The sequence below is a fragment of the Eleutherodactylus coqui genome, chromosome 5, assembly GCF_035609145.1.
Source record: "Eleutherodactylus coqui strain aEleCoq1 chromosome 5, aEleCoq1.hap1, whole genome shotgun sequence".
Lineage (NCBI taxonomy): Eukaryota > Metazoa > Chordata > Amphibia > Anura > Eleutherodactylidae > Eleutherodactylus > Eleutherodactylus coqui.
The window spans coordinates 186,057,364-186,129,452 of NC_089841.1; the positions used below are offsets into that span (position 1 = coordinate 186,057,364).

At 44.3% G+C, this 72,089-nt stretch overlaps 3 protein-coding genes and 1 gene segment (V, D, J or C); all 4 read left to right on the top strand.

Moving 5' to 3' along the window:
• Nucleotides 1–20,238: 20,238 nt before the first annotated feature.
• Nucleotides 20,239–21,213, top strand: LOC136628895 (olfactory receptor 4E2-like). The gene has a single exon (XM_066604987.1). The coding sequence runs from the start codon at nucleotides 20,239–20,241 to the stop codon at nucleotides 21,211–21,213; it is 975 nt and encodes a 324-aa protein (XP_066461084.1).
• A 16,920-nt stretch (nucleotides 21,214–38,133) lies between these two features.
• Nucleotides 38,134–39,105, top strand: LOC136628896 (olfactory receptor 4E2-like). The gene has a single exon (XM_066604988.1). It carries the CDS (start codon nucleotides 38,134–38,136, stop codon nucleotides 39,103–39,105), a length of 972 nt encoding a protein of 323 aa, XP_066461085.1.
• Nucleotides 39,106–44,925: 5,820 nt separating this feature from the next.
• On the top strand, nucleotides 44,926–45,846 carry LOC136628898 (olfactory receptor 10G7-like). The gene has a single exon (XM_066604989.1). It carries the CDS (start codon nucleotides 44,926–44,928, stop codon nucleotides 45,844–45,846), a length of 921 nt encoding a protein of 306 aa, XP_066461086.1.
• Nucleotides 45,847–67,319: 21,473 nt separating this feature from the next.
• Nucleotides 67,320–72,089, top strand: part of LOC136628899 (T cell receptor delta constant-like) — an 18,654-nt gene continuing 13,884 nt past the window's right edge. The window contains 1 exon segment of the C gene segment in view: nucleotides 67,320–67,482. Within this exon segment, the coding sequence occupies nucleotides 67,320–67,482 (163 nt within the window).

Below are 72,089 nucleotides of genomic sequence, written 5' to 3' on the forward strand. Positions count from 1 at the left end.
GAGCAGCCAGAGGATTCAGAGTTGTAGCTGTGGACGGCGTAGAAGACTGGGTGGTTGATAGATTGCTGGATGCACTTTCTGCAATCCACGACAGGACCTGCTCACACTGCTCAGTTTCTAATAAAGGTCTACCACGTGGACCCATTAATTGTGAGATGAATCTGAGGACCCCAGAAACGTGCCTCTCTCCTAATCCCGCAGCAGTCGGCTGCAATACACATGAACCAGGAGCTCGGCCTGTGCCCACAACCTGACTTGGGCCTCCGCATCCTCGCCCGCGTCCACGTCCACGTCCTCTAGGCCTACCCCTACCCCTCAGCATGGTGTATTACGAGTAGAGCAGAAACAGAACGCTGTAATTAAATGTGCCGCTTATTGGCCTGTGGTTAGAGGCTGACTTCGCTTACGGAATGCACAGCAGAGCCAGGAAACAATTATGCGCAAGCCTGTAGTGAGACCTAGGTGCGTATGACTGAGCTACTGGAATTCACAGCGCAGAACCAGTCAAGTGGCCAAAGGCCAGTGGTAGGCCTTAAAGGGGTTGTCTCGCTTCTGTATGGCCATATTAATGCACTTTGTAATATACATTTTATATCCCTATTTTACAATACATGACATGTAATAATTCACAAATAGTCTATTTAATAGAATGTCCCTGCAAACTTAAATATGTAGGAAGAAGCATCAATAAATTAAAAACACGTATCAACAACCATCGGTTTAATATTAAAAACAATTTGCGAACGCATAGTTTGTCAAAACATTTTAATGACGTTCATAAAGGTGACTTTTCTGATATGTTGGTTACACCACTGGAATGTATTGATATAAAATCCATTAGTACACTAAGAAAGAAAGAGATGTACTGGATACATCGGCTGAATACCCTAACATCATTTGGACTAAATGAAGTATTAGAGAAGATTTAGCATTTATCCTTTAAAGATAAAATATTAAAAATATTAAAATTATTAATCAATTATTTATATATTTTATATATCTGATATATTTTGGAAAGATTTATTAGATAGCATTTATATAATTATATTCCAGTATGGATCTCATTTTATTGTGTTTATGAGTATAAGTGAGGAAACTAACCTATAATGACACAGTTTTAATGTGTATTTATATTTTACAAGAATTTGTGAATATTGGTCGCTGTTAGTATAAGTAAGATTTCGGTACTATGATAATGATGATCTAATATAACACTATGTCGCTAGTGTGTACGAGAGATTATGTATAGAGCCGGGTTTTTGTTCATTTTGTCGGCTTTAAATAAAGCTTAATTTTAATGCATGGAACGCATAGCGCTCCATGTTACGTCTCTACGCACTGACGTCATTCGTGACGTATGCGTCCTATCGGGAGGAGCGTCCCCGCCCCCCGCATCAAGCACGACTGATTGTTTCCGGCGTTCATGCAGCCAGACCGTAATATGTAAGTGTGGATTGAGTGTCTTATAAATGTATGTTTGTAATGTAATGTGGTTGAGCTTGAAAAAGGCGATAGCAGTTTGTCGAAAAGCGTTGCTCTGTAATTTTAAATAAATTCTTTTTTCCCGACTAGTGCAAAATAGCTTTTTTCTTACTATATTGTTACTTTTATAGCCAAGAATGTATGTACTCAAATACCTTGAATTATGTAACCATGTCTAGAGCGGCCCACTTGTGTACATTGATAAACACCCCTTTTATGACTTAATAAAACACAGCAATGAGCAGGGGAGGGCAGCAGAACCTGCCACCATTGACTCTTATTCGGGTACTTTGTCTCTGAGTTTTCTTCGATGGGTGCTGTCGCTAGAGACTGATTATTTTAATTCTACCTGGTATTAGTGAGTTCTTACGCACTTACAGAAGTTCTTTAACACTAGTGTTTAGGACTAGTGTTGTGGGAACCGAACCACTGAATTCAGTTAGAAGTTACATTTTGCTAAAAGCTCAGTTTCGGTTCCTGCTGAACCAAACATTTAGCACAGTTCAGCACAAAACAGTGTTCAACTGTTTGGGATTGCCAAACCATAAGAGATGGGAAAGAACCCAATGGAAATCAAAAGAGATGGGAAAGAACCCAATGGTAATTGTCAAGACCTACAGAAGACTCTACAAATTACAAAAACATCTGTTTATGTGTCCACTATTTGAAAGAAACACTGAACAATTATGGAAGGACACCATGAAGAAAGCTGCTGCTGTATAAAAATATATTTGTAATCAGTGAAATAACAAATATAAAAAGTTAATAATAAGTGATTTTAAATATATAAAGCAATATCAAGGTGATACTATCCTACACTAACATGGTTATAATATTCTACACATAAATAGATGTTAGAGCAGTAAATATGAATCCATTTTGTATCTTCTATCCGCCCTGTATGCTTCAGCCTGTCATATCATATTGTTGATATTTTCCATTACGAGAACTTTTCAAATGTACATTTAGTACACAACCTTTCTCTGTGAGTACAGCTCCACCTGTTCAGTACTTTGAGAGAAAAGGACCAGACTGCACAACCTTGTTCTGCATCTGTTCTCCATGAGAAGGCCATTTTACAGAAGTCTCATGACAAATAGCTCCAATCAGCCTGAGAGACGTCCTGCCTGACAATTAAGACATCACTATTCTTGTTTAGTTTTAATAACCAATGATAATAAATGAATTATAATAAATAATTATTAGAAGTGAGGCGTGTTCTAGCTTCATTTATACTTCTGCTTGTTAACCCTTTCTAATCCAATTTGTATTCTGGTTTTGCTAGGGGGCTTCCTCTTTATCTACTGTTATACAATGGTGCTATATGCTGGCCAAAGCCAGTACTGCATGAGGTGACACATTGGATGGGCTCCGACAGCAGATAGGCTAGCAATATACAGTAAGAGACGTCTTCCAACATCGGAGCTGTACAGCCTTAAATCATAATGTCTTTAGATGTCAGACAGTGGATTGGAATGGACGTCTTCCAACATCGGAGCTGTACAGCCTTAAATCATGATGTCTTTAGATGTCAGACAGTGGATTGGAGAGGGTTAATGGAATAAAGGGATGACTTTTAATTACATCTAATGTGTCTGTGATTTAAAAGCTTTTTCGGGCTCAAATATAAACAATTAATTTAGATGCATAAAAACATGCCAATTGGCAAATTAGAAAATTCCACTCCATATCTCGGCAAAGAATGCAGTGATTTTCTCTTTTCTGAGAAGGACAGACAGAGAGCTCTATAAACTAAAAGTAAGAAGCAGAATTATCCTTCCTTCCCATGTGCTGAGATTGTACACGTCACTGGAGAGAGTGGGCATTGTTGCTTTGAAATCCATGTCAAAGAATCCAACAGATAGTATGTTTTGGGGTAAGAAATCTGCATCTGAACTGCTGTCCAAAGTGCGTGTATAGTGTGTACCTGTCACAAAAGTGTTATTGGAAAAGACAAAGTGTAAGAAAAAAGCCTTCTGTGCTCAAAAAAAAGGATACTTTGCAATGGTGTGGTTCCACTTATCTGCACATGAGTCAACAACGTGATGCAGCAGCCAAAAAAAGCAAACACAATTCTGGGATGTATTAAGAAAAGCATAGAGTCTAGATCATGTGAGGTAATTATCCTACTCTACTCTTCCTTAGTCAGACGTCATCTGGAATACTATATCCAGTTCTGGGCACCGAACTTTAAAAAAGACATTAACAAACTGGAGGAAGTTCAGAGAAGAGTTACCAAGATAATGAGTGGTTTGCAAATCATGTCATATGAGGAATGATTAAAAGATCTGGGAATGTTTAGCTTACAAAAAAGAAGGCTCAGAGAAGACATAAATAGCTGTCCATAATTATCTGAAGGGCTGTCACAGTGCAGAGGGATCAGACCTATTCTTATTTGCACAAGGAAAGACTAGAAGCAATGGGATGAAACTGAAAGAGAGGAGACAGATTAGATATTAGAAAAAAGTTCTTCTTTAATGGAAGTGTTCAAACAAAGGCTGGACAAATAGCTGTCTGGGGTGACTTTGTGAATTTTTGCACTAAGCAGGTGGTTTATCCAGATGACCCTGAAGGTCCCTTCCAACTCTACCATTCTATGATACTATGAAGGAGGGAGGTATATAACTAACATATACCCTTTCCTGAGTCCATTCTTTTCTTGTCCATTTGTTTGCAATTAATTTTCTTGGGGCACTGTCCTGTTCATTAATTTCTTACAAAATTGTTATTCTTGACACTGTGAATGAGCATGATTTTATTGTCCTGGGATAAGATTGAGGAAATTAATCTAAGAGGAAAAAGTAGAAAAAAGGATACTGTGTGATTAAAATCACCCATCATGATTTAATAAGTTTTAAATCTATGCTATATGCTGGTCTTACAAATAGTTAAGAAGCTTGTTTCTTTTGGAATGCTTGGTTCTTGTCTCTCTGATCCCCCCCCCCCCCCCTCCTCCTCCTCACCCTCTGATATTCCAGAGGCTACGAGAATTAAATTTGGCAAATATAAATGAGAGTAGAACATGAAATCATTTTGTTTCTTATCCTGGGATTGTTTGTCATTGTTTTATGTGGAAAGTTGTATCTGACCAAAGGAAATAATTTCCCATAAGGACTGTGTATCCAAATGTGCCAGACCTTCTTCTTACTGCATTGGACAGCAAATATATTAATTTGACTTCAAAGAGGAATATGCTCTTTCTTTTTGACTATTGAAGTTGAGATTGATCAGGGCAATAGATGTGTATAGCTGCTTATTACTTAGGTGTATTTCCTTCAAGTAGGCAGTAAAAAAACAAACACAGACAAAAACTAAAAGGATCAGTAGATCATAGCTCTCATTTTATTCTTTAGGTTCAAATGATTTTTATTAAACATTTTCCAATATACATGGTATCAAGCAACAAGGGGAAAAGGGTATGTTGGGGAAAGGCCGCAGTTTGGCGTAGTATTCCACCTGTAATCAACATGCAGGTGGTGGTGACGGCAGAGAAGAGGGGGGGGGGGGAGGGGGCACAGCTCAAGCAAATCAGTCTATCAGGAAATATGTTACACTGCCTGAAAATCAGCAGTCGGACAATATCTCCTGCCTAACTTTCTGAGATATCTGTATTGTAGGAGTGTTCTCTGATATTTTCTCTATTATCTCAAACTTTGAGATTTATATTGACTGAGAAGCAACCTAAAAAACAGGGACAGAAGGAAAGGTTCAGCAAAAAGGGGGGTAAAGGGGGTGAGGGATGTGAAGGAAGGATATACTCCTTGACAGGGTCTACTCCCCCAAATGGGGTCCCATCACCTCATACGGTTCCTGACTCTATCCATCTCCCAAGTCCAAATGAGGACCTGCAATCCAACCAGACCCTTTTATGTGTGGTAGTTCCCCTCCCAGGCGTCTAATTCCTCTGCTCCCGGCACATCAAAATGCATGAGCGTATGTAGTTCCTCTACCCACATCACCTGGGTCCGGGCAGTTGCAGTACGCCATAGTCTTGGGATAATTCTCCTGGTTGCTATACCAAAAAAATCTAAGGAGGCTCACCTTGGCTTCTCTCACCGATCCGGGGAACATGGACAGCAGTGCCAATTCCGGGGAGAGCACCTAATTTTATTCTTTGATAACAAGTGGACTTCCAAAATAGTCTTCCAAATACTTGGGCCAAGGTCTAACACCGTAAAAACCCTATGACAAAATTGTACAGTACATTATGGGTGCTAGTTTGTGCCTGCTCCATACACTTTTGCAAGGTTATTGCACAAAAAATGTCACTGTGTTTTGGTGTTTAAGTAAGGCGAATTGGCTTTAACCAGACCATACACTCAATAGATTAAATTGAAGATTTAAGTCAGTGAGCTCATGTGGGCTATTTACAAGGAATATTAAGCTCTAAGGCCTCATACAATGGTCATATTACAGCTGCATATTGAAGGGTACCCTTTACAAACATGTAAATATATTGTGTTATATTGAATATATATACAGGGTGATTCTAATGTCAGGGATGCCCAGAATTTCTTCTGAACAAAAAGACATGCAAGCAAGAAACTTTATACAACACTTAGATTGGTAGAGAAAAACTTTTTGGCATTATGGTGGTGCCTGTCGGCCATCTTGGTGGCAACCGTCCTGTATTCATACAATGAAACTTCAAAGGAAAGGGGCCATGGAATACAGTGTAGCTCATTGTGATATGCTGTTTGCTTAACTCCCATTGACTTCTATGGGAATTATGGAAGCAGCTCAGCCATGCCTGATCAGCTGTTTCTCTAAGTAGCAACCCCTCTAGTTACTGCATTAAGCTAAGTTAGGGAAATTGGGGCAGAACTAGAGATGCAGTAGATATGGGTCCCTGAGCTGGAATTTGCATTTATCAAACTTTCATGGCATATTCTGTGTATATGCTATGAAAGTCTAGAATAAAAACTAGAGATGAGTGAGCACCAAAATGCTCGGGTGCTCGTTACTCGAGACGAACTTTTCGCGATGCTCGAGGGTTCGTTTCGAGTAACGAACCCCATTGAAGTCAATGGGCGACTCGAGCATTTTTGTATATCGCCGATGCTCGCTAAGGTTTTCATTTGTGAAAATCGAGGCAATTCAAGAAAGTGATGGGAACGACACAGAAACGGATAGGGCAGGCGAGGGGCTACATGTTGGGCTGCATCTCAAGTTCACAGGTCCCACTATTAAGCCACAATAGCAGCAAGAGTGGGCCCCCCCCCCAACAACTTTTACATCTGAAAAGCCCTCATTGGCAATGCATACCTTAGCTAAGCACCACACTACCTCCAACAAAGCACAATCACTGCCTGCATGACACTCCACTGCCACTTCTCCTGGGTTACATGCTGCCAAATCCCCTCCCCCCCACGACCCAGTGTCCATAGCGCACACCAAACTGTCCCTGCCCAGCCTTCAGATGCCCTCATGACACGCCACCCTCATGTCTATTTATAAGTGCGTCTGCCACAGGAAAAGCAGGCACACACTGCAGAGGGTTGCCACGGCAAGGCAGCGACCCTCTTTAAAAGGGGCGGGGCGATAGCCCACAATGCTGTACAGAAGCAATGAGAAATCCAATCCTGTGCCACCTCCATCTGGAGCTGCACACGTCGGCATAGCAATGGGGAACCTATGTGCCACACACTATTCATTCTGTCAAGGTGTCTGCATGCCCCAGTCAGACCACGTTTTCTTATAAATAGTCACAGGCAGGTACAACTCCGCAATGGGAATTCCGTGTGCACCCACAGCATGGGTGGCTCCCTGGAACCCACCGGCGGTACACAAAAATATCCCATTGCATTGCCCATCACAGCTGAGGTAATAATGTCATGTTTAATGCAGGTGGGCTTCGGTCCACACTGCATGCCCCAGTCAGACTGTGGACACAGATGCATTTACAACTCCCTGTGGACCCACAGCATGGGTTGCTCCCTGGAACCCACCGGCGGTACATAAAAATATCCCATTGCATTGCCCAACACAGCTGATGTAACGTCAGCTGTAATGCAGGTGGGCTAAAAATTAATTTGATTACACTGTAGGCGAGGGCCCCCAAAAATTGGTGTACCAACAGTACTAATGTACCTCAGAAAAATTGCCCATGCTCAACCAAGAGGGCAGGTGAAACCCATTAATCGCTTTGGTTAATGTGGCTTAATTGGTAACTAGGCCAGGAGGCAGCCCAGTTAAAATAAAAATTGGTTGAGGTGAAAGTTTCAACGCTTTAATGAGCATTGAAACGTATAAAAATTGTTTAGAAAAATTATATGACTGAGCCTTGTGGGCCTAAGAAAAATTGCCCATTCGGCGTGATTATGTGAGGTTTCAGGAGGAGGAGCAGGAGGAGGATGAGAAATATTATACACAGATTGATGAAGCGAAAAGGTCCCCGTTTTTGATGGGGATACAGAACGATGCTTCCATCCGCAGGTGCAGCCTACGTATTGCTTTATGTATCGGTGCTGTCCGCTGGTGGAGAAGAGAAGTCTGGGGAAATCCAGGCTTTGTTCATCTTGATGAGTGTAAGCCTGTCGGCACTGTCGGTTGACAGGCGGGTACGCTTATCTGTGATGATTCACCCAGCCGCACTAAACACCCTCTCTGACAAGACGCTAGCCGCAGGACAAGCAAGCACCTCCAGGGCATACAGCGCGAGTTCAGGCCACGTGTCCAGCTTCGACACCCAGTAGTTGTAGGGGGCAGAGGCGTCACGGAGGACGGTCGTGCGTTCGGCTACGTACTCCCTCACCATCCTTTTACAGTGCTCCCGCCGACCCAGCCGTGACTGGGGAGCGGTGACACAGTCTTGCTGGGGAGCCATAAAGCAGTCAAGGGCCTTAAATAGTGTTGCCCTGCCTGTGCTGTACATGCTGCCTGATCTCCGCGCCTCCCCTGCTACCTGGCCCTCGGAACTGCGCCATCGTCCACTAGCGCTGTCGGATGGGAATTTTACCATCAGTTTGTCCGCCAGGGTCCTGTGGTATAGCAACACTCTCGAACCCCTTTCCTCTTCGGGAATGAGAGTGGAAAGGTTCTCCTTATACCGTGGGTCGAGCAGTGTGTACACCCAGTAATCCGTAGTGGCCAGAATGCGTGTAACGCGAGGGTCACGAGAAAGGCATCCTAACATGAAGTCAGCCATGTGTGCCAGGGTACCTGTACGCAACACATGACTGTCCTCACTAGGAAGATCACTTTCAGGATCCTCCTCCTCCTCCTCCTCAGGCCATACACGCTGAAAGGATGACAGGCCAGCAGCATGTGTACCCTCAGCAGTGGGCCAAGCTGTCTCTTCCCCCTCCTCCTCATCATCCTCCTCCTCCTCCTCACTGCGCTGAGATATAGACAGGAGGGTGCTCTGACTATCCAGCGACATACTGTCTTCCCCCGGCTCTTTTTCCGGCCGCAAAGCGTCTGCCTTTATGCTTTGCAGGGAACTTCTCAAGAGGCATAGCAGAGGAATGGTGATGCTAATGATTGCAGCATTGCCGCTCTCCACCTGGGTAGACTCCTCAAACTTTTCAAGGACCTGGCAGATGTCTGCCAACCAGGCCCACTCTTCTGAAAATAATTGAGGAGGCTGACTCCCACTGCGCCGCCCATGTTGGAGTTGGTATTCCACTATAGCTCTACGCTGCTCATAGAGCCTGGCCAACATGTGGAGCGTAGAGTTCCACTGTGTGGGCACGTCGCACAGCAGTCGGTGCACTGGCAGATTAAACCGATGTTGCAGGGTGCGCAGGGTGGCAGCGTCCGTGTGGGACTTGCGGAAATGTGCGCAGAGCCGGCGCACCTTTCCCAGCAGGTCTGACAAGCGTGGGTAGCTTTTCAGAAAGCGCTGAACCATCAAATTAAAGACGTGGGCCAGGCATGGCACGTGCGTGAGGCTGCCGAGCTGCAGAGCCGCCACCAGGTTACGGCCGTTGTCACACACGACCATGCCCGGTTGGAGGCTCAGCGGCGCAAGCCAGCGGTCGGTCTGCTCTGTCAGACCCTGCAGCAGTTCGTGGGCCGTGTGCCTCTTATCTCCTAAGCTGAGTAGTTTCAGCACGGCCTGCTGACGCTTGCCCACCGCTGTGCTGCCACGCCGCGCAACACCGACTGCTGGCGTCGTGCTGCTGCTGCTGACACATCTTGATTGCGAGACAGAGGTTGCGTTGGAGGAGGAGGAGGAGGAGGGTGCTTTAGTGGAGGAAGCATACACCGCCGCAGATACCACCACCGAGCTGGGGCCCGCAATTCTGGGGGTGGGAAGGACCTGAGCGGTCCCAGGCTCTGACTCTGTCCCAGCCTCCACTAAATTCACCCAATGTGCCGTCAGGGAGATATAGTGGCCCTGCCCGCCTGTGCTTGTCCACGTGTCCTTTGTTAAGTGGACCTTGGCAGTAACCGCGTTGGTGAGGGCACGTACAATGTTGCGGGAGACGTGGTCGTGCAGGGCTGGGACGGCACATCGGGAAAAATAGTGGCAACTGGGAACTGAGTAGCGTGGGGCCGCCCCCGCCATCATACTTTTGAAGGACTCCGTTTCCACAACCCTATACGGCAGCATCTCCAGGCTGATAAATTTGGCTACGTGCACGTTTAACGCTTGAGCGTGCGGGTGCGTGGCGGCGTACTTGCGCTTGCGCTCAAACACTTGCGCTAGCGACGGCTGGACGTTGCGCTGAGAGACATTGGTGGATGGGGCCGAGGACAGCGGAGGTGAGGGTGTGGGTGCAGGCCCGGAGATGGTAGTGCCTGTGCCCTGAGAGGGGGGTTGGATCTCAGTGGCAGGTTGGGGCACAGGGGGAGAGGCAGCAGTGCAAACCGGAGGCGGTGAACAGCCTTCGTCCCACCTTGTGGGGTGCTTGGCCATCATATGCCTGCGCATGCTGGTGGTGGTGAGGCTGCTGGTGGTGGCTCTCCGGCTGATCGTGGCGCGACAAAGGTTGCACACCACTGTTCGTCGGTAGTCTGCACTCTCAGTGAAAAACTGCCAGACCTTTGAGCACCTCGGCCTCTGCAGGGTGGCATGGCGCGAGGGGGCGCTTTGGGAAACAGTTGGTGGATTATTCGGTCTGGCCCTGCCTCTACCCCTGGCCACCGCACTGCCTCTTGCAACCTGCCCTGCTGCTGCCCTTGCCTCCCCCTCTGAAGACCTGTCCTCAGTAGGCGTAGCAAACCAGGTGGGGTCAGTCACCTCATCGTCCTGTTGCTCTTCCTCAGAATCCTCGGTGCGCTCCTCCCTCGGACTTAATGCCCTTACTACTACCTCACTGATAGACAACTGTGTCTCATCGTCATCGGCCTCCTCACCCACTGAAAGGTCTTGAGACAGTTGCCGGAAGTCCCCAGCCTCATCCCCCGGACCCCGGGAACTTTCCAATGGTTGGGCATTAGTCACGATAAACTCCTCTGGTGGGAGAGGAACCACTGCTGCCCAATCTGAGCAGGGGCCCGAGAACAGTTCCTGGGAGTCTGCCCGCTCCTCAGAATGTCTCATTTTCATGGAGTGAGGAGGCTGGGAGGAAGGAGGAGCAGCAGCCAGAGGATTCTGAGTTGCAGCAGTGGACGGCGCAGAACTGTGGGTGGACGATAGGTTGCTGGAAGCACTTTCTGCCATCCACGACAGGACCTGCTCACACTGCTCATTTTCTAATAAAGGTCTACCGCGTGGACCCATTAAATGTGCTATGAATGTGGGGACGCCAGAAACGTGACTCTCTCCTAATACCACAGCAGTCGGCTGCGATACACCTGGATCAGGAGCTCGGCCTGTGCCCACACCTGGACTAGGGCCTCCGCGTCCTCGGCCGCGCCCACGTCCTCTAGGCCTACCCCTACCCCTCAGCATGCTGTATTACCAGGAATGCAGAAACACAATGGTGTAATTAAATGTGCCGCTTATTGGCCTGTGGTTGGAGGCTGAGTTCGCTTACGGAACGCCAGGAAATAATTTGGCGCAAGCCTGCTGTAACACTTAGCTGGCTGCGTATTTATTTGGAGAACTACTACCCCCAGCAGACACGGACCCAGAACACTGAGCACAGTGACAGGCAGGCCAAATAGATGTTTTTCCAATATTTTTTGGGAAAGGACCACTGCGTATATTCAATCTATAATATATGTCTTCTGGCCCTGCCTACACAATTCTGTCCCTGCAGTGTGTCACGGAACTGCAGTGTTGCACTCTTATTAACTGCAACAGAGCGGTGATTTCAGAGCCAGGAAATAATTTGGCGCAAGCCTGCTGTAACACTTAGCTGGCTGCGTATTTTTTTTGTAGAACTACTACCCCCAGCAGACATGGACCCAGAACACTGAGCACAGTGACAGGCAGGCCAAATAGATTTTTTTCCAATATTTTTTGGAAAAGGACCACTGCTTATATTCAATCTATAATATATGTCTTCTGGCCCTGCCTACACAATTCTGTCCCTGCAGTGTGTCACAGAACTGCATTGTTGCACTGTTATTAACTGCAACAGAGCGGTGATTTCAGAGCCAGGAAATAATTTGGCGCAAGCCTGCTGTAACACTTAGCTGGCTGCGTATTTATTTGGAGAACTACTACCCCCAGCAGACACGGACCCAGAACACTGAGCACAGTGACAGGCAGGCCAAATAGATTTTTTTCCAATATTTTTTGGAAAAGGACCACTGCGTATATTCAATCTATAATATATGTCTTCTGGCCCTGCCTACACAATTCTGTCCCTGCAGTGTGTCACGGAACTGCAGTGTTGCACTGTTATTAACTGCAACAGAGCGGTGATTTCAGAGCCAGGAAATAATTTGGCGCAAGCCTGCTGTAACACTTAGCTGGCTGCGTATTTATTTGGAGAACTACTACCCCCAGCAGACACGGACCCAGAACACTGAGCACAGTGACAGGCAGGCCAAATAGATGTTTTTCCAATATTTTTTGGGAAAGGACCACTGCGTATATTCAATCTATAATATATGTCTTCTGGCCCTGCCTACACAATTCTGTCCCTGCAGTGTGTCACGGAACTGCAGTGTTGCACTCTTATTAACTGCAACAGAGCGGTGATTTCAGAGCCAGGAAATAATTTGGCGCAAGCCTGCTGTAACACTTAGCTGGCTGCGTATTTTTTTTGTAGAACTACTACCCCCAGCAGACATGGACCCAGAACACTGAGCACAGTGACAGGCAGGCCAAATAGATTTTTTTCCAATATTTTTTGGAAAAGGACCACTGCTTATATTCAATCTATAATATATGTCTTCTGGCCCTGCCTACACAATTCTGTCCCTGCAGTGTGTCACAGAACTGCATTGTTGCACTGTTATTAACTGCAACAGAGCGGTGATTTCAGAGCCAGGAAATAATTTGGCGCAAGCCTGCTGTAACACTTAGCTGGCTGCGTATTTATTTGGACAACTACTACCCCCAGCAGACACGGACCCAGAACACTGAGCACAGTGACAGGCAGGTCAAATAGATTTTTTTCCAATATTTTTTGGAAAAGGACCACTGCTTATATTCAATCTATAATATATGTCTTCTGGCCCTGCCTACACAATTCTGTCCCTGCAGTGTGTAAAAGAACTGCATTGTTGCACTGTTATTAACTGCAACAGAGCGGTGATTTCAGAGCCAGGAAATAATTTGGCGCAAGCCTGCTGTAACACTTAGCTGGCTGCGTATTTATTTGGAGAACTACTACCCCCAGCAGACACGGACCCAGAACACTGAGCACAGTGACAGGCAGGCCAAATAGATTTTTTTCCAATATTTTTTGGAAAAGGACCACTGCGTATATTCAATCTATAATATATGTCTTCTGGCCCTGCCTACACAATTCTGTCCCTGCAGTGTGTCACGGAACTGCAGTGTTGCACTGTTATTAACTGCAACAGAGCGGTGATTTCAGAGCCAGGAAATAATTTGGCGCAAGCCTGCTGTAACACTTAGCTGGCTGCGTATTTATTTGGAGAACTACTACCCCCAGCAGACACGGACCCAGAACACTGAGCACAGTGACAGGCAGGCCAAATAGATGTTTTTCCAATATTTTTTGGGAAAGGACCACTGCGTATATTCAATCTATAATATATGTCTTCTGGCCCTGCCTACACAATTCTGTCCCTGCAGTGTGTCACGGAACTGCAGTGTTGCACTCTTATTAACTGCAACAGAGCGGTGATTTCAGAGCCAGGAAATAATTTGGCGCAAGCCTGCTGTAACACTTAGCTGGCTGCGTATTTTTTTTGTAGAACTACTACCCCCAGCAGACATGGACCCAGAACACTGAGCACAGTGACAGGCAGGCCAAATAGATTTTTTTCCAATATTTTTTGGAAAAGGACCACTGCTTATATTCAATCTATAATATATGTCTTCTGGCCCTGCCTACACAATTCTGTCCCTGCAGTGTGTCACAGAACTGCATTGTTGCACTGTTATTAACTGCAACAGAGCGGTGATTTCAGAGCCAGGAAATAATTTGGCGCAAGCCTGCTGTAACACTTAGCTGGCTGCGTATTTATTTGGAGAACTACTACCCCCAGCAGACACGGACCCAGAACACTGAGCACAGTGACAGGCAGGCCAAATAGATTTTTTTCCAATATTTTTTGGAAAAGGACCACTGCGTATATTCAATCTATAATATATGTCTTCTGGCCCTGCCTACACAATTCTGTCCCTGCAGTGTGTCACGGAACTGCAGTGTTGCACTGTTATTAACTGCAACAGAGCGGTGATTTCAGAGCCAGGAAATAATTTGGCGCAAGCCTGCTGTAACACTTAGCTGGCTGCGTATTTATTTGGAGAACTACTACCCCCAGCAGACACGGACCCAGAACACTGAGCACAGTGACAGGCAGGCCAAATAGATGTTTTTCCAATATTTTTTGGGAAAGGACCACTGCGTATATTCAATCTATAATATATGTCTTCTGGCCCTGCCTACACAATTCTGTCCCTGCAGTGTGTCACGGAACTGCAGTGTTGCACTCTTATTAACTGCAACAGAGCGGTGATTTCAGAGCCAGGAAATAATTTGGCGCAAGCCTGCTGTAACACTTAGCTGGCTGCGTATTTTTTTTGTAGAACTACTACCCCCAGCAGACATGGACCCAGAACACTGAGCACAGTGACAGGCAGGCCAAATAGATTTTTTTCCAATATTTTTTGGAAAAGGACCACTGCTTATATTCAATCTATAATATATGTCTTCTGGCCCTGCCTACACAATTCTGTCCCTGCAGTGTGTCACGGAACTGCAGTGTTGCACTGTTATTAACTGCAACAGAGCGGTGATTTCAGAGCCAGGAAATAATTTGGCGCAAGCCTGCTGTAACACTTAGCTGGCTGCGTATTTATTTGGACAACTACTACCCCCAGCAGACACGGACCCAGAACACTGAGCACAGTGACAGGCAGGCCAAATAGATTTTTTTCCAATATTTTTTGGAAAAGGACCACTGCGTATATTCAATCTATAATATATGTCTTCTGGCCCTGCCTACACAATTCTGTCCCTGGACTATTACTGCAGGGCGCAATGCTCTGCACGGCCGATATACCAAAAAAAAAAATGTGCAACACTGCTAAAAGCAGCCTTTACAGTACTGCACACGGTTAGATGTGGCCCTAAGAAGGACCGTTGGGGTTCTTGAAGCCTACAATAACTCCTAACGCTCTCCCTGCCTCTACACTTCTGTCCCTGGACTATTACTGCAGGGCGCAATGCTCTGCACGGCCGATATACCAAAAAAAAAAAATGTGCAACACTGCTAAAAGCAGCCTCCACACTACTGCACACAGTTAGATGTGGCCCTAAGAAGGACCGTTGGGGTTCTTGAAGCCTACACTAACTCCTAACACTCTCCCTACAGCAGCTCCAACACGATACCACTGTCCCTGATCTCTGTCACAACGCATCTGAGGCGAGCCGCGGGAGGGGCCGATTTTTATACTCGGGTGACACCTGATCTCCCCAGCCACTCACTGCAGGGGGGTGGTATAGGGCTTGAACGTCGCAGGGGGAAGTTGTAATGCCTTCCCTGTATTTCAATTGGCCAGAAAAGTGCGCTAACGTCTCAGAGATGAAAGTGAAAGTAACCCGAACATCGCGTGGTACTCGTTACGAGTAACGAGCATCTCGAACACGCTAATACTCGAACGAGTATCAAGCTCGGACGAGTACGTTCGCTCATCTCTAATAAAAACACTTTCATTTTCAGTTAGACAGAGTGTGTTTGGATGAAATTGACAGCCCCCTTATCTATATCAAGATAATTACATGACAATAACAAATATTTTTCCATCATTATGAACTGAACAGAGATTTCCTGTAAATGTGCAAGAGATTGATCCTGAGAGTTTGCATCTTTTGGTATTCCTCTTCTGAAGTAGTGCTTTATTCATTGCACTCTACAAGAAACTCTATGGAGATGTTAATGGCCTTGAAGTAATTGACATTTTGAAAAATACCTAATGATAAATATACACTGGGGCACGTTTAGTAAAAATTAGACAAGTCATCACAACGACTTATACTAGATAGTAAATCTCTAGAATTTTAAGACTATTTGGCCTAAGCTCATACTACTTATTAGTTGGCCTAATTTATGCAAAAACATTTCACCAAAATTTTGGCACAATTTTTAAATACACTTTAGACTACAACCCTCTTCCCACAGCTATGCTGCTTTTCAGAGAAGTCAGAAAACTTGTCCAGAATTGTCTAAAAACACAGAGCAAATCTAGTGCAAAGCATGTAAGACATAATAGTAAATCTGCTCCAAAATATGAAGAATGTATGATGTGGAGTCAAGAGCAGGTTGGTATATTTGGAGGACATTGATGTCACTTCAAACGTGTATTTTGTAGGTTAATCTTTTCTCAATTTTCACTAGCAGAACAAGTTTGAGGTTAAATTTTTTGCATGCAACATATTAAAGGGGTTCTCTGCTTTCTGGACAATCCCTTTTGAATAAGACCCCCTGTGTGAAAAAAATAAATAGACATATTTTACCTCTCTGTGGCCGCTGAGATCCAGTGCTGCAGCTCACAATGGGGAAGTCACGGGAAATCAGGTAAACGCAGCAGCCAATGAGAGGCTGCATCCTCACCACCTGTTCTACTGGCATCAGTGCTATAATATCAAGAGTTTAAGAATATAAATAATCAGCCCCTTTATAAATGGTGTTAATGTCTCAATGGATAAATGAGATGGACTCACCTGGTGTGTATGGCACAACCTGAAATGGTTGACCACTATGCCTTGGCTCTAGTTGTGCAACATAATGCAAATGTTATGGGAGACATCCAAAGGAGGATAGCAGATTCAAGGAGTATTCTGAGATACCAGGGTCTCGGACAAACATAAAAAACAAGTAAATGAAAAAAATCTCTTGGACTCAAGAGGTCTATCCCCAAAAATACGAACCAATAATTGGCAGGATCCCCAAAGAAACACACTTTCTTTGGAGGAAAGGGACGAGGGGTAGAGGGAGTTAAGGAAAAGTCCAAAAGACACCCCCTTTAGGTCCAAGCTAATATGAAGTAATGGTGTCAACGATTGACTTTGAATAAATCCGTTCCACAAAGATCACAGGAAAAGTCAATTTTTAATGGTTGGTTGATATTAAAAAATATATAAATATATTTCAAACAGCAAGTAAAGAACATAGAAACAAAGAAAAGCAAAACCTTAAATAAAAATGGGGGGGGGGGGGGATACTGTGCACATATATTTCATAACTAGCTGATATACCCGCATTAAACAGAGTTAACTTGGTATAGGTTTTTACGTGTTGTTTGCACTGAAAATTTTGTGAAGTCGTGATTACTTCAGAGGAACCGAGGAATAAAATATGTATACACATAGAGGAGCATTAGATTCTCCTCAGGCTGCATGTACCGATGTCCCTCTGCAGAATGTGCCACCCCTCCCACTCTCCTCACTTTTTACCCTTAAAGGTAACGCCACTTTTTATGCAAATTTAGCCCCAGACTGGGGGTCACATCCCCTTCTTAGCCTTGAAGGAATGCTCCATCCCTACAGTCCATGGCTGCTTTTTATGTGATTTACAGTCTTTCAGTATATGCACATAGAGGATCATTAGATTCTGCTTAGTACATACACATAGAGGGAAGGTAGAGTTTCCTAATTATATACACATAGTGGTGAGGTAGGGTCTCCTCAAATCCTTTCCCTAGGATTTATAGTTTCTGAGTAAAGAACTATCTCATGTATCGCAGATTTTTACAGTTTTTCAGGCTTAGAATTGAATTTTGAAATTGCGACCCCTTTACCTTTTCTAATAACCATCTTAAGAATGCTCATGTCAAATCTTACGATTGTGCGGTACAGTTGTGTGTTATTAAATGCATTATATAGGAGGCCACTTACTTTTGCACTTAGAATTGAATAATCAAGTTTCAACCCCTTTACTTTTTCTATTTAGGATTTAAAGAACGTTCATACCAAATTTCATGTTTGTATAATATATAACACCGGAAAGTTAGAGCTTTAGATTAGGTACATAACATAGGGGGTCACCTACTTTTGCAATTAGAATTGAATAGTCAAGTTGCAAACCCTTTACTTTTCCCATTTAGGACCTAAAGAATGCTTGTGCCAAATTTCACGTTAGTACGAAACTGGGAAGTTACATAACATAGGGGGTCACTTACTTTTGCATTTAGAATTGAATAATCAAATTGTGACCCCTTTAATTTTTCTATGTAGAACCAAAAGAATGGTCGTGCTAAATTTCAAGTTTTCATGACACCGGGAAGTTAGAGCATTAGATTATGTACATTACATAGGGGGTCACTTGCTTTTGCATTTAGCATTGATTAATCAAGTTGTGAACCCTTTACTTTTCCTATTTAGGACCTTAAGAATGATTGTGCCAGATTTTTAATTTGTATGACACCAAGAAGTTAGAGAATTAGATTAGGTGCATTACATAGGGGGTCACTTACTTTTGCATTTAGCATTGTATAATCATGTTGCAACCCCTTAACTTTTCCTATTTAGGACCTAAAGAATTGTTGTGCCAAATTCAAGTTTGTACAACACCGGGAAGTTGGAGAATTAAATTAGATACATTACATATGGGGTCACTTACTTTTGTACTTGGCATTACGACTCCATTACTTTTCTTATTCAGGAGCTAAAGAATAGTTGTGCCAAATTTCATGTTTGTACGACAGCGGGAAGTTACATTACATAAGGGGTCACTTACTTTTGTACTTAGCATAAAATAATTAAGTTGCTGGTTAATCATGTCAAGTACTGTGTCAATCATGGTTGTTTCAAAGGCTGAGAAGAAAAGTTTTTGCTCCCTTCATTTCTACATATGGGTAATCCCCAACGTATTACTTTAGTGAAAGACTCTAACATATCATATGACCACTGCTTAGCCACACAGTGGTATATGTTCTTCATTTGCCACAATGTTAAGAAATACTGTGTCATCTAAGTTTTTTCTTTGCGTGTGTTGATCCAGTTTATAGGAGCAGGAAAACGCAAATTGGTTAGCATGAAAATCTATTCCTGTTCACAGTTTCGGTATAAGTGTAGTATATCTCCACCGGAAGTATGGTTTGGCCAGGCTCACCTACAGGTAATGCCCATGTCACGCCCCAAGCTGGTAAAAGCTCTTGATTGGCTGGAGACATACTACACTAGTACCACTCAGTACTAGTAGGTGGCTCCCAGCCATCCTCCTTACCCTGACGGGTGCCGGAGTGTCAGCCCTCCAAATCCCAACTGGTGCTGGAGTGTCAGCCCTCTGGGCAGGAGGAGTGTCCAAAGGGAGCTTCCTGGCTGCAGTAATGCTGGAGCTAAGTGTCAGCCCTCTGAATCTCGACTTGTTCCGGAGTGTCAGCCCCCCGAACCAACACCGGTCAGAAGGAGTGTCTGGAGGGAGCTTCCTGGATACAGTAATGCTGGAGCTAAGTGTTCCCCCTCTGCATCCCAACCAGTGCCGGAGTGTCAGCCTTCCAGTCAAGCACCGGTCGGTTGGGAGGTGTGTTTGGAGGGAGCTTCCTGGCTGTAGTAATGCTGGAGCTGAGTGTCAGCCCAGTAGCTAGCACCACTCGGGAGGAGTATCCGGGAGATTCCTGACTGTAGTCATGCCGAAGCTGGGAACCGCCTACTAGTACTGAGTGGTACTAGTGTAGTATGTCTCTGGCCAATCGGGAGCTTTTGCCAGCTTGGGGCGTGACTTGTAGGTGAGCCCGGTGGAGACATACTAGACTAATACCCACAGTTTCTGCACTGCAGCAGGAGAGAATGAAGGAGAAGGATTCATGGGGTACAATTCCACATACAGTATTAATTTCTATTAAATTCTACTCACTGTTCCAATGGTGTCATAGTCAATTACATACTTCATCTACCCAATAAGAGACAAATTTTATTTACATTTCGTAAGTCAAGTCAAAGGTTTGTATTAGTAATTATAATAATTAGAATTGAAGAAGTTATTTCTACATCTCTTAATGGGTTCCAGGGGGCTTTCTTTTTGCAAATGCACCAGAAAAAATAATATAAATATTAGATGAGGAATATTGTTCAAAGACACCGTGCAGTCTAACTATGACATTCATCAAATAGGATTCAGACGGATTCTAGGTAATATTTTGTGGCTGTGTATAGAGATTGTAAGAAACAATAATAAGGCTATGTGCCTCTGAGTCCTAAATCTTATTTACCTGCAGTTGTGTTTATTTTATAAAGCATTGTCGTATTCTGTTAAAAACAGGCATCAGAGGAACACATGATGGTCTTTAGGAATCAAAGTTCAGTGAAGGAGTTTACACTTAGTGGTCTCTCCAGCTCGCATGAATTACACGTAATTTTCTCAGTTTTTTTCCTGGTTTTGTATTTAATGACTTTATCAGGGAACCTGGCCATTATAGCTGCAGTCCATGTAGACTCACATCTACGTTCCCCAATGTACTTCTTCCTTAGTAACTTGTCCTTTTTGGACATGTGCTACTCTTCGGTCACCATACCCAGGCTACTTACTAATATACTTTCACGCAAAAAGACAATCTCATTTAACCAATGCATATCTCAGCTCTTCTTCCTTCATTTATTTGGTGGCACTGAGTGCTTCCTACTTACCGTCATGGCATACGATCGTTATGTGGCCATTTGCAATCCACTACGCTATCACGCAGTCATGAATCACAGGTTTTGCTTCTGGCTGGTGACATTTAGCTGGTTTGCAGGTTTTATACACTCATTCACTCAAGCTTTTCTCACATATCAACTCCCATTTTGTGGTCCTAACAAAATCAATCACTTCTTCTGTGATGTTCATCCACTCGCAGTGCTCGCCTGTGCTGACACGTACTTTATAGATATGTTTATCATTGCCAACAGTGGAATGATTTCCCTTACTTGCTTTGTCATTTTATTGTTTTCCTATCTTGGCATCATTACAACAATCTTAAAGATCCATTCATCAGAAGGGAGGCGCAAGGCCTTTTCCACCTGTGGTTCTCATATCTTGGTTGTTACATTCTTTTTTGGACCAAGTGTATTTATTTATTTAAGACCACCTGTCAATTATCCATCAGATAAGTTGATATCTATCCTCTACACGGTGTTGACTCCTTTATTAAACCCAATTATCTACACATTACGAAACCAGGAGGTCAAAAATGCTGTCATAAATTTTTCCAGAAGCAAAATCTTTCCACATTGTACAACAAAGATACACATCAGCGATAAAGATCATCAATAATATGTACATTCGTGGTAATTCTAAGAAAAAGGTATAATATTTTTTTAAAGTTTGACTTCATGAATATCTTAAAAGTGTTGTACCAGAATTTCTCCCTATCCCCTATCCACGGGGAGGTCTTACTCCTAAGTTCCCTCCTAAGAACAGGAGTTTTGGTTTCCCCATGCTCCTTACTGTGGGCTTACTGCACCCTCCACAGTGAGAAGAAGACTGAATGGAACGCTGATCACACAAGCAGACTAGCACTCCACTCACTTTCAATGGGACTACAGAGATAACTGAGCTGCATTCGCTCAGCTCCATTGAAATGAATGAAGACCTAATCATGCATGCTTGGTCTGCGTTACATTCACAGTGACATCAGAACGAAGGAAGAAACAAACCTCGCAGTGACAGGCAAAGCGGGACACGGGAGTTCCTATTCTGGAGATTGGCAGAGGTCTCAGCAGTGTGATCCTCACAAATTAGCAAGTTATCCTCTATTCTGTGGATAGGGAATAACTTGCAATTGGGGTTCAACCCCTTTAATTAGTTGTGTAATGATGTTACAATTGTATAAAATATTTTTGGTAATATTCTCATATCATAGTACAAAATACAGTCATTATTTTAAATACATGTTTATTTACTATTGAAAATTCAACAGTTTTCTGCAAGCTAGACCAGAAAACCTGCAAAGATGCTTTGTGCTTATGTGTTTTAGACACATAAAATATGAAAACCGGTATAGAAATAAAGATCAATGTATGGTGGGAAAAAAGTCAGAAAATATTTGAATAACCCAACAATCAAAAGCTATGGCTGTTAAATATGCATATGCCCACCATAGAACTGTTATATAAATCCTTTTATTATTTTATAAACACATAGGAGTGTAAAGCTGATTAAAAAGAATGAGTCACATAAGGCTCCCTGTCCATGGGTGTTGTGGTATCCCATGGCGGATCTCTGCTGCAGGAGCCGCCGCCGGGGAGCAGGAGCCAGAGGACGGATCTCCGCTGTGAGCCCATCTGACAGATAGGCTCACTGCGGAGAATCGCAGCAATTTGCAGCAGGCTGCGATTTGCCGTCCACTAGCGGAGAATCATTATGATTCCCCGCTCGTGGACAGGGCGGCCGCGCTTTCCATAGCAATACTACGGAAAGTGTGCACTGCGTTCCCCACGGATTATTGCCGCGGGGAGCGCAATGCAGAAACGCCCATGGAAAGGCAGCCTAAGTTGTCACAGCTATATCTACTACACAGAGTATATCACATTCCTGATTTTTAATATGGTGTAAGGATTGGAGATATTCCTTTCTGTATATGTTGTAACACCCAAACCTCAGGGGTAATACACATGACATGGCATTGTCCAAAGTTGAACAGATATTAGACAGAAATACATTCCCCAATTAATAGTGTATACAGGGTTGATTTGGACATTACTACATTATACTTGAGAATGTTACTGATCTACCAGTGGAGGAACAGGAACAGATTGCAATAGCAAGGCTCCTTCAGAATTCTAAAGACTGCCCTTTCAAAATTATATGGACAGAAGGAATATGCACCAAAGACTCAAAGCCTATATGTTCATTATATGAAAAGTTGCTCCGTAGAAGAGGAGATAGACATGGGTTTCAACACCAACTTTTTTCACCGACGTGGCCTATTCTGATCCGTGGAAATGCGTGAGAGAATTGGGGGGGGGGGGGGGGGGAAATGATGGGGTGGTAGCTTATGATGTCTATGTTTTAAGAACAAAAGGACCAAAAGGTTTTAATAAAAATCATTTAATAAGAAAAAAGAATGCTGTGCTCTACATATAACCCCAATTATGCTTTTCAATATTGTTTGCATAGGATTTTGTGAGTTTTATATAGTATTGCTACTAGTAAATGAATCCTTTGGATTTACCTGGGTTTCTACATCGATTACTAATAAAATGTAGTCTGATTGTTATCTAAGTAACAGTTATAGGCAAACACAATTTACACAAATAAATGCCCTATTACAATGCAAGATACATTGGAAGCAGCCTGCAACCAGTAGTGAACTAGTGATTGTATATCCTTGACTTGGCATGTATTTGCATAGAACAATAATTGGGTAGGTTTGATTGTTCATTGGATCATAGCCATACCTATCGTCAACCCTTATGCCACTGCTTTTTATTCAGCAAATCTTTAAAATGCCTATTTATGCCATAAGATTTGCAGTAGACGAAAAATTATTTTTAGGTCTGTATGGCAGATCCAATCACTAATAATCTAACTGATTGTTCGGTCACTGCGCTCGTTTACACCTAGCAATTATTGTGCAGGCCAATCAATATAACAATCATCTGTACAATAATTCTACTGTGTAAAAAGGCCTTATCCCACTAACAGGTGCATTGTTCATGTCTTTCATTAAGCACAATGAGTAAACATCAACAGTACAAGGAGAAAAAGAAAGTGAACCTCTGTGTTAATAACTTCTCCAAAAGCTAATTGGCAAAAGATATTTCAATTTAAGAGATTAAATTGGAAGTGTGGGTTTCACAGGTGCTTCGCGCATTACATAAAGGTTTAAAAAGCTTGGTTACTAGCAAATCTGTTCTTCTGTAGAAATATTGGTTAGGCCTCAATGCAAACAACTTTCACAAGATCTAAGAAGACATGTTATGTAAGCCCATGAAACTGGATAACACTACACAAACATAGCTAAAGACCTCAGTATACATCAATACCCAGTTAGAAAAATGAGCTACCAATGGACAAAATTCAGAACTGTTGCTATTCTCCCTGGTAGTGATGAGCGAACTTTTGTAAAATGTAGTATAACTAGTTTGCCAAACTTTTGCAAAAAGTTCTGTTCAGTTGGAATTAGTTTGAACAGAACGTTCACCACAACCACTAAATCTAGTGTATAACACGGTCTAAGAGGCATAAAAGGCCGGCATAACACTCTCAGAGTCTAGTGTTGAGTGAACTGAACACCCCCCCCCCCCCCCTCCTCACCCTCTGATATTCCAGAGGCTATGAGAATTAAATTTGGCAAATATAAATGAGAGTAGAACATGAAATCATTTTGTTTCTAATCCTGGGATTGTTTGTCATTGTTTTATGTGGAAAGTTGTATCTGATCAAAGGAAAGAATTTCCTGTAAGGACTGTGTATCCAAATGTGCCAGACCTTCTTCTTACTGCATTGGACAGCAAATATATTAATTTGAGATTGAAAAGTAATATGTTCTTTCTTTTTGACTATTGAATTTGAGATTGATCAGGACAATAGATGTGTATAGCTGCTTATTACTTAGGTGTATTTCCTTCAAGTAGGCAGTAAAAAAACAAAGACAAAAACTAAAAGGATCAGTGCATCATAGCTCTCATTTTATTCTTTAGGTTCAAATGATTTTTATTAAACATTTTCCAATATATGGTATCAATCAACAAGGGGAAAAGGGTAGGTTGGGGGAAAAGCCGCAGTTTAGCGTAGTATTCCACCTGTAATCAACATGCAGGTGATGGTGACGGCAGGGGAGGGGGGGGGGGGGGGCACAGCTCAAACAAATCAGTCTATCAGGAAATATGTTACACTACCTGAAAATCAGCAGTCGGAAAATATCTCCTGCCTAACTTTCTGAGATATCTGTATTGTAGGAGCGTTTTCTGATATTTTCTTTATTATCTCAAGCTTGGAGATTTAAATTAACTGAGAAACAACCTCAAAAACAGGGACAGAAGGAAGGGTTCAGCAAAAAAGGGGGGGGAAGGGGGTGAGGGATGTGAAGGAAGGATATACTCCTTGACAGGGTCTACTCCCCCAAATGGGGTCCCATCACCTTATACGGTTCCTGACTCTATCCATCTCCCAAGTCCAAATGAGGACCTAAAATCCAAGCAGACCCTTTCATGTGTGGTAGTTCCCCTTCCAGGCGTCTAATTCCTCTGCTCATCAAAATGCAGGAGCATATGTAGTTCCTCTACCCACATCACCTGGGTCCGGGCAGTTGTAGTACGCCATAGTCTTGGGATAATTCTCCTGGTTGCTATACCAAAAAATCTAAGGAGGCTCACCTTGGCCTCTCTCACCGATCCGGGGAACATGGACAGCAGTGCCAATTCCTGGGAGAGCACCTAATTTTATTCTTTGATAACAAGTGGACTTCCAAAATAGTCTTCCAAATACTTGTGCCAAGGTCTAACACCGTAAAAAGCCTATGACAAAATTGTACAGTACATTATGGGTGCTAGTTTGTTCCTGCTCCATACACTTTTGCAAGGTTATTGCACAAAAAATGTCACTGTGTTTAGGTGTTTAAGTGAGGCGAATTGGCTTTAACCAGACCATACACTCAATAGATTAAATTGAAGATTTAAGTCAGTGAGCTCATGTGGGGTATTTACAAGGAATATTAAGCTCTAAGGCCTCATACAATGGTCATATTACAACTGCATATTGAAGGGTACCCTTTACAAACATGTAAATATGTTGTGTTATATTGAACATATATACAGGGAGATTCTAATGTCAGGGATGCCCAGAATTTCTTCTGAACAAAAAGACATGCAAGCAAGAAACTTTATAGAACACTTAGATTGATAGAGATAAACTTTTTGGCATTATGGTGGTGCCTGTCGGCCATCTTGGTGGCAACCATCTTGTATTCATCCAATGAAACTTCAAAGGAAAGGGGCCATGGAATACAGTGTAGCTCATTGTGATATGCTGTTTGTTTAATTCCCATTGACTTCTATGGGAATTTATGGAAGCAGCTCAGCCATGCCTGCTCAGCTGTTTCTCTAAGTAGCAACCACTCTAGTTACTGCATTAAGCTAAGTTAGGGAAATTGGGGGCAGAACTAGAGATACAGTAGATATGGGTCCCTGAGCTGGAATTTGCATTTATCAAACTTTCATGGCATATTCTGTGTATATGCTATGAAAGTCTAGAATAAAAACTCTTTTAGTTTCAGTTAGACAGAGTGTGTTTGGATGAAATTGACAGCCCCCTTTTCTATATCAAGACAATTACATGACAATAACAAATATTTTCCATCATTATGAATAGAGATGAGCGAACGTGTTCTTCCGAGCTTGATATTCGTGCGAATATTAGGGTGTTCGGGATGTTCGTTATTCGTAACGAACACCATGCGGTGTTCTGGTTACTTTCACTTCCTTCCCTGAGACGTTAGCGCGCTTTTCTGGCCAATTGAAAGACAGGGAAGGCATTACAACTTCCCCCTGTGACATTCAAGCCCTATACCACCCCCCTGCTGTGAGTGGCTGGGAAGATCAGGTGTCACCCGAACATAAAAGTCGGCCCCTCCCGCGGTTCGCCTCAGATGCCGTGTGAGTTAGATGAGGGACAGTGCTGTTTGTACCGGAGCTGCTGTAGGGAAAGAATTGGTAGTTAGTGTAGGCTTCAAGACCCCCCAAAGGTCCTTATTAGGGTCACTGATAGCTGTGTGTTGGCTGCTGTTAGCAGTGGCAATTTTTTTCCCCTCAAAATCGGCTCTGCAGAGCGTTGCACCTGGCATTAGGGACAGAAGTGCTGCATAGGCAGGGAGAGTGTTAGGAGTGAGTGTAGCCTTCAAGAACCTCAACGGTCCTTTCTAGGGCCATATTTAACCGTGTGCAGTACTGTCCAGGCTGCTGTTAGCTGTGCTGCATTTTTTTTTTCTTCTCAAAATCGCCTCTGCAGACCATTGCACCCTCCATTGATACTGCAGGGAAAGAATTGTATAGGCAGGGCCACAACACAGTTATTATTCATAGAATATACGCAGTGCTGCCTTTTGGTGCAAAAAAACGGAAAATAATTCTATTTGTCCTGCCTCTGTCCGTCCTAAGGGCGGTGGACACGTGTCGGCTGCGTGTGCAACCTGTAAAAATCAGACGCACCCAGCTACGTTTTACTCCTGGCTTCGCCATTTGCTTTCCTTAATTGGGAAAAAAAATACCTGCTCTGCCACAGTTAATAACTCTGCTACCCTCACGTTCTGTGACACATTAGCAGGAAAACAGCACAGTTATTAAACTTCTCATGTTCATAGAATATACGCAGTGCTGCCTTTTGGTGCAAAAAAACGGAAAATAATTCTATTTGTCCTGCCTCTGTCCGTCCTAAGGGCGGTGGACACGTGTCGGCTGCGTGTGCAACCTGTAAAAATCAGACGCACCCAGCTACGTTTTACTCCTGGCTTCGCCATTTGCTTTCCTTAATTGGGAAAAAAAATACCTGCTCTGCCACAGTTAATAACTCTGCTACCCTCACGTTCTGTGACACATTAGCAGGAAAACAGCACAGTTATTAAACTTCTCATGTTCATAGAATATACGCAGTGCTGCCTTTTGGTGCAAAAAAACGGAAAATAATTCTATTTGTCCTGCCTCTGTCCATCCTAAGGGCGGTGGACACGTGTCGGCTGCGTGTGCAACCTGTAAAAATCAGACGCACCCAGCTACGTTTTACTCCTGGCTTCGCCATTTGCTTTCCTTAATTGGGAAAAAAAATACCTGCTCTGCCACAGTTAATAACTCTGCTACCCTCACGTTCTGTGACACATTAGCAGGAAAACAGCACAGTTATTAAACTTAGATTATTCATTCACTAGAGGCAGTGGGGCCTTTCGTTTTCAAAAAAGGGAAAAAATTATATTTGGCCTGCAGTCTTGCGCCAATTTATTAGCTGCCTGTGAAATCAAATCACTGGTAATACAGCATGCTAAGGGGTAGGGGTAGGCCTAGAGGACGTGGACGCGGCCGAGGACGCGGAGGGCCAAGTCAGGGTGTGGGCACAGGCCAAGCTCCTGATCCAGGTGTGTCGCAGCCGACTGCTGCGCGATTAGGAGAGAGGCACGTTTCTGGTGTCCCCACATTCATCGCCCAATTAATGGGTCCACGCGGGAGACGGTTATTAGAAAATGAGCAGTGTGAGCAGGTCCTGTCCTGGATGGCAGAAAGTGCTTCGAGCAACCTATCGTCTACCCGCAGTTCTGCGCCGTCCACTGCTGCCAATCCGAATCCTCTGTCTGCTGCTCCTCCTTCCTCCCAGCCTCCTCACTTCACTACAATAACACCTGCTCAGGAGCGGGAACACTCCCAGGAACTGTTCTCGGGCCCCTGCTTAGATTGGGCAGCAGCGGTTCCTCTCCCACCAGAGGAGTTTATCGTCACTGATGCCCAACCATTCGAAAGTTCCCAGGGTCCGGGGGAAGAGGCTGGGGACTTCCGCCAACTGTCTCAACAACTTTCTGTGGGTGAGGAGGACGATGACGATCAGACACAGTTGTCTTGCAGTGAGGTAGTAGTAAGGGCAGTAAGTCCGAGGGAGCAGCGCACAGAGGATTCGGAGGAAGAGCAGCAGGACGATGAGGTGACTGACCCCACCTGGTGTGCAACGCTTACTCAGGAGGACAGGTCTTCAGAGGGGGAGTCAAGGGCATCAGCAGGGCAGGTTGCAAGAGGCAGTGCGGTGGCCAGGGGTAGAGGCAGGGCCAGACCGAATAATCCACCAAGTGTTTCCCAAAGCGCCCCCTCGCGCCATGCCACCCTGCAGAGGCCGAGGTGCTCTAAGGTCTGGCAGTTTTTCACAGAGACGCCTGACGACCGACGAACAGTGGTGTGCAACCTTTGTCGCGCAAAGCTCAGCCGGGGAGCCAACACCAACAGCCTCACCACCACCACCATGCGCAGACATATGAATGCCAAGCACCCCGCAAGGTGGGACGAAGGCCGTTCAGCGCCTCCGGTTTGCACCCCTGCCTCTCCCCCTGTGCCCCAACCTGCCACAGAGATGCAACCGCCCTCTCAGGACACAGGCACTACCGTCTCCTGGCCTGCACCCACACCCTCACCTCCGCTGTCCTCGGCCCCATCCAGCAGTGTAGTTCAGCGCACTGTCCAGCCGTCGCTTGCGCAACTGTTGGAGCGCAAGCGCAAGTACGCCGCCACGCACCCGCACGCTCAAACGTTAACCGTCCGCATAGCAAAATTCATCAGCCTTGAGATGCTGCCGTATAGGGTTGTGGAAACGGAGTCCTTCAAAAGTATCATGGAGGCGGCGGCCCCGCGCTACTCAGTTCCCAGTCGCCACTACTTTTCCCGATGTGCCGTCCCAGCCCTGCACGACCACGTCTCCCGCAACATTGTACGCGCCCTCACCAACGCGGTTACTGCCACGGTCCACTTAACTACGGACACGTGGACAAGCACAGGCGAGCAGGGCCACTACATCTCCCTGACGGCACATTGGGTGAATTTAGTGGAGGCTGGGACAGAGTCAGAGCCTGGGACCGCTCATGTCCTACCCACCCCCAGAATTGCGGGCCCCAGCTCGGTGGTGGTATCTGCGGAGGTGTATGCTTCCTCCACTAAAGCACCCTCCTCCTCCTCCTCCTCCTCCTCTGTCTCGCAATCAAGATGTGTTAGCAGCAGCATGTCGCCAGCAGTCGGTGTCGCGCGGTGTGGCAGCACAGCGGTGGGCAAGCGTCAGCAGGCCGTGCTGAAACTACTCAGCTTAGGCGATAAGAGGCACACGGCCCACGAACTGCTGCAGGGTCTGACACAGCAGACCGACCGCTGGCTTGCGCCGCTGAGCCTCCAACCGGGCATGGTCGTGTGTGACAACGGCCGTAACCTGGTGGCGGCTCTGCAGCTCGGCAGCCTCACGCACGTGCCATGCCTGGCCCACGTCTTTAATTTGGTGGTTCAGCGCTTTCTGAAAAGCTACCCACGCTTGTCAGACCTGCTCGTAAAGGCGCGCCGGCTCTGCGCACATTTTCGCAAGTCCCACACAGACGCTGCCACCCTGCGCACCCTGCAACATCACTTTAAGCTGCCAGTGCACCGACTGCTGTGCGACGTGCCCACACGGTGGAACTCTACACTCCACATGTTGGCCAGGCTCTATGAACAACGTAGAGCTATAGTCGAATACCAACTCCAACATGGGCGGCGCAGTGGGAGTCAGCCTCCTCAATTCCTTTCAGAAGAGTGGGCCTGGTTGGCAGACATCTGCCATGTCCTTGGTAATTTTGAGGAGTCTACCCAGGTGGTGAGCGGCGATGCTACAATCATTAGCGTCACCATTCCTCTGCTATGCATCTTGAGAAATTCCCTGCAAACCATAAAGGCAGCTGCTTTGCGCTCGGAAATGGGGGCGGGGGAAGACAGTATGCCGCTGGATAGTCGGAGCACCCTCCTGTCTATTTCTCAGTGCGTACAGGAGGAGGAGGAGGAGCATGAGGAGGATGAGGAGGAGGGGGAAGAGACAGCTTGGGCCGCTGCTGACGGTACACCGGCTGATTGCCTGTCATCCTTTCAGCGTGTATGGCCTGAGGAGGAGGAGGAGGAGGATCCTGAAAGTGATCTTCCTAGTGAAGACAGCCATGTGTTGCGTACAGGTACCCTGGCACACATGGCTGACTTCATGTTAGGATGCCTTTCTCGTGACCCTCGCGTTGCACGCATTCTGGCCACGACGGATTACTGGGTGTACACACTGCTCGATCCACGGTATAAGGAGAACCTGCCCACTCTGATTCCCGAAGAGGAAAGGGGTTCGAGAGTGTTGCTATACCACAGGACCCTTGCGGACAAGCTGATGGTAAAATTCCCAGCCGACAGCGCTAGTGGCAGAAGGCGCAGTACCGAGGGCAAGGTAGCAGGGGATGTGCGTAGATCGAGCAGCATGTACATCCCAGGCAGTGCAACAGTCTTTAAGGGCCTGGCCAGCTTTATGGCTCCCCACCAAGACTGTGTCACCGCTCCCCAGTCACGGCTGAGTCGGCGGGAGCACTGTAAAAGGATGGTGAGGGAGTACGTAGCGGATCGCACGACCATCCTTGGTGACGCCTCTGCCCCCTACAACTACTGGGTGTCGAAGCTGGACACGTGGCCTGAACTAGCGCTGTATGCCCTGGAGGTGCTTGCTTGTCCTGTGGCTAGCGTCTTGTCGGAGAGGGTGTTTAGTGCGGCTGGGGGAATCATCACAGATAAGCGTAGCCGCTTGTCAACCGACAGTGCCGACAGGCTAACACTCATCAAGATGAACAAAGGCTGGATTTCGCCAGACTTCTGTTCTCCACCAGCGGACAGCAGCGATACGTAAGCAATACGTAGGCTGCACCCGCGGATGGAAGCTACGTTCTCTCTCACCATCCAAAACGGGGACATTTCTGCTTCATCAATCTGTGTCTAATATTCCTCCTCCTCCTCCTGCTCCTCCTCCTGAAACCTCACGTAATCACGCTGAACGGGCAATTTTTCTTAGGGCCACAAGGCTCACTCAAATAATTTTTCTGAACAATTTTTATAAGTTTCAATGCGCTTAAAAGCGTTGGAACTTTAACTTGAACCAATTTTTCGTTACACTGGGCTGCCTCCAGGCCTAGTTACCACTTAAGCCACATTAACCAAAGCGATTAATGGGTTTCACCTGCCCTCTTGGCTGGCCATGGCCAATTTTTGGGATGTACATTAGTACTGTTGATACAGCAATTTTTGTGGGCCCTCGCCTACAGTGTAATCAAATTAATTTTTAGCCCACCTGCATTACAGCTGACGTTACCTCAGCTGTGTTGGGCAATGCAATGGGATATTTTTATGTACCGCCGGTGGGTTCCAGGGAGCCACCCATGCTGTAGGTGCACACGGAGTTTTTAATACATGTGTCCACTTCTAAAGAACCCCAGTCTGACTGGGGCATGCAGTGTGGGCCGAAGCCCACCTGTATTACGCACAACATTACTACCTCAGCTGTGTTGGGCAATGCAATGGGATATTTCTATGTACCGCCGGTGGCTTCCTGGCACCCACCCAGGCAGTGGGTCCACAGGGAGTTTAACCTACATGTGTCCACTTGTAAAGAACCCCGGTCAGACTGGGGCATGCAGTGTGGGCCGAAGCCCACTTGTATTACGCACGACATTACTACCTCAGCTGTGTTGGGCAATGCAATGGGATATTTCTATGTACCGCCGGTGGCTTCCTGGCACCCACCCATGCTGTGGGTCCACAGGGAATTATAAATGCATCTGTTTCCACTTATAAAGAAACCCAGTCTGACTGGGGCATGCAGTGTGGGCCGAAACCCACCTGCATTAACCCTTTCCAGTCCACTGTGTGACCTGTGAAGACATTAGGGTTTAAGGCTGTACAGCTCCGTTGTTGGTAGACGTCCGTCGGGGTTCTCTTACTGTATATTGCCAGCCTCTCTGCTGTCGGAGCCTATCCTACGTGTCAGCTCATGCAGTACTGGCTTTAGCCAGCATATAGCGCCGTTGTATAACGGCAGAAAAAGAGTAAGCCCCCTAGGAAAACCATATACAAATTGGATTGGAAAGGGTTAAGCACAACATTACTACCTCAGCTGTGTTGGGCAATGCAATGGGATATTTCTATGTACCGCCGGTGGCTTCCTGGCACCCACCCATGCTGTAGGTGCACACGGAGTTTTTACTACATCTGTACACTTATAAAGAACCCCAGTCAGACTGGGGCATGCAGTGTGGGCCGAAGCCCACCTGCATTAAGCACGCCATTACTACCTAAGCTGTGTTGGGCAATGCAATGGGATATTTCTGTGTACCGCCGGTGGGTTCCAGGGAGCCACCCATGCTGTGGGTCGACAGGGACTTCACAATAGGGAGTTGTACCTGCCTGTGTCTATGAATTAAAAAGCCCGGTCTGACTGGGGCATGCAGACACCTTGACAGAATGAATAGTGTGTGGCACATAGGTTCCCCATTGCTATGCCCACGTGTGCAGCTCCTGATGGCGGTGGCACAGGATTCTATTTCTCATTGCTTCTGTACAGCATTGTGGGCTATCGCTCCGCCACTTTTAAAGAGGGTCGCTGCCTAGCCGTGCCAACCTCTGCAGTGTGTGCCTGCGGTCCCTCGTCATGGCAGACGCAATTCTAAATAGACATGAGCGTGGTGTGGCATGAGGGCAGCTGAAGGCTGCCCAGGGACACTTTGGTGTGCGCTGTGGGGGGGAGGGGGGGCGGTTGGGCAGCATGTAACCCAGGAGAAGTGTCAGTGGAGTGTCATGCAGGCAGTGATTGTGCTTTGTTGGAGGTAGTGTGGTGCTTAGCAAAGGTATGCCATGCTAATGAGGGCTTTTCAGAAGTAAAAGTTGTTGGGAGGGGGGGGGGGCCCACTCTTGCCAGTATTGTGACTTAATAGTGGGACCTGTGAACTTGAGATGCAGCCCAACATGTAGCCCCTCGCCTGCCCTATCCGTTGCTGTGTCGTTCCCATCACTTTCTTGAATTGCCCAGATTTTCACACATGAAAACCTTAGCGAGCATCGGCGAAATACAAAAATGGTCTGGTCGCCCATTGACTTCAATGGGGTTCGTTGTTCGAAACGAACCCTCGAACATCGCGGGAAGTTCGTTCCGAATAACGAACACCCGAACATTTTGGTGTTCGCTCATCTCTAATTATGAACTGAACAGAGATTTCCTGTAAATGTGCAAGAGATTGATCCTGAGAGTTTGCATCTTTTGGTACTCCTCTTCTGAAGTAGCGCTTTATTCATTGTACTCTGCAAGAAACTCTATGGAGATGTTAATGGCCTTGAAGTAATTGACATTTTGAAAAATACCTAATGATAAATATACACTGGGGCACGTTTAGTAAAAATTAGGCAAGTCATCACAACGACTCATACTAGATAGTAAATCTCTAGAATAGTAAGACTATTTGACCTAAGCTCATACTACATATTAGTTGGCTTAATTTAAGCAAAAACATTTCACCAAAATGTTGGCACACTCTTTAATACAATTTAGACTACAACCCTCTTCCCACAGCTATGCTGCTTTTCAGAGAAGTCAGAAAACGTGTCCAGAATTGTCTAAAAACACAGAGCAAATGTAGTGCAAAGCATGTAAGACAGAATAGTAAATCTGCTCCAAAATATGAAAAACGTATCATGTGGAGTCAAGAGCAGTTTCTTATATTTGGAGGACAATGATGTCACTTCAAACATGTATTTTGTAGGTCAATCTTTTCTCAGTTTTCACTAGCAGAACAAGTTTGAGGTTAAAATTTTTGCATGCAACATATTAAAGGGGTTCTCTGCTTTCTGGACAATCCCTTTTGAATAAGACCCCCTGTGTGAAAATAATAAATAGACATATTTTACCTCTCTGTGGCTGCTGAGATCCAGTGCTGCAGCTCACAATGGGGAAGTCGTGGGAAATCAGGTAAACGCAGCAGCCAATGAGAGGCTGCATCCCCACTACCTGTTCTATTGGCATCAGTGCTATATTATCAAGATTTTAAGAATATAAATAATCAGCCCCTTTATAAATGGTGTTAATGTCTCAATGGATAAATGAGATGGACTCACCTGGTGTGTACGGCACAACCTGAAGGGGGTGGACCACTATGCCTTGGCTCTAGGTGTGCAACATAATGCAAATGGTATGGGAGACATCCAAAGGAGGATAGCAGATTCAAGGAGTATTCTGAGATACCAAGGGTCTCGGACATACATAAAAAACAAGTAAATGAAAAAAATCTCCTGCACTCAAGAGGTCTAACCCCAAAAATATGAACCAATAATTGGCAGGATCCCCAAAGAAGCACACTTTCTTTGGAGGAAAGGGAAGAGGGGTAGGCAGAGTCAAGAAAAAGTCCAAAAGACACCCCCTTTAGGTCCAAGCTAACATGAAGTAATGGTGTCAACGATTGACTTTGAATATATCCGTTCCACAAAGATCACAGGAAAAGTCCATTTTTAATGGTTGGTTGATATTAAAAAAATATAAATATATTTCAAACAGAAAGTAAAGAACATAGAAACAAAGAAAAGCAAAACCTTAAATAAAAATGTGGGGCGGGTGGGGATACTTTGCACATATATTTCATAACTAGCTGATATACCCAGATTAAACATAGTTAACGTGGTATAGATTTTTACGTGTTGTTTGCACAGAAAATTTTATGAAGTCGTGGTTACTTCAGAGGAACCGAGGAATAAAATATGTATACACTTAGAGGAGCATTAGATTCTCCTCAGGCTGCATGTACCAATGTCCCTCTGCAGAATGTGCCACCCTTCCCACTCTCCTCACTTTTTACCCTTAAAGGTAACGCCACTTTTTATTCAAATTTAGCCCCAGACTGGGGGTCACATCCCCTTTTAGCCTTAAAGGAATGCTCCACCCCTACAGTCCATGGCTGCTTTTTGTGTGCTTTACAGCCTTTCAGTATATGCACATAGAGGATCATTAGATTCTGCTTAGTATATACACATAGAGGGAAGGTAGATTCTCCTAATTATATACACATAGTGGTGAGGTAGGGTCTCCTCAAATCATTCCCCTAGGCTTTATGGTTTCTGAGTAAAGAACTATCTCATGTATCGCAGATTTTTACAGTTTTTCAGGCTTAGAATTGAATATTGAAGTTGCGACCCCTTTACCTTTCCTAATTACCATCTTAAGAATGCTCATGTCAAATCTTGCGATTGTGCGGTACAGTTGTGTGTTATTAAATGCATTACATAGGAGGTCACTTACTTTTGCACTTAGAATTGAATAATCAAGTTTCAACCCCTTTACTTTTCCTATTTAGGATTTAAAGAACGTTCTTACCAAATTTCATGTTTGTATAATATATAACACCAGAAAGTTAGAGCTTTAGATTAGGTACATAACATAGGGGGTCACCTACTTTTGCAATTAGAATTGAATAGTCAAGTTGCAAACCCTTTACTTTTCCCATTTAGGACCTAAAGAATGCTTGTGCCAAATTTCACGTTAGTACGAAACTGGGAAGTTACATAACATAGGGGGTCACTTACATTTGCATTTAGAATTGAATAATCAAATTGTGACCCCTTTAATTTTCCTATGTAGAAGCAAAAGCATGGTCATGCCAAATTTCAAGTTTTCATGACACCGGGAAGTTAGAGAATTAGATTATGTACATTACATAGGGGGTCACTTGCTTTTGCATTTAGCATTGATTAATCAAGTTGTGAACCCTTTACTTTTCCTATTTAGGACCTTAAGAATGATTGTGCCAGATTTTTAATTTGTATGACACCAAGAAGTTAGAGAATTAGATTAGGTGCATTACATAGGGGGTCACTTACTTTTGCATTTAGTATTGTATAATCATGTTGCAACCCCTTAACTTTTCCTATTTAGGACCTAAAGAATTGTTGTGCCAAATTTAAGTTTGTACAAGACCGGGAAGTTGGAGAATTAAATTAGGTACATTACATATGGGGTCACTTACTTTTATACTTGGCATTGAATAATCAAGTTGCGACTCCATTACTTTTCTTATTCAGGACCTAAAGAATGGTTGTGCCAAATTTCATGTTTGTACGACAGCGGGAAGTTACATTACATAAGGGGTCATTTACTTTTGTACTTAGAATTAAATAATCAAGTTGCTGGTTAATCATGTCAAGTACTGTGTCAATCATGGTTGTTTCAAAGACTGAGAAGAAAAGTTTTTGCTCCCTTCATTTCTACATCAGGGTAATCCCCAACGTATTACTTTAGTGGAAGACTCTAACATATCATATGACCACTGCTTAGCCACATAGTGGTATATGTTCTTCATTTGTCACAATGTCATCTAAGCTTTTTCTTTGTGTGTGTTGATCCAGTGTATAGGAGCAGGAAAACGCTAATTGGTTAGCATGAAAATCTATTCCTGTTCACAGTTTCGGTATAAGTGTAGTATATCTCCACCGGAAGTATAGGTTGGCCAGGCTCACCTACAGGTAATGCCCATGTCATGCCCCAAGCTGGCAAAAGCTCTTCATTGGCTGGAGACATACTACACTAGTACCACTCAGTACTAGTAGGTGGCTCCCAGCCCTCCTCCTTATCCTGACCGGTGCCGGAGTGTCAGCCCTCCGAATCCCGACCGGTGCTGGAGTGTCAGCCCTCCGGGCGGGAGGAGTGTCCAGAGGGAGCTTCCTGGCTGCAGTAATGCCGGAGCTAAGTGTCAGCCCTCTGAATCTCAACTTGTGCCGGAGTGTCAGCCCTCCGAACCAGCACTGGTCAGAAGGAGTGTCTGGAGGGAGCTTCCTGGATACAGTAATGCTGGAGCTAAGTGTTCCCCCTCTGCATCCCAACCAGTGCCGGAGTGTCAGCCTTCGAGCCAACTTCGGTTGGGAGGTGTGTCTGGAGGGAGCTTCCTGGCTGTAGTAATGCTGGAACTGAGTGTCAGCCCAGTAGCTAGCACCACTCGGGAGGCGTATCCGGGAGATTCCAGGCTGTAGTCATGCCGAAGCTGGGAACTGCCTACTAGTACTGAGTGGTACTAGTGTAGTATGTCTCCGGCCAATCTGGAGCTTTTGCCAGCTTGGGGCGTGACTTGTAGGTGAGCCCGGCCAACCCATACTTGCGGTGGAGACATACTACACTAATATCCACAGTTTCTGCACTGCAGCAGAAGAGAATGAAGGAGAAGGATTCATGGGGTACAATTCCACATACAGTATTAATTTCTATAAAATTCTACTTCCTGTTCCAATGGTGTCATAGTCAATTTCATACTTCATCTACTCCATAAGAGACAGATTTATTTACATTTAGTGAGTCAAGTCAAAGGTTTGTATTAGTAATTATAATAATTAGAATTGAAGAAGTTATTTTTACATCTCTTAATGGGTTTCAGGGGAATTTCTTTTTGCAAATGCACCAGAAGGAAATGATATAAATATTAGTTAAGGAATATTGTTCTAAGACACCGTGCAGTCTGTGTAAGTATGACATTCATGAAATTGGAGTTATATAGAGATACAGAAGGATGCTAGGCAATATTTTATGGCTGTGTATAGAGATTGTAAGAAACAATAATGAGGCCATGTGCCTCTGAGTCCTAAATCTTATTTACCTGCATTTGTGTTTATTTTATAAAGCCTTGTCGTATTCTCTTAAAAACAGGCATCAGAGGAACACATGATGGTCTTCAGGAATGAAAGTTCAGTGAAGGAGTTTATACTTAGTGGTCTCTCCAGCTCGCATGAATTACATGTAATTTTCTCAGTTTTTTTTCTGGTCTTGTATTTAATGACTTTATTCGGGAACCTGGCCATTATAATTATAGTTTATATAGACTCACATCTACGTTCCCCAATGTACTTCTTCCTTAGTAACTTGTCCTTTTTGGACATGTGCTACTCTTCAGTCACCATACCCAGGTTACTTACTAACATACTTTCAGGCAAAAAGACAATCTCATTTAACCAATGCATATTTCAGCTCTTCTTCCTTCATTTATTTGGTGGCGCTGAGTGCTTCCTACTTACCGTCATGGCATACGATCGTTATGTGGCCATTTGTAATCCACTACGCTATCACACAGTCATGAATCACAGGTTTTGCTTCTGCCTGGTGACATTTAGCTGGTTTGCAGGTTTTATACACTCATTCACCCAAGCTTTTATTACATATCAACTCCCATTTTGTGGTCCTAACAAAATCAATCACTTCTTCTGTGATGTTCATCCACTCGCAGTGCTCGTCTGTGCTGACACGTACTTTATAGATATGTTTATCATTGCCAACAGTGGAATGATTTCCCTTACTTGTTTTGTCATTTTATTGTTTTCCTATCTTGGCATCATTACAACAATCTTAAAGATCCATTCATCAGAAGCGAGGCGCAAGGCCTTTTCCACCTGTGGTTCTCATATCTTGGTTGTTACATTCTTTTTTGGACCATGTGTATTTATTTATTTAAGACCACCTGTCAATTATCCATCAGATAAGTTAATATCTATCCTCTACACGGTGTTGACTCCTTTATTAAACCCAATTATCTACACATTACGAAACCAGGAGGTCAAAAATGCTGTCAAAAAGTTTTCCAGAAGCAAAATCTTTCCACATTATACAACAAAGATACACATAAGCAATAAAGATCATCAATAATATGTACATTCGTGGTAATTCTAAGAAAAAGGTATAATATTTTTTTCAAGTTTGACTTCATGAATATCTTAAAAGTAAATTTCTCCCTATCCCCTATCCACGGGGTAGGGAATGATTTGCTTATCGGTGGAGGTCTTACTCCTAAGTTCCCTCCCGAGAACAGGAGTTTTGTTTCCCCCATCCTCCTTACTGTGGGCTTACTGCCCCCTCCACAGTGAGAAGAAGACTGAATGGAACGCTGATCACACAAGCAGACTAGCACTCCACTCACTTTCGATGGGACTACAGAGATAACTGAGCTGCATTTGCTTAGCCCCATGGAAATGAATGAAGACCTAATCATGCATGCTTGGCCTGCTTTACATTCACAGTGACGTCAGAACGAAGGAAGAAACAAACCTCGCAGTGACAGGCAAAGCGGGACACCGGAGTTCCTATTCTGGAGATTGGCAGAGGTCTCAGCGGTGTGACTCTCACCAATCAGCAAGTTATCCTCTATCCTGTGGATAGGGGATAACTTGCAATTGTGGTTCAACCCCTTTAATTAGCTGTGTAATGATGTTACAATTGTATAAAATATTTTTTGGTAATATTCTCATATCATAGTACAAAATACAGTCATTATTTTAAATACATGTGGGTTTATTTACTATTGAAAATTTGACAGTTTTCTGCAAGCTAGACCAGAAAACCCGCAAAGATGCTTTGTGTTTGTGTTTTAGACACATAAAATATGAAAACTGGTATAGAAATAAAGATCAATGTATGATGTGAAAAAATCTGAATAACCCAACAATCAAAAACTATGGCTGTTAAATCGGCATATGCCCACCATAGAACTGTTTTATTATTTTATAAACACATAGGAGTGTAAAGCTGATTAAAAAGAATGAGTCACATAAGGCTCCCTATCCATAGGTGTTGCGGTATCCCATGGCGGATCTCCGCTGCAGGAGCCGCCGTCGGGGAGCATGAGCCAGAGGATGGATCTCCGCTGTGAGCCTATCTGACAGATAGGCTTACTGTGGAGAATCGCGGCAATTCGCAGCATGCTGCGATTTGCCGTCCACTAGCAGAGAGTCACTATGATTCTCCGCTCGTGGACAGGGGGGCTGTGCTTTCCATAGCAACGCTATGGAAAGCGTGCACTGTGTTCCCCACGAATTATTGCCGCGGGGAACGCAATGCAAAAAGGCCCATGGACAGGCAGCCTAAGTTGTCACAGCTATATCTACTACACAGAGTATATCACATTCCTGATTTTTGTATATGATGTAAGGATTGGAGATATTCCTTTCTGTATATGTTGTAACACCCAAACCTCAGGGGTAATACACATGACATGGCATTGTCCAAAGTTGAACAGATATTGGACAGAAATACATTCCCTAATTAATAATGTATACAGGGTTGATTTGGACATTACTACATTAGTGTGTATACTTGAGAATGTTACTGATCTACCAGTGGAGGAACAGGAACAGATTGCAATAGCAAGGCTCCCATACATTCCGAGGAAATTGATAACTCAATGCTAGATGAAGTGGCCCCGCACTTATGGAATTTAAAATTGAAGTCAACCATCTACCATAGAAGAAAGGGATATATCTTAAATGTAAAAAACGATATAAGTATGATAGGATATGGATGACGTCTTAGAACTTGTTAGGCAATGTTCAATTGAGTTGATGCCAATATAGTTAACTGCGAAGGATATGGCGAATATAGAAATAGCAAATTTACCTTAGACATAAATTAGGCAGGGATATCTGTCATATATGTGATACTGGATATAATTGGTTATAGCCTCACCGGTATGTATGTCGGCTCTGAATCTGTCACAATATTCTGTGATTAAATTAATTAGGAAACTTCATAGCTAGGTAAAAGTGGTGGACAAAATAGGAAACATCACTGAACCTCCCTGAGAATTCTAAAGACTGCCCTTTCAAAATTATATGGACAGAAGGAATATGCACTAAAGACACAAAGCCTATATGTTCATTATGCGAAGAGTTGGTCGGTAGTAGATGAGATAGACATGGGGTTCAACACCAACTTTTTTACCGACGTGGCCTATTCTGATCCGTGGAAATGCGTGAGAGAATTGGGGGGGATGATGGGGTGGTAGCTTATGATGTCTAGAAAAACTTAAAAAAAAAAAATTTAACCAAAAGGTTTTAATGGAAATCATTAAATTAGAATGCTGTGCTCTACATATAACCCCAATTCTGCTTTTCAATATTGTTTGCATAGGATTTTGTGAGGTTCATATAGTATTGCTACTAGTAAATGAATCCTTTGGATTTACCTGGGTTTCTGCATCGATTACTAATAAAATGTAGTCTGATTGTTATCTAAGTAACAGTTATAGGCAAACACAATTTACACAAATAAATGCCCTATTACAATGCAAGATACATTGGAAGCAGCCTGCAACCAGTAGTGAACTAGTGATTGTATATCCTTGACTTGGCATGTATTTGCATAGAACAATAATTGGGTAGGTTTGATTGTTCATTGGATCATAGCCACACCTCTTGTCAACCCTTATGCCACTGCTTTTTACTCAACAAATCTTTAAAATGCCTATTTATACCATGAGATTTGCAGTAGATGGGGTGGTGACTTATAATGTCTATGTTTTAAGAAAAAAAAGACCAAAAGGTTTTAATAAAAATCATTTAATAAGAAAAAAGAATGCTGCTACATATAACCCCAATTATGCTTTTCAATATTGTTTGCATAGGATTTTGTGAGTTTCATATAGTATTGCTACTAGTAAATGAATCCTTTGGATTTACCTGGGTTTCTGCATCGATTACTAATAAAATGTAGTTTGATTGTTATCTAAGTAACCGTGGGGACCGCGGGGATGAAGGAATCCTCTGCCACAGCGATCACAGCTGTCACAGCCGTCACAGCTGTGGCAGAAGTGCAGAATGATATCCCATTGCTTTCAATAGGATCGGCACTGCTGCTGATCCCATTAAAAGCAGTGCTTTCTGGCAAGCCCCACAGTATGATTATCGGGGAAGGGCTTGAAATATAAGCCCTTCCCCGATAATCCTCAATAAGTGGTAAAAAAAAAAAAAACTTACTCACCTCTCCGCCGCTCAGCCGCGTCCTCCAGCTGGCTCCCCAACACTGCTGTCCAGCACTTTCAGCAGGCGGGGATTTAAAAATCCCTGCCTCCTGAAAGGGCTGTGCTGATTGGCTGAGGGCTCAGCTCAGCTAGTGCTTAGCTATTGGTTGAGCGCTCAGCCAACTATAGATAGTTCTTAGCTATTCATTATCTAAGAAGAGGTGAGTATTTTTTTTTTAACCACTTATTGATGATTTTCAGGGAAGGGTTTTTTATTTCAAGCCCTTCCCTGATAATCATACCGCGGGGCTTGCCAGAAAGCACTGCTTTCAATGGGATCGACAGCAGTGCCGATCCCATTGAAAACAATGGGATATCATTCTACACTTCTGCCACAGCTGTCACAGCTGTCACAGCTGTGGCAGAAGTCCGCGGCACTCTCCCTATCTTTCCAATGGGGCTAGCGCTGCTGCTGCTGGCCCCATTGAAAAGATTGGAGACATGCCGGTTCTATTTTGGCGCCTTTCTTGCGCTGCGAGGCGAGAGTTTTCCCGTGCTCTCGCAGCGCAAGAAAGAAAATATCGCCAATGGGTGTCAGCCCTTATGCAGAGGTTTTGGATCTCTGCAACATATTTATTTCACACATTTATATAGTGCATACTTAATCCAAAGCATTGTACATCACTGGATGCTCCTATTGGGGCTCATAGTCTATCTAAGTTCACCGATTGATATGTTTTTGGGGTTGGAGAACCAGTGGACCCATAGAAAACCCACACAAATACAGAGGAAACATATAAACTCCATGCAGATGGTATCTTTGGTGGGATCTGAAGCCAGGATCTCAGTGTTGTATGGCAACAATATTAGCCACTATGCTGTCACACTAAAAAATCCCAATGGTAGAAGATTAAGGCTGGTTTCACATAGGCGACAAAATCGTGTGATTTTCTCGCAATGCGACAGTGCTACAAATCATATTTATGTGAAGCCCATGCTTTCCTATGGGTTCTTTCACATTAGCAATGTTTTGTAGGCTGCAACATTATGAGGGAAAAAATCGTGGGTTACTAAATATTACTACAATTTGCGATGTTTTGTAGCCCATGTTTCCCTATGCGGTGCGATGCAACTTTTACAGTAGGAAATCCTACTGTAAAAACCCTGAAAGAAACCCTACCTGCATTAACAAAATACATCACCTAACAGCCACCGCGTCTTCTTGCATTGAATGGCTGTGATTGGTTCATTGAGTGCTGGCTCTAATTGGCTGAGCCGCGGCGCTCGAGAACCAATCACTACCATTGCCTCCTGGAGGTGGGGAATTTGAACCTCCAATCCAGGAAGCGATGACAAAAGACTTCAAAGAAGTTTTCCGGAGCATCAGGGGAGACACGCAGGAAGCTGACAGGGGAGACACCAATGCGATATTGCTGCGATTTTCTCGCGGTGACATCATGTCGTCCATGCGAAAGAGGCCTAAAACACCAGTGCCATTTTTAGTGATACATTATAAATTTAATTTCCTGTTCAGTGAATTTGTTTTGGAGCGCTATTAGAAAAAATAGCTATTTCTATATTAATCAACACTGAATTTTGGACCTACAGTGGTGCCTTCGGTTAAGAATTTAATTAGTTCCGTGACAAAGCTCTTAACCCAAAACTTTCGTACGTCAAATCAATTTTCTCCATTGAAATGAATGGAAAAGCCATTAATCCGTTCCGGATCGCGAAGCTCTCCCACTGAGTTCCATGGGAATGGCATTGCCCCATTGAAAGCAATAGGATGTCGGCACCCCCGCAGTAATTTTCAGGGAAGGGCTTTAAATATAGAAGCGTCAGAGCAGTGCAGGAAGAACAAGCGGCGGCGAGACAAGCCTGAGCCACGGCAGCCTCGAACTGGTGAGTATATATTTTTTACTACAGCTAGGGATGATTTTCAGGGAAGGGCTTATATTTAAAGCCCTTCCCCGAAAATCACTACAGGGGTTGCCAGCAGGCCATTGCTTTCAAAGGGGCCCACAGGCAGCAACGGCGGCCCCATTGGGAGCAAGGCTCGAAACCCAAGTTTTTGTTCTAAAATCACAGCAAAAATTCAGGAGAGTGCCTGCTCTCAAGTCAAAAAGCTTGTAAGCTGAGGCACTCTTAACCCAAGGTATCACTGTATTTAGATAAAAAGAAATGGTGCTCAAGGACGAACATACACTTTAAGGGCATTAGATGTGTGCTTTAGGGCTTTTACCCACTAACGTTTTGTTAATGCTACGATATCGGTGCGTTTTTTTTACTGCAAATATCAATGTGATTTTCAAATGTTAAAATCGCATCTCACAAAAATCGCAGAAGCACAAACTTGCGATTTTCGTATGATGCGATTTTACCATTAGAAAGTCAAATTGACATTTGCAGTAAAAGAAACGCACTGATATCGCAGGGTTAAAAAACGCTTGTGGGTAAAAACCCTTACTGTCTTTTTGAGGCACTGGGTTAATATATACTACAATGGTAACTTTATAGAGGACTCTCTTATATACACAATATGTATGTACAATTTAGAAAAGCTATTACACTTATTGCGGCACCTATTCCCTAGATTGGGTGTACTGGTGGTTCCTTGACCCTGTGTGTATTCTTCTGCTGAGGAAACAATTACTCCCATGTGTGTTGTTAATCAGCATATACATAATACTATAAATGTGAAGCTGTCTATTCTGATTATCACAAATTATCATATAATGTATAACAAATCATCCATGTTAACCGAATTCATTTTAAAAGGAATTCCTCATGCAGATTATCTATGTCTGCCGCTATTTGTTTTTTTCTCTCTTATATACATATTCACACTTATGGGGAACATTCTCTTGATTGTAGCTGTTAAAGAGACTCCCGCTCTACATACTCCTATGTATTTCTTCCTTACAAACCTTTCTTTTTTAGATCTCTTATTTTCTTCTGTTACGCTTCCAAAATTACTCGGCACTTTCCTATTGGATAAGACTATTTCATTCACTGGATGTGTATGTCAGTTGTACTTTTTCCATTTCTTTGGAAGCTGTGAGTGTTTTTTGTACACCATCATGGCATATGATCGTTATGTAGCCATATGTCGACCTTTATACTATGCAAGACTTATGAGCTGGAGGATATGTATGTCTTTTGCCTGTGGATGTTGGCTGACCGGATCTCTTCACTCAATGACCCACACAATATTAACTTTTTCTCTTCATTATTGTGGCTGCAATGAAATTGACAATTTCTTTTGTGATATTACCCCAGTTCTAAAGCTGGCTTGTGCTGATACTACAGTCAACAAGGCAGTGACTCTAGCCAATATTGGAGCCATCGCCTTACTCTGCTTTATTTTAATACTGACTTCATATGTCCATATTCTTATTGCAATTATGAAAAAGAAGACCGTAGATGCAAGAAGGAAAACATTTTCCACATGTGTCTCTCATCTGATTGTAGTATTGTTATTTTATGTTCCGTGTGTATTTATCTACATGCAGCCATATTCTGGCTCTGCATTGGGAAGAACTGTACCTATTTTCCAAACCCTCTTCACACCACTTTTAAACCCCATAGTTTACAGTTTAAGAAATAAGCAAGTGAAAGAAGTTCTGAAGAAAATAGGAAGAGGAATAAGCCTTTAATATGAAATACATTTTTCAGCAAATTTATCCTACAGTTTATTTTTCAATTTTTTTTACCATTTTATATATTTTTCTATGACTGATATAATTTATGATATCTGATAATGTAGTACATATCAGGTCTTATTAATGGCACATTAACCCCTAAACACACATCTAATGTCTTGAAAAGAGGGGGCCTAAAAAAAGGCCCCCAGGTCTGCTACAGTTGAAAGCTTATTAGGTCGTGCCAGTAGATTGCTCTTCAGTTTTATGTTTCATGACAGGCAATAATGCTTTGCAATACTAAGTACCAATCATGGAACCAATTAAGTATTGCTATACTTAGTTTACTAAGTATTGATTATGGAACTAATCAAATCATTTCAGCTTTTAGTCCCTTAATGGGGCAAAAATGTAAATATTGAAATTAATAAAATGTAATGAAACCAAAAAGCCCACCTCTTTCCGAAAATCAAATGTTTTTTTATTAAAGAATATATATATATATATATATATATATATATATATATATATATATATATATATATATATATATATATATATATTTTAAGTACTAGAAATAGAACTGTAAATAAAACATGACCTGTAGAAAAATATATATCACATAATGTAAATCACATCGCATAGGGTGTGAAAAAACACTAAACATATGCAGAATATTTTTTTCTTCCATTCACTTGCGAAAACAATTAATACACATAAAAAAACCCTTACAACCCATCCAACCAAAAAACAAGCCCTCATACAGCCACCAATCTTTTTTGGAAACTAGTTTTCAATTCACTAAACATAAAGGAAACTTAGCATCGCCATTATTGTGCCGACTCATAGAGTAAAGATAACATATTATGTATACCATACAGTGTTGAAAAAAAGTGCAAAAAACAATGGCAGAATTAATGTGTTTTACCAACACCCTCCAAAATCAATGATATGATGTTATTAGCTATAACTGCTCCACCAGGTTATATTTTTAAGGTTTTATTATGTGGATATCATATGTTATTACTAGAGATGAGCGAGCACCAAAATGCTCGGGTGCTCGTTGCTCGAGTCGAACTTTCCGCGATGCTCGAGAGCTCGTTTCGAGTAACGAACCCCATTGAAGTCAATGGGCGACTCGAGCATTTTTGTATATGACCCATGCTCCGCTTAGGTTTTCACTTGTGAAAATCTGGAAAACAAACGAAAGTCATGGAAACGCCACAGAAACGGATAGGGCAGGGCAGGGGCAGCATGCAAGGCTGCATCTCAGGCTCCCAGGTCTCAGTATTAAGCCACAATAGCGGCAAGAGTGGGCCCCCCCCTAACAATTTTTACCTCGGACAAACCCTCATTAGCAAGGCACACCATAGCTAAGCACCACACTACCTCCAACCAAGCACAATCACTGCCTGCGGGTCACACCGCTGCCTCTTCTCCAGGGTTACATGCTGCCCAACCCCCCGCATGTCCCAGCATCCACAGTGCACACAAAAGTGTCCCTGCGCAGCCTTCAGCTGCCCTCATGCCACACGCTGGCCTCATAGCCACACCACCCTCATGTCTATTTATAAGTGCGTCTGCCTTGAGGAGGAACCGGAGGCACACACTGCAGAGGGTTGGCAGGGCCAGGTAGCGACCCTCTTTAAAAGGGGGGTGACAGCCCACAATGCAGTTGAGAATCAATGAGAAATTGACATTCGATCTTCATTCCAATAAAGTGCCAACCTCCGTCAGGAGCTGCAAATGTGGGCATGAGTTACATAGCTATGGTGAATCTATGTGCCCACACAGTATTCATTCTGTCTAGGTGTCGGATAGCTCAATCGACACTGCAAGGGGAAAGCCATCTGCACTCTGCCCCCTACCCAAGTCAGTCAGTGTCTTTGTGCCAGACAGGTCAAACACCGCGATGGGAAGTCTGTGTGCACCAACAGCATAGGTGGGTCCTAGGCAACCCAAGACATGAACAATAAAGAAATCAGAGTGGCCAAACATGGCAGACTTACACTGTGCCAAGGACATAGGCTCGGCCAACAGCTTCAGCAATCGTAGGCATGAAGCGGACATCGATGCTAGTACACCTGTGAAGGTCTTATTAAATCAGTTACGTTTTCTTTCACTGCTCCAAAGACTGGATTAGCCAGGAAAAAGTTCCACAGGCCCAACCTGGCGCAGTTGCAGTTCCCCCGGGACATAGGCCTCTGCCAACAGCTTCAGTAATCGTAGGCATGAAGCGGACTTCGATGCTAGTTCATCTGCGATGGACTCAGTAAATCAGTTACGTTTTCTTTCACCACTCCAATGACTGGATTAGCCAGGAAAAAGTTCCACAGTTTCCCCGGGACATACGCCTCAGTCCACACCCTCAGCAATCGCGGGCATGAAGCGGACTTCGATGCTAGCACAGCATTGAACGTCTCATTAATGCAGTAACGCTCCTCTTCTTTGGCCCAAACCAGTGTATCAGATAACTGTGGTAACACGAGAGCAAATACATGATGCCCAGTGCTGATCCCCTGACCCCAAGCAGGAGGAGGAGGTGGCCTTACAAGGCCAAGAAACCATGACCAGGACCCACTGTAGCCTGTGTGGGAAGTATGTAAGCAGGCCCTTGGTACAGCTTGGTTCCAGCAAACACACTGTGGTACCCAAGGTGCCGCGAGTTACATAGCAATGGGGAATCAATGTGGCCACACACGATTCCTTCTGTGTTGGTGTCGGATAGCTCAATTGACACCGCAAGGGGAAAGCTATCTGCACTCTGCACCCTACTCAAGTCAGTCAGTGACTTTGTGCCAGACAGGTAAAACACCGCAATGGGAAGTCTTTGTGCACCCACAGCATAGGTGAGCAGAAGGAACCAAAAGAAAGTAATAAACATGAAGAAATTACAGTGCCCAAACATGGCAGACTTTCACTCCCCCGAGGACATAGGCCACTGCACACACCCTCAGCAAACGCGGGCATAGAGCTGACTCCGATGCTAGTATAGCTGTGAACGTCTCATTAAGGCAGTAACGCTCCTCTTCAGTGGCCCAAATGAGTTTCACAGATAACTGTGGTAACACAAGAGAAAATACATATTGGCCTCGGCCCACAATTCATGCCCTAATCAGTGAGTGTTTTGGAGCCAAATAGGTAAAACACCGCGATGGGAAGTCTGCGTGCACCCACAGTATAAACAGACCCCTGTAACATTCCAGTAGAAAAGGTATAAGCAGACCCCAGTAACTTTTTGGTTGCAGTAGTATAGGCAGACCCCAGTACCATTTCTTTAGTAGAAGTATAGGCAAACCCCTGTAACATTTTGGTAGCAGGAGTATAGGCAGACCCCTGTAACATTTCGGTAGCAGGAGTAAAGTCAGACCCCAGTAGTACCATTTCTGTACAAGTATAGGCAGACCCCTGTAAGATTTATGGAGCAGCAGTATAGGCAGACCCCTGTAACATTTACATGGCAGAAGTATAGGCAGACCCCAGTAACATTCTTGTAGCAGCAGTATAGGCAGACCCCTGTAACATTTACGTGGCAGAAGTATAGGCAGACCCCAGTAATATTCTTATAGCAGCAGTATAGGCAGACCCCTGTAACATTTACGTGGCAGCAGTATAGGCAGACCCCAGTAACATTCTTGTAGCAGAAGTATAGGCAGACCCCTGTAACATTTACGTGGCAGCAGTATAGGCAGACCCCAGTAACATTCTTGTAGCAGCAGTATAGGCAGACCCCTGTAACATTTATGTGGCAGAAGTATAGGAAGACCCCAGTAACATTCTTGTAGCAGCAGTATAGGCAGACCCCTGTAACATTTATGTGGCAGCAGTAAAGGCAGACCCCAGTAACATTCTTGTAGCAGAAGTATAGGCAGACCCCTGTAACATTTAAGTGGCAGCAGTATAGGCAGACCCCAGTAACATTTATGGAGCAGCAGTATAGGCAGACCCCTGTAACATTTACGTGGCAGAAGTTTAGGCAGACCCCAGTAACATTCTTGTAGCAGCAGTATAGGCAGATCCCTGTAACATTTACGTGGCAGAAGTATTGGTAGACCCCAGTAACATTCTTGTAGCAGCAGTATAGGCAGACGCCAGTATCAGTTCTGTAGCAGCAGTATAAGCAGACCCCAGCACCATTTCTGTAGTTAAAGTATAGGCAGACCCCTGTAACATTTACGTGGCAGAAGTATAGGCAGACCCCAGTAGCATTTAAGTGTCAGCAGTATAGGCAGACCCCAGTAACATTCTTGTAGCAGAAGTATAGGAAGACCCCTGTAACATTTACGCTGCAGCAGTCAGGGCACACCCCAGTAACATTTTTGTAGCAGAAGTATAGGCAGACCCCTGTAACATTTAAGTGGCAGCAGTATAGGCAGACCCCTGTAACATTTAAGTGGCAGCATTATAGGCAGACCCCAGTAACATTCTTGTAGCAGAAGTATAGGCAGACCCCTGTAACATTTACGTGGCAGAAGTATAGGCAGACCCCAGTAATATTCTTGTAGCAGAAGTATAGGCAGACCCCGGTAACATTTACGTGGCAGAAGTATAGGCAGACCCCTGTAACATTTACGTGGGAGCAGTATAGGCAGACCCCAGTAACATTCTTGTAGCAGAAGTATAGGCAGACCCCTGTAACATTTACGTTGCAGCAGTCAGGGCAGACGCCAGTAACATTTTTGTAGCAGAAGTATAGGCAGACCCCTGTAACATTTAAGTGGCAGCAGTATAGGCAGACCCCTGTAACATTTAAGTGGCAGCAGTATAGGCAGACCCCAGTTACATTCTTGTAGCAGAAGTATAGGAAGACCCCTGTAACATTCACGTGGCAGCAGTATAGGCAGACCCCTGTAACATTCTTGTAGCAGAAGTATAGGCAGACCCCAGTAACATTTACGTGGCAGAAGTATAGGCAGACCCCAGTAATATTCTTGTAGCAGAAGTATAGGCAGACCCCGGTAACATTTACGTGGCAGAAGTATAGGCAGACCCCTGTAACATTTACGTGGCAGCAGTATAGGCAGACTCCTGTAACATTCTTGTAGCAGAAGTGTAGGCAGACCCCTGTAATATTTACGTGGCAGAAGTATAGGCAGACCCCAGTAACATTTACGTGGCAGCAGTATAGGCAGACCCCTGTAACATTCTTGTAGCAGAAGTATAGGCAGACCCCGGTAACATTTACGTGGCAGAAGTATAGGCAGACCCCTGTAACATTTACGTGGCAGCAGTATAGGCAGACCCCTGTAACATTTACGTGGCAGCAGTATAGGCAGACCCCTGTAACATTCTTGTAGCAGAAGTGTAGGTAGAACCCTGTAACATTTATGTGGCAGAAGTATAGGCAGACCCCTGTAACATTTTTGTAGCAGCAGTATAGGCAGACCCCTGTAACATTCTTGTAGCAGAAGTGTAGGCAGGCAGACCCCAGTAAAATTTCTGTAGTAATAGTATAGGCCAACCTCTGAAACATTGGGGTACCATGAGTGCAGGCGAAGGCCGTAAAAATTAGTTGGATAAGAGTGTAGGCGTGGGCCCAAAAAATTTGTGTACCAAGAGTACAAGAGTACCTCTGAAAATTTATCAACCGAGAGGGCAGGTGAAACCCATAAATATTTTTTGAAAGATACAGCTCGCTGTTGCTTAATTTGTAACAGGGCCTGGAGCCAGCCCTGTTGAAAAAATTGGTTCATATTAAAGTATCAATACTTTTGAAACTTTTAAAAATTGTAAAAACATTGCTAGATGAGCCTTTGGCTACAGAAAAATTGGCAGTTCAGCGCGATGACATGTTGTTTCTGGAGGAGGAGTAGCAGGAGGAGGACTAATATCAGAGACAGATTAACAAAGCTAAACGCCCCGTTTTTCCGGTAATTGAGAAGAGTGCTTTCATCTGCGGTTGCAGCGAAAAGAATCGTTAGGTTCCACTGCTCTCCGCCAGTGGAGAAGAGAAGTCTGGGGAAATCCAGGCTTTGTTCAGCTTTATGAGTGTAAGCATGTCGGCACTGGCAGTTGACAGGCGGGTACGCTTGTCCATGATGATTCCCCCAGCTGCACTAAACACCCTCTCTGACAAGACACTAGTGGCAGGGCAAGCAAGCACCTCCAGGACATACAGCGCAAGTTCGTGCCACGTGCCCAGCTTTGACACCCAATAGTTGTATGGAGCAGAGGCATCACGAAGGATGGTGGTACGATCGGCTACGTACTCCCTCACCATCTTTTTACAGTGCTCCCTCTGACTCAACCTTGACTGGGGAGTGGTGACACAGTCCTGCTGGGGAGCCATAAAGCTGGCATAGGCCTGGCCTGCGCTGAACATGCTGCCTGATCTCCGCGCCTCCCCTGCTACTTGGCCCTCGAAACTGCGCCTTCTGCCACTAGCACTGTCAGATGGGAAGTTTAGCATCACTTTGTCCACCAGGGCCCTGTGGTATTGCATCACTCTCGTACCCCTTTCCTCTTCTGGAATGAGAGAGGAAAGGCTCTCCTTGTAACGTGGGTCGAGAAGGGTGTACACCCAGTAATCCGTGTTGGCCAGAATGCGTCTAACGCGAGGGTCACGATAAAGGCAGCCTAACATGAAGTCAGCCATGTGTGCCAGGGTGCCAGTACGCAAGACATGGCTGTCCTCACTAGCAAGATGACTTTCAGGATCCTCCTCCTCCTCCTCCACAGCCCATACACGCTGAACAGATGAGAGGCAAGCAGCATGGGTACCCTCTGCAGTGTGCCCAGCTGTCTCTTCCCCCTCCTCCTGCTCCTCCCCCTGCTCTTCCAAAACGCGCTGAGATATAGACATGAGGGTGGTCTGACTATCAAGCGACATACTGTCATCCCCCGTCACCTGTTCCAACCGCACAGCGTCGGCCTTTATGCCTTGCAGCGAACTTTTCAGCAGGCATAGCAGTGGGATGGTAACGCTAATGATTGCAGCGTCGCTGCTCACCATCTGGGTAGACTCCTCAAAGTTTCCGAGGACCTGGCAGATGTCTGCCATCCAGGCCCACTGCTCGGTAAAGAATTGGGGAGGCTGACTACCACTACGCCGCCCATGTTGGAGTTGGTATTCCACTATTGCTCTACGCTGCTCATAGAGCCTGGCCAACATGTGCAGCATAGAATTCCCCCTTGTGGGCACGTCGCACAGCAGTCGGTGCTCTGTCAGATTAAACCGATGTTGCAGGGTCCTCAGGGTGGCAGCGTTTGTGGTGGACTTGCGGAAATGTGCGCAAACGCGGCGCACCTTGCCGAGCAGGTCAGATAAGTGCGGGAAGTTTTTCAGAATCCGCTGAGCCACCAGATGGAAGACGTGGGCCAGGCATGGCATGTGTGTGAGGCTGCCGAGCTGCAGAGCCGCCACCAGGTTACGGCCGTTGTCACACACGACCATGCCCGGTTGGAGGCTCAGCAGCGAAAGCCAGCGGTCGGTCTGCTTTGTCAGACCCTGCAACAGTTCGGGGGCCGTGTGCCTCTTGTCACCTAGGCTGAGTAGTTTCAGCACGGCCTGCTGATGCTTGCCCACCGCTGTGCTGCCGCGCCGCCCCACACCGACTGCTGGCGACATGTTGCTCACATTTCTTAATTGAGAGGTAGAGGTTGCGTAGGAGGAGGAGGAGGGGGAGGGTTTAGAGGAGGTGGCATAGATCGCCGCAGATACCAGCACCGAGGAAGGACCTGCTATTCTGGGTGTGGGTAGGACGTGAGCGGTCCCAGGCTCTGACTTGGTCCCAGCCTGCACCAAATGTGCCGTCAGGGAGATATAGTGGCCCTGCCCGCCAGTACTTGTCCACGTGTCCGTGGTTAAGTGGACCTTCCCAGTAACCGCGTTGGTGAGGGCACGATTGATGTTGCGGGAGACGTGCTGGTGTAGGGCTGGGATGGCACACCAGGAAAAATAGTGGCGACTGGGGACCGAGTAGCGTGGGACTGCCGCCACCATCATGTTTTTGAAAGCCTCCATTTCCACAAGCCTGTACGGCAGCATCTCCAGGCTGATCAATTTCGCAATGTGCATGTTTAAAGCTTGAGCGTGCGGGTGCGTGGCGGCGTATTTGCGCTTTCGCTCCAACGCTGCGCTGAGAGACATTGCTGGATGGGGTCGAGGACAGCAGAGGTGAGGGTGTGGGTGCAGGCCGGGAGGTGCTCATGCCTGTGTCCTGAGAGGGGAGTTGGATCTGAGTGTCAGGTTGGGGCACAGGGGGAGAGGCAGTGGTGCGACCCGGAGGCGGTGAACAGCCTTCGTCCCAACTTGTGGGGTGCTTGGCCATCATATGCCTGCGCATGCTGGTGGTGGTGAGGCTGGTACTGGTGGCTCCCCGGCTGATCATGGCGCGACACAGGTTGCCCTGTGTCCTCCCTCGGACTTACTGTCCTTACTACTGCCTCACTGATAGACAACTGTGTCTCATCGTCATCATCCTCCTCACCCACCGAAAGCTCTTGAGACAGTTGCCGGAAGTCCCCAGCCTCATCACCCGGACCCCGGGAACTTTCCAAAGGTTGGGCATCGGTCACGACAAACTCCTCAGGTGAGAGAGGAACCATTTTTTCTCAATCAAGGCAGGGACCCGAGAACAGTTCCTGGGAGTCTGCCTGCTCATCAGAATGTGTAATTTTCATGGAGTGAGGAGGCAGGGAGGAAGGAGGAGCAGCAGCAAGAGGATTCTGAGTTGCAGCAGTGGACGGCGTAGAAGACTGGGTGGTTGATACTTTGCTGGATGCATTTTCTGCCATCCACGACAGGACCTGCTCACACTGCTCTGTTTGTAATAAAGGTCTTGGCCTGTGCCCACACCCTCACTTGGACCTCCGTATCCTCGCCCGCGTCCACATCAACATCCTCGAGCCCTACCCCTACCCCTCAGCATGGTGGATTACGAATAGAGCAGACACAGAGCGGTGTAAATAATTATGGAATTATTTGTGTACACTTTCACGCTGACAGCAGTATTGTAACGCTAACTTCAGGCAGAAAAAAAGAATACGGAAGGCTGCAAACAGGCCTAGCTGTGCAATAGTGATGCACTGCAACTCCCACCAGACATCCAGTAAGTTTCAGACGGTCAGAGGTAGCCCAAAGATGTATTTTTTTTTCTTTTTGAAAAAGAATACAGGCTATATAGTGTGTATATGACTTTCCCTCTATCAGTGACTGTGGCCGTACGCTGTGCGTTAAGTTCACTGCAGACACACACCGGTGTAAATAATTATGGAATTATTGGCGGACAGTTAGCCGCTGAGAGCCGTATTGTAACGCTAACTCCAGGCAGAAACAAAGAATACAGAAGGCTGCAAACAGGCCTAGCTGTGCAATAGTGATGCACTGCAACTCCCACCAGACACCCAGTAAATTGCAGACGGTCAGAGGTAGCCCACCGAAGGAGCTTTTAATTTAAATTTTTTTTTAAAAAGAATACAGGCTATATAGCGTGTATATGACTTTCCCTCTATCAGTGACTGTGGCCGTACGCTGTGCGTTAAGTTCACGGCAGACACAGACCACTGTAAAAAATTATGGAATTATTGCCGTACAGTTGGAGGCTGACATTGGTATTGTAACGCAAACTGCAGGCAGAAAAAAATTATACAGAAGGCTGCAAACAGGCCTAGCTGTGCAATAGTGATGCACTACAACTCCCATCAGACAACCTGTAAAATGCAGACGGTCAGAGGTAGCCCTAAGAAGGAGGGGTTTTTTTTTAAAAAAAGGATACAGGCTATATAGCGTGTATATGACTTTCCCTCTATTAGTGACTGTTGCCGTACGCTGTGCGTTAAGTTCACTGCAGACACAGACCGGTGTAAGAAATTATGGAATTATTGGCGGACAGTTAGACGCTGAGAGCCGTATTGTAACGCTAACTTCAGGCAGAAACAAAGAATATGGAAGGCTGCAAACAGGCCTAGCTGTGCAATAGTGATGCACTGCAACTCCCACCAGACACCCAGTAAATTGCAGACGATCAGAGGTAGCCCAACAAAGGAGCTTTTAATTGAATTTTATTTGAAAAAGAATACAGGCTATATAGCGTGTATATGACTTTCCCTCTATCAGTGACTGTGGCCATACGCTGTGCGTTAAGTTCACTGCAGACACAGACTGGTGTAAAAAATTATGGAATTATTGGCGTACAGTTGGAGGCTGACAGTGGTGTAACGCAAACTGCAGGCAGAAAAAAATTAAACGGAAGGCTGCAAACAGGCCTAGCTGTGCAATAGTGATGCACTACAACTCCCACCAGACAACCTGTAAAATGCAGACGGTCAGAGGTAGCCCAACGAAGGAGCTTTTTAAAAAAATTTTTTTGAAAAAGAATACAGGCTATATAGCGTGTATATGACTTTCCCTCTATCAGTGGCTGTGGCCGTACGTTGTGCGTTAAGTTCACGGCAGACACAGACCAGTGTAAAAAATGATGGAATTATTGGCGTACAGTTGGAGGCTGACAGCGGTAATGTAACGCAAACTGCAGGCAGAAAAAAATTATACGGAAGGCTGCAAACAGGCTTAGCTGTGCAATAGTGATGCACTACAACTCCCATCAGACAACCTGTAAAATGCACACGGTCAGAGGTAGCCCTAAGAAGGACCGTTGGGGTTCTTGTAGATAGGATCCTACACTACCACTGCCCCTGTCTCAGCACCACTTTCCCTATACTCTGTATTACAGACTGCAGACTTAGAACGCCATAGCTGTAATAGCCTGCACAGGGCGAGATGAAAAAAAAATTGTGGTGCAAAACTGCTCCCAGCAGCCACAACAGTAATGCACAGGGTCAGATGTGGCTCGAAGAAAGACCATTGGGGTTCTTGAGGACAGGATCCTACACTAACACCCTCCCTATAGCAGCAGCAGCACTTTCCCTAATCTCTCCCAGTGTGTGTCTGAGGCGAGCCGCGGGCGGGACCGCTTTAAGTACTAGGCGGTCACTTAATCTCACCAGCCACTCACTGCAGGGGGGTGGGATAGAGCTGGCACGTCACAGGAGGAAGTGGTAATGCCTTCCCTGCATGTCTATTGGCTAAAAAATGTCGCTAAACATGCAGGGAAGGAAATGGTATTGACTCGAGTTCCGCTTGGTGCTCGTCTCGAGTAATGAGCATCTCGAACACCCTAATGCTCGAACGAGCATCAAGCTCAGACAAGTGTGCTCGCTCATCTCTAGTTATTACCATACAAATTTCCCCCACCACATCGAAGTTCTAGTTAGACCACCTTCTCATGGGATTATTTAATTTAGTTTAGACAGTTCTTATGTTTCTAGGAGGTTGTCTTTGTCTGTATCTTTTTCAAATAATTAAATCTCTAGTTCCTGACCATGCGCCTCATTGACTATTGACTTATAAAGTAACAAAAAGAGCAGAAGAACTGGTGTATACAGGAAACTGGAATCTTCTAATAAAATGTCAAGTTTTATAATATATTATATTATAAAGAAGAGCATGTAAGTTACATGGAATTTCTCTTAGAGTGATGATGTTATTGAAATCAGTTACTTTTTGTTAGGACTTCATATTTTCTTTTAAGGATCAGCAGGCAAGGAGTCGTGTAATTGTATGAATAGGCTACCATGCGCTAGACACTGATACGGGTCATGATGATTGGGGCTAAAGGTGAACTTCAAATTGCACATTTTTGTGGACTGGTCTCCAAAACCTATTCTGAAAAGGGTCTTATCATGTAGAATGTTTCTATATCATAAGTCATTAATGCTATACAATAACAACAATGACATGCATAAGACAATGTGCTGTATCTCATACATTTTGTTCCACACAGTGTTCAGATTGATTTTGATGACGTGGCTGTTAAAGACCTAAAGCCTCACATGTATGATGGCATAAGGATCTGATTTTGAATTGACTGAGCTGGCATTGCTGAGGAGAGTTGAAGACTTAAGAAGAAAAAGTTATTCCCTTGGAATCTAAATTGGAAGATGGCCTATTGGACAATCTTGTTTGCATTCTTTTGTTCAACTTAATAAGGACGTGTTTTTTTTTCCTGTGTTTTCGATTTTGGTTCCTCCTCTTCACTTTCAAGAAATTCTAAGGGCTCCCACCCACTAGCGTTTTTTTCTCCACTGCGCTGCGAGAGTAAGTGAAAACTCTCGCAGAGCAGTGCGAGAAAATCGCTGCGATATCGCAGCGACAGTCTTTTCAATGGGGCCAGCGGCAGCAGCGCTAGCCCCATTGAAAAGATATGAAGAATGCCGCGGACTTCTGCCACACCTGTGACAGCTGTCACAGCTGTGGCAGAAGTCCTCGGCATGCTATCCCATTGAAAGCAGTGGTTTCTGACAAGCCCTGCAAAATGATTATCGGAGAAGGGCTTAAAATATAAGCCCTTCCCCGATAATCATAAAAAGGGGTTAAAAAAATAATAAAAAAGTTACTCACCTCTCCTGCTGTCAGCCGCGTCCTCCTGCTGGCTCCCCAACACTGCTACTGAGCACTTTCAGCAGACGGGGATTTAAAAATCCCCGCCTCCTGAATGGGCTGTGCAGATTGGCTGAGGGCTCAGCCATTAGCAGCTACTGCTTAGCTATTGGCTGAGCGCTCAGCCAATGGCAGAAAGCTCTAAGCTATTCATTCATGAATAGCAATATCTTAGCTATAGGGAGACCTATCATGATAGGTCTTTTAATAAATGATCTGGTAATACCACAAGAATGACGGCGGTGCGGCATTGAATGCCGATCCCGCGAGGTTTGAAATAACGTACATGCGCAATAGCAACATGTGGTTTTCCCGGTGAGTGTAATGAATCCTCTGTGATGTCATTATCTCGCGAGCGCGGTAGTCCCACGCATGCGCAGGAGTATCTTCACACGGCGTCCCGGTGAGTGTAGTGAATCTTCTGTGATGTCATTATCTCGCGAGCGCGGTAATCCCGCGCATGCGCAGGAGTATCTTCAACATGACGTCTTGAATATATGCAGAGAGGATCACGGAACAACCGGAAGACGAGGCAATCAATGATGGATAACCTACACATGTATGTATTTATGTGTCACATTGTGATTTGTTGGCTGTAACTTAGATTGTCTTTATATATGATGTGTTAGTAGTCATTTGTATTAGCATGAGGAAGGCCACATGGGCCGAAACGTCACTATCTGTGTAATGGGGGAATAAAGAAGCCTTTTTGCACTTTTGCAAATCCGCCTATGCTGCCAGTCATTCTCATTTACGGACTGCAACTTTGGACCTTGGGTTTTTTCTGGTCCAGACTCGGCTCTGCATTAAGTTGCCTGACCCCAAGAAAGGGTTAAAGTTTGCTGCTGGTGTACCATATTTTACACGGAATACCAAATATGTTTTCAGTAGAGATGAGCGATCACCAAAATGCTCGGTTGCTCGTTACTCGAGCCGAGCTTTTTGTAATGCTCAAAAGCTCATTTCGAGTAACGAACCCCATGGAAGTCAATCAGAGACCCGAACATTTTTTAGGGTGACAGATGCTCAGTAGCTGCCTGACTTGTTCTCAATGGAGCCGCGGCTGCTGCCGGCGGCTCCGTTGAAAACAATAGTCTGCCGGCACCCCTGAAATGTTTTTTAGGGAAGGGCTTTACATATAAGCCCTTTCCTGAAAAGCAAAAATGTTAGTCTGAAAAAAAAACCCACCTTACTTCTCCGCCGCTGCCATGTCCCGCGGGGATGGAGAACACATCTGCCACGTGCGACAGATGTTTCCTGCATCCCCACAAGAAAAAAGAATTCCCTGCTGCACCTGCCACATCTGTGACATGCATCAGAGGAATTCTAAATCCCTGCGGGGAATAAAGGATTCCCTACCGCAGCTGTCACACATGACAGATGCGGTGGAGGTCCTGCTGCCGGAACCCCTGAAATGTTTTTCAGGGAAGGGCTTTAAATATAAGCCCTTCCCTGAAAAACAAAGAAAAGTATTAAAAAAAATTAAATACTCACCTCCCTTCGGCTGCCGGGCTCAGCCGTGTCTTCTCCTGGCTGTCCCCGGCTCTGTAGATCCCAGCTATCAGCAGACGGGGATTTAAAATCCCCGCTGCTGGTAGCTCTGATTGTGATTATCTGCCACCAGCCCCATTGAGCACAAGGTGAAACCCCTGGATGCTACAGCATCCAGGGGTTTCACATACATAGAACACCGGTTTGCCGCAGAACGCAGTTACATGCGCTCTGCGAACCGGTGTCCTATGATTTTCACCTCATGCGTTTGTGCGCATATAAATTTCGCACATGTGTCCGAACCCATTGAAAAGCATTGGTTCTATTTAGATGTAGCTGGCAAATGCAACTGCCAGACAAATGTACAAACGCCCGTGTGACTGAGCCCTGAGACTCGGCTATTCCAAAACACAAATTTTATCTTTTGACTTTTCTTTAGTTGATTTACTTGTGTTATTTGAGTCATTGTTTTGCTGCATTACCCAACATCTCTTCTGATTATGCCTAAAGACTGCTGCCCTTGCATTCCCCTGTAAAATGTCTGGATCACTTGGAATTCATTGCTCTCTGAATGACTGCAAGACATTCAGGGTTTAAGGCAGCAAAGCAGCCATCTGCCATGCTTCACAATTGTAAAACAGTACCAGAAATTACCACTAGAGGTTTCTTTTTACAATTGCTCCAGCAGAGAATGGGTACCTCCGTGTGTCAATCAAGAGACACCTGGGAGAGTTTTTTTTAAAGAAGTGTTTGTATCATTCTTAGTCAGCTCAAGCCTGAGCTTGGAGCTTCTGGGATTCTCACTCATACTGTGAGAGAAGAGACTCCCTCTGTATTGTAGCCCAAGAGTAAATAAGGGACTGTGTTTATAATGATGTGTAGTGTGATGTGTAGTTAGTGGCCAGATGGCCAGGTGCCTGTGTAACAGTTTACTGTCATGCTGTGATGGAATAAAACTGGCAGGTGCTAGAAAAATAAAGTTCTGATTGTCAAATAAGTTTCTGAGAGTTACACCAAGCATCTTGTGTGGAGAAGATGGCAGGCTCAAGTTGTGACTTTAGAATTTGTTTCTTGGCCTCGTTATAACATTAAGGTAATCTCAGAAGAATTCATTTATGTTGCTAAATCACAGATTGCTACAGCCAGAGAAAAGCCTGTACAACATTTGCCAACATTGAATAAGAGACATCAGGGAGATTCCTAGAAATGATGTACATCTTACCATTAGCCCCAAGCATTTATATAGGGCCCAATGCCAACCTAAGATGTTGTGACCACTAGTGCACATAGTCAAATCCTAAATTAAATACAGAATCCTGATCATACCCCCCTAAACAAACACAGACTGTAAATATGTTGTTGTGTTTCTCTTTATGTTCCACTAGGTGTCTCTAAATACATGAATAATATTAGAGTCATTATTAACATTATCTTCAAGCACACTGTATAGAGTTCTCAGCTGGATTAAGATTCAAATCGCAGCAAAGTAGATGAGATTTTAACAACTTTCATCTACATTTAGTGGAAAAGAATCTAAATCTGCAGCATGCAGCTGCAATTCTCTTTTTGAATTGGCAGTCACGTTATATTGGTCACTTCCAATCTATTTTCTGTAATCACTCTTTAGGCTTCCAGTGCAAATAAAAAAATCACACTACTCCTAATTGTCTTTTTACATAGTCCAACTATCAGAGCCAAGCATTCCTTAGGGCTTATTCACAAAAGCGTATATCGGCCGCCGTTTTCACAGTCTGCTGATATACACTACCATCTGATGCACTGGATTCCAATGCATCAGATAACACAGGCGTATTCCCACAGTGTAAAAGTGCCGGGCCAATATAGCGCCGGGCACCAAAGATAGTCCTGGAGATCTTTCTGCCCAGAATACATCGGCCATTGCATAGACTCCTATGGGAGCCAATGACAGCATCCGGAGAAGGGAGGTGGGAGGGAGTTTAGCAGTGTGACTGTTAAGCTCCCTCCCACTTCTCTCCTCCTCTCTCCTTCCCTCCGGCTGTTTGCATTAGGAAGGGGCAGGATGGAGGTGGAGCTAAACTCTGCCCCTCCCATTGCTGGCTGCATACAAGGTTCGAAGAGGGGCAGGAGCTCCGCTCCACCCCTGTCTTGCCCCCTCCAATTGCAAACAGCTGGAGAGGAGGAGAGAGGAGGTGAGCCTGTGAGGGGGAGGGAAGGGGGAGACAGTTTAGCAGAGCTAAGCTATCTCTCCCCGTCCAACGGCATTGTGGCCTTGGCACCATCGGGAGCATATAAAAACACCTACGGCAATGTGAAGGGGCCCTCAGAACGTTTATTCATCTAACAATCAGGCCATGTAAAGGGACAACGATCAGCTGACGAACAATCAAATGCTCATTTATTGGCTGATTGTCATTTTTACGCTAGCTAGAAATGCTCACTGATCGGCAGAAAATGTTCAGCTGGACTATAGGGGTGAATAATTGTTTTAACGATTGCTCTTCCCCATGAGCCGATTCTCAGCATATGTGAAATGAAAATGACATTTGGGCTTTGTAAAACAACCAGTCGATGCTGCAATCATCATCTAATTCACTTGAAGTAGTTGTAATCTTTGTCTGCCATGTTACAGATAAAGTGGAGCTGCAGCCCAGGCATGATCACCAGTTATATAAACTGTTGTTCACTACGTCTTAGTGATGGAGCATCTAGCGACAGCAATTAGAAATAATCCGAACATCAGCGGACTGACAGTGGGAGGGACCCAGTATAAAGCTGCCTTATACGGTGACGATGTACTGCTATATATCACACAACCCCGCATCACTCTGCCATCCTTGATTGAAGAATTCGAAAAATTTGGCCACCTATCTAATTTTAAAATCAACTACAGCAAAACTGAAGCACTAAATATATCCTTGGGCCCAGAAACAAAAAAACATATAATAGACCACTTTCCCTTTAAATGGCAACAAGAGGCTATAAAATATTTAGAAATACATATTCCATCGGATCACTCCAAACTATTCTCCATGAACTACTCTACCCTACTGGACCGCACTCTTAAAGACCTGACCGCCTATTCCACCAGAGTCTTGTCATGGTTCGGGAGGATACAAACCATTAAAATGGATGTCCTACTCCGATTTTCTATACATTTTCCAAGCCATCCCTATAACGGTATCCCAAACATTTTTTAACAAACTGAAGTTGGCACTAACCAGATTCGTTTGGAGGGGGGGGGGGGGGGGCGAGACCACGAGTGAGCATGCGCACGTTATCGTACCCCAAATCAAAAGGAGGAACTGGTTTACCTGACTTTAAGAACTATCATATGGCGGTGATTCTTACACACCTGCTAGACTGGCACTATCACACCAATAATAAACAATAGATAGCATCGGAGCAAACAGACTGTACAGTTCCCTTGAGGCTACTCCCATGGGTGAAAAAAGAGGATAGGGCCCAATCGTTAGGTACCAACTACTTTCTAAGGGGCACACTTAGACTATGGGATATACAAACACGCCAACAGATACTGTCCAGGGAAAATAGCCCTTTGACGCCATTGTTTAATAACCCAGCTTTCCCACCAGGGAGGGAGCGAGAACGCTTTTTGGGTTGGGAGAATCGGGAGGATACTAGGGTCCAGCAGGTCCTGGGTGGGCAATCAATTCCCACTCTGCAGGAACTCAAACACCGATTCAGAGACATTCGTATCTCCTGGCTCGAGTATTTTCAGTTACGCTCCTTCCTTACACCTTGAGAAGGAAGTGACACCCCGAGCCTGGAATTGACACCCTTCGAGAGATTGTTTGAGTTGTGGTCCCCTCCGGAGCACGTGCTATCACAAATATACGGCCTTCTGATGCAAGAGCTTAGTTGCATAAGCCCGGGCTTCAAGTGGGCCTGGGAGCAGGAGTTAGGAAAGGAAATCACACAGAGCGACTGGCAAAAATCATTTATCTTCACACACAAACTGACCATGGCATGCGCTGCTCAAGAGAAAGGGTACAAGGTGTTGGCTAGATGGTACAGATACCCGACGCGACTCCACGCAATATTCCCCTCGGTGTCGGACATGTGTTGGCGCTGTGGGACTGATAGAGGCACTCTGTTGGCGATTCACACAGGTCCCCTCAATGAGAGAGTGGCAGCAGGAGATGTCATACCTTAACCAAATAGAGGAGCTATGTGCGGAGCACTCTCGAGAGCTCGAAAAACAAAAAGAATAATACAGAAAGACCTGGCAACCTTGGATCATGTTTGAATCCTCAGCAGAGTTTGCCAGCTTGTTCTACTAAACGTACTAGCGAGCCCTGTAGGGGACAGAGGGCCTTTGGAGTTAGGGACCGACTGGAAGACGCTCAGGGTGCCCCCACCCCCACCCGTTCCACCTTTTTTTTTTTTCTGTTGTGTGTGTGTGTGTATGTGTTGTCCTGTTTGTGTATAGGTGCTCGGAGTGCTATAGTCGAAGTACCTCGTCCTTCTGCCTTATCTAATTAACTTGCTCAGATTGTTTCTATATCTCCCCCCCCCCCCCTTTTTTTTCCTTCTCTTTCATCTCCCTCTTCTTCTCCCCTTCAAATGAAAGGGATTCCCATCACATAAACTGTAATATTCATCACGACGTAGACCCCACCTCTACCGTCAGTTAGATATGCGTTGATATAGTAAAAGAACAGTTGATTGGGGTAAGGTGGTACGGGGATCATCTATGGGCTAGATGAATTGACTGTTTTATTTGTTGTTTACAAGAAGACGTGCCCAATTGTTGTACAATATGAACCGTAGGCCCTGCGAGGCCTGTTTCCATTTTCCCTTTTATTGTTTTCCTTTTTACTGATACTTCCTAATGTTTGTAAAATATTCTGAAAAACTTAATAAAAAGAGATTAAACATAAACTGTTGTTCACATTGCACTTTCCCCTCCTTCTTCTTACCTCTCACACTGCAGAGAGGTAGAGACAAGGAGACACATCACATGCCTAAATTAATGCTGATGTTTGTAACACTTTATTTTAATTCTGGATAAACAGCAAAAATAAATGTGACATAATCTGTGGACAGGAAGAACCTTTAATTTTTGCCCTGTCCTAAAAAGTGTGTCAAGTGGTTGAATCATGTTGGTTATTAAAAGGTAAAAGTTTTTTAAATGTTTGATTGAATCAAAGGGCTTCTACCCAAGTGATAATTGAAAGAGATATGGTTTTGACTCTAGTGCCCAACAAGTAATCCCAGCAATAATTGTTTCTGCTCTTTTACACAGGAACAGTGATCACTTTTAAATGGAGGTAGAGCGGGTCGGGGATCGTTTCGACATGCCCGTCTCTATTCACAGTAAACAGGTAGTCATTCATAAATGCATGACTGCCTGTTTAAATAGACCGAGCTGTCGTTCAGTCTTACATATGCTAAACTGAATAAAAAAAAGAAGCAAATGAATTATCGTCCGTCGTTCAGTTGGGGCTTGTATGTACACTGAACAATAATCCTTCAGATTCTCGCTGGACGTGGGAACATGAACAATTTCTCAGTCCATATAAAAGGGCCCTAAGTCATAAATATTTGTGGTGTTTTTCTGACTACAGGATTTCTTCCCTATATGATGATAACAATGCACTAACACATATTAATATGTCATTTTTATTATTTGTTTCTGTTGAAAAACAATTTGTAAAAAGTTGATCAATTTCTTCATGCCGTCATGTTCACCTGTTTTCAATTGATGCTTTACCATATCCCACAGAAGATCATGAAATAAGTGATAAACAGCAGCAATATTTAAAAGCGAGATTACAGCATACTAAACTTATTCTAGCCACTTTCTAGGTACTCTCGGGTAAGTATTACATATGTGATATTGTATTAACAGCTCATTATATAAATCAGTGGTCAAATCAGTGCATGAAAATATTATCCTGCACACTCATATTCAGAGCAAAACATGAACAAAGCAAGGTGAAGAGATTTACATTCAGAAACATTGTACATGTGTAGATACAATAAAATGCTGATTTATTAATTGGTATTTAATTATTAGAGACACCGCAGAGAAACTGACAATGAATCAGAGCATATTATTATCTTCCTAACCTGTGATTTACAAATGGAGCTTTCTATTGCTGCGCACCAGATAACTCTCACATTGATAAAATGTGCAACTTTCCCGTACACAAACATTTCTTGATTAACAGGAAGTAGATGTAAAACACGGCAGGAGGCAAATACTTGAAAAGTATAAATTCACTATCTTGATTCAGTTATCAGACACAGTGGTTTAGAAGTTTACAGTTTCTACGTGTTTTCTGCATAAAAAGTTGAGTAACTTTCTAAATATATTGCATTGTTTATCTTGTATTGATCTGTCCTGCAGCTCACAGATACATTCTCCCAGCATACCTTGCAGATTCGGTATCTACACAAAATTTGCTCATGATTTCTATACTAGAAGTGTATTCTTTACAACAGGAACTTCACATAAACCTGGTGTTGGAAAAAGTTCCAAAGCTCAGCCAAGCTGTTAGAGAGAAGGCTGACCACGAGTTTATTGAGTGTTTCCAATGACAACTTGAGGAATACCAAGAAAAACATCACCACTAATTTACTTAAACTAGTTTGTGTAGGTGCCATACTATGGCCAGTACTCATATCTGCCTACGCTGCTTAATGCTAACTGAAGGCTTGTTCACTACATCAGGTGTCTGGACAAATTTGTTGCTTTAGCTGGACACAACTTAGAAAAAAGTTTTGCACTTTGTGTCCCTGTCGGGGGTCCATAGCTGTACAGAGAAATGCTGTATACATCATGTTTTCTGTCCTGCTCAGGAAAACATTCGGCCATAAAGTTTTAATGCTACAGAACGTAACCCTATAGTAAACTATTGGATCAAGTTTGTCAAAAGACTATAGGGGCTAACATATGTGAATGAGCCCTAATAACATATTGAATACAACAATCTGTCAATCTCATATGTCTAATCCATAGTGCAGGAAAATCTGACAAACTGTGTAGATATATAATATTAACTTATTTAACTTTAACTATATATTGCAGTGATGCTTATAAACTTATGCGCTGCAAAGTTAGTTCCACACAACATTATCCTGTTAAAAGATTCATTTCTGTATGGCTGCATTGTTTGAAGGGATGATGCTCTTTAGCAATTGACTTCCAGTTATACAGAATATGTTTAACTTTTTAATCTATTCTATATTGGTCCCAAATGTAGTAAACCCTGTGCTCATAGGGTTACTCTATTCAGTTGTCCTGCAGATGACTCATTTAAAGGCGTGGTATAAGTAGCAGTAATATACAGGTGCGTATAGCTATGCACTGTGGCATTCATCTACAGGAAGGCGAAAAACTTTCAAGATCACAGCTGTTGTGGCTCTTTAAAGACAGAGATGAACCTCAAATTCTGCCCTTTCTTGAATTCCTTTCTCATTTTTTCTTTTTTATTGACATGCGTGCGATCCAATGATCTTTCCCAAAGCGATACGGAAAAGACAGCAAGAGAAGGGGACACCATAACTATTAATTGTAGCTATGAGTCCACCAAGTATGTATTAATCTGGTATGTCCAAAAGCCTGGAGGATCTATCCTATTCCTTCTTCATGATCAATCTAAGAAAGAAGATCTGGATGAGGAGTACAAGGAGCGAATCTCCGCCAGTCATTTCCCAGAGAACAGAAACTTTCCCCTTACGATCAGGAACGTTCAACGATCAGACACGGGGATGTATTACTGTGCCCTAGAGCATGGCACCATGTGTACTACTGAAGTCTGTGTCATACTAAAACCTACCAACCGATACTGACTTTTTCATAGAACATAGGACATTTTATCAGCCATAATTAGAAATGTAAGCTAACTAATAAAAGCCTCTAAGTAATCTTTCCAGGTCCCAATACATGTTATGATTCATCCTGCATGAAACATACTGGATGGTCTTATTAGTGTCATAATCTGGTAGACACATGAAAGTCAGTATGGAAAACGTTTCTCAAGGGCCACTTGGCTACCTGTAAAATGGCAAGTGGAGGACAAAAACTGACCATGCATAGCTGCGAAGACTAAAAACAATACAAAGCAGCGGATAGGGTTGTAGAGCAGGTACTTTAGGTACAATATTGTGGCAATATTTTTATGGATGCACCTACATACGATGTATCATATTTTGTTACAGATCATGAAAATAGTATTTTTATGTTCACTCACATGCTTTTACAAGCTCTGCTAAACTGTCCTTACAAACCAGCAATTAACAGCAGACTGAGGTGGGATGTGCTGTGTATAGTACATTGTGCATTCAGCACTACCACAGTAGCAGAAGTCTCTAACTATTCAGTCTAAAATCTCCAGACTGAGAAATGGACACTTTTTAGTGGTAGAGTGCTTCTTAACGGAGTCTTAGGCAATAAGAATGTATAATAATAATTGTCAGAAAGTTAGTAGGCCTGGACACACAAATAGGTTTAGTTTTTGCATTGCTTTGGTTGCTCTGCCTTGACCATTGTCCAGCTTGGCATCAGTATTAACCAAGTTAAACGTTTAACACATCATATAGTAATAACGAAACATCCCAATTACACAACCACACCGCATGTCCATGGAGGACATAAAACTCTACGCTTCAAAACAAGCACAACTAAATCACTACTTCAAATATCGCAATACATTTCTACCACCAATCCAATCTTTAGTACTCATCAATTCCACCTTAATTTCCCATAATGTATCCTACGAAGGAGACATGCTTTAGCTAGAAAGGCAAATGATCCATTAAAATAATTTTAGCAATAAAACGAGTTGCTTTGTTGCACAATGCATTTAAAAATGTGAACCCCGCTGGGACAGAAATCTATGTAAGGCCGCATGCACACAGGCGGAAATTCTGTGGCGGGATTTTCCACAGAATTTTCACCCCTGGATGCCTGCATAGGATTGCAGTGCAAAACGCAATCCTAGGCAGATGGCCGCGATTTGTCCGCGTGAAAATATACGCAGAAAACAAATTGCAGCATGCTCTATTTCTGTGCGGGGCTCGCAGAGGCTCCCACAGAAATGTCTCTCCCGGAGTCCCGGCTTCCCTCTACGCATGCGCCAGCTGACCAGCAGCTGGCTCATCAAAGAGCCAGAGCCACGGGAGAGGTGAGCACTGCACTGCTCCTTGCAGGGGCTCGGATCGGGTCCCACTGCGAGAATTCACACAGCAGGATCTGACCCAGCCGTCTGCAGGTGGCCTAAGTGATGACAATCTCTGCAGCACTGTAATATATGTTTGCACTATATTAATGAGTAAAGTAAACAAATAAATAAAATGTTACTAGAGCTTAGACATAGTACAGGGGCTACAAGATCATATTTAAGAATAATGACATAAAGAAGGGCCATAGCATAGGCCTGCAAGGCCATGGGTGGAGGCTATAAAGTGCAAGAAAGCTTTGGGTGGACTTGGAGAAAAGTGCAGGAAGTGACAGTCCGAAGACAGGAGAGAAGAAGAGACAGCACAGCAAGAAAAAGAGGAAAGTCTCACCCTCCCGCCCTAGAAGAGGATATAAGGGGAAATATTGGTGAACTTTAGCGTTCGGAAAAAAAGAGAAGGGATGTGTTGCATTGTCATGGCAGCAGTGGATGGGGAGGGGTCCTTGGAGTTGGCATAAAAGTGATTAGGGAGGAAGAGCAGGGGGTGGATTGCCACTTACCACTCCCCCTGTGATTAATGGTTACTGGTGGGTCTGTCGCTCCTTGGCTCTGACAGGGAGGAGTCTATGCAGAGACGGTGGAGTGTCTAGTCTTGTAAAGGCTAATGGGCCTCCGATTCAGGAGGTGGGCGGCTGGAGACAATTGGATCAGTTGCTGTGCAATGGGAGGCATTTCGGATATTTCCCTTAAATGGTGAGGCAACAAATTTTTCCGGGCTCCAAGGATCTCCCCTATTCTGTGGGAGAATGTTAATTGTTATTGTTATAAAAGTTTGTTTTAATAAAATAGCTGCTGTGACCTAATTATCCAAAGAGAGAAGGTATCTTTCTTCATTTGGACATTTGGGTTAGAGACTTGATGCAATTAAAGGTGAAGGGCTACAGCAGAGAATGACTCCGTTATACCCAAGTTATGAATTTATCACCCTTGATTAATTTACATTCAGGTTGCATTACTTAAGAGACCATGACTTTGAAGTGCTGCATGTACGTTTACAGCTATGTGTCTGACTCTGTCAACTCTCCAGCTGTACAGGAACAAGTTTTTGAACTATTGTATTTTACTGTGAGCAATGACTGCTTAGCTTACACTTGACAAAGGAGCATAATTGGAAATCATCCACAGTAAGTGAAGTTTTGTCTTTTTAACCAAAACAGTAGTACCTGTAGTAACTTTCATAGTACTTAAACTCTAATAATAACTAGTTTTAACTAAAATAACTTTGAACACAAATTTTTAACATTTGCCAAAATTAAATGTTACATCCAGTATTTATTAATTATTGCAGGCAAATTTAATGTAGGCCATAAATTCCATAACAGTGAAAAAGTGCTTAAAGGGATTTTCTCACAGCTTAAAATTGCTTCACAACCACTTTGTCCATCCTAGTTGTTGCTGTCCAGGACATGTGACTGCTGTAGCCAATCACTGGCTATGGCTGCCTGCAGACAGCCGGGTCGGATCCCGCTGCGAGAATTCTCGCAGCAGAATGTGGACCCGTGCCTCTGCACAGCTCTGCGGCTCTCCAGCTCCTGGCGTCTCCTCTCTGCACTGTGTGCAAGCTGCCGCCCATCCAGCGCATGCACAGAGAGAAGCCGGCCCGTCACCACTGACATTTCTGTGCGGGCCTCTGCGAGACCCGAACAGAAATAGAACATGCCGAGATTTGTTTTCCGCGTTATGTAATGCAATCCTATGGCAGCGGGCACGGGCGGAAATTCTGCAGGAAATCCCGATGCGGAATTTCGGCCCGTGTGCAGGGGCCTATAGAGGGTCACTGCTGTGACCAGTGATATGTCCTGGTCAGCGGCAAACAGTAATGAAAAAATTGTTGTAAAGTAATTTTACGTAATGGAAAAACCAACTAAAATTGGTTTTCTATAGTTTGTAATTACCTATCACCTAACTAAAGCAGCATAAACTAACTTAAGGTGCTGTTAGGACAGGTGACAGGGAGTCGGGTGAGGTATTTTCATACTTACTGACTTCCTGGCTTCCACACTAGCCAGCAATCTAACTTTTTTTAAAGTCCCGTGGTCAGGTGATGCGGAAGAGCGCTCAGTAGTGTACTGGGTGTTGCATTGAGTGTCACTCTTCCTGAAGAAAGGAATAGGGATTTGCTAAGTATCTTTAAAGGGGTGGTCTCGCGAAAGCAAGTGGGTCTATACACTTCTGTATGGCCATATTAATGCACTTTGTAATGTACATCGTGCATTAATTATGAGCCATACAGAAGTTATTCACTTACCTGCTCCGTTGCTAGCGTCCCCGTCGCCATGGTTCCGTCTAATTTCGGTGTCTTCTTGCCTTTTTAGACGCGCTTGCGCAGATCCGTCTTCTCCCTTCTTCTCCCTTCGGCTCCGCTCGGCAGCATCGGCATTTTGGCTCCGCCCCCTTGTAAGCATCATCGCGTAGCTCCGCCCCATGACGTGTGCCGGTTCCAGCCTCCTGATTGGCTGGAATCGGCACATGACGGGGGCGGAGCTACGTGATGACGCGAAAAGGGGGCGGAGCCAAAACTCCGATGCTTCCAAGACCAGCCGAAGGGAGAAGATGCATCTGCGCAAGCGCGTCTAAAAAAGCAAGAAGACACCGAAGTTAGACGGAACCATGGCAACGGGGACGCTAGCAACGGAGCAGGTAAGTGAATAACTTCTGTATGGCTCATATTTAATGCACGATGTATATTACAAAGTGCATTAATATGGCCATACAGAAGTGTATAACCCCACTTGCTTTCGCGAGACCACCCCTTTAACTTGCTTCTGCGTCGCTGCTCCTACCAACTTTAGGTTACTTGTTCCTACTAACTGAAAGTCAGGAGTAAATGTGGGTCTGCAACTGAAATCAGCTGAAGATCCACAGCTAAATCCGAGTCAGTGTTGTGGATTTGATGTGGAAATATTGCGGATTTTGGCGCAGATCTGCCGTATTTCCACTAAATGTGAATGTACCTATAATGATGACTGCTGAGTAATAGAAAACCTTCCTCCACTATAGGCATGTGATAAGTAAGACTTCGTAATGTATTTTACCTCCACATACCACTTAATTCTAAATAGTTTGTTTACCTTTTTTTTATTACTTTTTACGTTGATATATTTAACCTAAACAATTCTCCACATGTATCAACAGATTAT

Coding starts and splice junctions, on each gene's coding strand:
- LOC136628895 (XM_066604987.1), top strand. CDS start 20,239: ATGATGGTCTTTAGGAATCAAAGTTCAGTGAAGGAGTTTACACTTAGT.
- LOC136628896 (XM_066604988.1), top strand. CDS start 38,134: ATGGTCTTCAGGAATGAAAGTTCAGTGAAGGAGTTTATACTTAGTGGT.
- LOC136628898 (XM_066604989.1), top strand. CDS start 44,926: ATGTATAACAAATCATCCATGTTAACCGAATTCATTTTAAAAGGAATT.